Below are 72,089 nucleotides of genomic sequence, written 5' to 3'. Positions count from 1 at the left end.
GGTTACATCTGTAGCACCATGTTGGTTGTGATACCCTGGTTCCCTCCTATGGTGTACTTGCATGTGCCTACAGGTAGCAGTGTTTGCAGTCCCCCACATGTAACTGTGGATTACTCACAGGCACATCTGGCAATATCAGCATGCTACATGTACCCTCAACCTGACTGTTGGAAACACCAACATGACACAGATGTCCGCACATATACTGCACCTGATGCATGTGGCCAGTGCCACAGGCAACACTGGACAGAGACGTGACATACATAGCAGGACACATTACAGGTATGGTGACATGGTGCAGGGGTTGTACACAGTGGTCTGGCCATTGAAGATGTGAGGTGTCACTTCATAGCTGGAGGCCACACTTTGCAGCAGTAGGACCCTGTAACAGTATGGGAACATGGCCACATTCACAGGGTGTACACCACTATAATGCACACCCCATAGTGTTCAGGTGGGGACCCTTGCCTATGTGGTCATCACCCTCACAGTACTATGCACCCACACGATGTGTCATAGAGAAGGAACATGCACAGGTAGCCAGTATGGCTGGGACCTATGGCATCAACAGGGTAGTGCACTGCATCACCATTACGGGTTAGTCACCAGGTGGGGTTAGTGATCATTTCTCACTGTATATTAGCATACACCCTCACACCAAGCACCAGACATACATACAGACACACACACACACTGTGGTGACCACACATGTGTATAGGGACAGCCGACGTGTGTGATGCACCACACCGGCCGACATCATGCTTCCCACACTGACGTATGTACAGATCTCTACAACAGTGTACAGGGATGTGTAACAACTGGGACATGTTCCCCACGATATGTGGCATCTCTGGTCACACATTCGGACAAACATGGCAGTGCTGGGAATAATACACCTGCCATATGATGACACGTTTGATAGACATGCAGCGGTATTGACTGCATTATGTGTACCAATGCTATATCTGGCAATTGTGCTGCTATATGCACACGGGAGGTTGAGGTGTTACAAGTGCCAGGTGACATATAGTTGGTAACACCTGACCGCTGTGTATGCATTATGTCAGCACCATCATGTAACAGCAGCATAGCGTACTGTTTGCACATGGCATGATAGGATGGTGTGTGACACAACTGTGAGCCACCCCCTGCACACATACATCTACACGGGTGGTTCACCACTTTATGTACACACATCCCTCCATACATGCTGTTTGTATGTCACCATATACACGTGTCAGTGATGGGTCTGCATTGCGACTGCATGTCGTAGTTAGGTGCAACTATGTTACGGACATCGGCCACTGCACATGCATGGTTGCTGCATGCACAGTACAGATGTCACATGTGTCTCCTGTTGCCATGTTTGTATGCATTGCTATTGTTGGACATGTGTGTTGACATACATAACACATGGACTGTGGTATGATATCACGGGTGTCACAGGTGACCAGTACAATGGTATGTGTCCCGGTCAACATTGTTACCCCCTGTAGTGTGAGCATTCAACAGACATGGACCCACCTTCCATTTGCGTGTGTAGCATTGATTAGGCCACTGTTATGCACGAGGTACATCAAAGGCTATGCTATGTATGTATGTGTTGTGTGTGCAGTCCATGCACACATCCACACAATCACATGTATGACATATCCAGACGCGTGTTCATTGGTGTACAGCAACAGTCATGTGTCACAGCTGTGTAAGGGCCATGGTATGTCTTGAGCTGACCTGTTCATGTATACTGGTATCATTGCAATGCATAACACCTGTTGGATCTCTGTTGGTACATGTGTACTCTGCACAGCTGGTGTACACCTCTGTACAGCCCAGTGGTCATGTGTCACATGGTGTTGTGGTACTGTAAGGCTGTGTATTGCTGCACCGATGACATGGTGATGACTTGACAGCTACAGTGTACACTGCAGTGTGTACGTGTGTGACCTGCACCTGTGACAGCTGTGATGGCAGCTGTGTGTGTACAGGTCACTGCATGTGTGACCGCCCTGTGCGTGGGGACAGTTATACCTTACTGTGCCCTTCTGTACTGTGCCCTTCTGTGTGTACACTCCATCTGCATGCACGACAGGCCTTTGCAACAGCTAAGTGTGTGAGCATGCCCAGTATGCTGTTGTGTAGATGGACATACAGTACAGTCCATGTATGCAGTTGTGTAGATGGACACATGGTACAGTCCAATCTGAGACCTTCTGTGTTTGCACTCCATCTGCATGCAAGATGGCCCTTTGCAACAGCTAAGTGTGTGAGCATGCCCAGTACACCATTGTGTAGATCGACACACAGTACAGTCTGAACTGACGTATATTACCAGGTGTGCGGCCATGGCCAGTGACACCTTGTGTCAGTGATGTCCCTCTGTGCATGGGCATGGCCGTTGACATCCTGTATTGCCATGGTGGTCATCCAGGCAATGGATTTCTGTCTTCAACGTCAGGGTGGACACCTACCGAGTACACACTGGGTGACTATCTGGAAGGGTGTACTGTCTGTGGTGCGTACTGTGTCTATGTATTGTTGTTGTAGTGTTCCATACATGTATAGTTGCCCTGAGTACACCACTGCCATGAGTTTGTATACGTCTACCGTGGGACAGTACTATGTCTGATCGTACACTCTCTATACAACCCCTGCCAGCGTCCTGGCATTTGCGGATGTTGACACATGCCTAGAAGAATGCCTGTGGGGCTGCTGTGTTTAGTAATCTTGGTAGCGCATTCTGTAAATGCGTCATGCTGTAGTGTGATAGGGTAGTTAGGTGTAAGTTCGATTCCCAGTCCTGCCAAGTGTGTGTGTGCACATGCTCCCGTCTGCCTGGGGACTCAGGTTATGCTTTCAGGCGCTTCACACCACAGATATATCCTGCTGACGTCTTTTCCTTTGCGGATGTCGACAGGCACCTAGAAGAACGCCTGTGGGTCTGCTGTGTTTAATAATCTCGGTAGCGCGTTCTGTAAATGCGTAATGCTGTAGTGTGATAGGGTAGTTAGGAGTAAGTTTGATTCCCAGCCCTGCCAAGTGTGTGTGTGTGTGTGCACATGCTCCTGTCCACCTGGGGACTCAGGTTATGCTTTTAGACGCTTCACACCACAGATATATCCTGCTGATGTCTTTGCCTTTGCGGATGTTGACGCGCACCTAGAAGAATGCCTGTGGGTCTGCTGTGTTTAGTAATCTCGGTAGCACATTCTGTAAATGCGTCGCTGTAGTGTGATAGGGTAGTTAGGTGTAAGTTTGATTCCCAGCCCTGCCAAGTGTGTGTGTGTGTGTGTGTGTGTGTGTGTGTGTGTGTGTGTGTGTGTGTGCATGCTCCCATCCGCCTGGGGAGTCAGGTTATGCTTTTAGATGCTTCACACCACAGATATATCCTGCTGACGTCTTTGCCTTTGCGGATGCCGACATGCACCTAGAAGGATGCCTGTGTGACTGCTGTGTTTACTAATCTCGGTAGCACGTTCTGTAAATGCGTCATGCTGTAGTGTGATTGGGTAGTTAGGTGTAAGTTCGATTCCCAGCCCTGCCAAGTGTGTGTGTGTGTGTGTGTGTGCGCATACTCCCGTCCGCCTGGGGACTCAGGTTATGCTTTTAGACACTACACACCACAGATATATCCTGCTGATGTCTTTGCCTTTGCGGATGTCGACACACACCTAGAAGAATGCCTGTGGGTCTGCTGTGTTTAGTAATCTCGGTAGCACGTTCTGTAAATGCGTCATGCTGTAGTGTGATAGGATAGTTAGGTGTAAGTTCGATTCCCAGCCCTGCCAAGTGTGTGTGTGTGTGTGTGTTTCCAGCTGCATGACAACAGTACATTGCTTTTACAGTATTCACTCACCATAACATCTGTGCGGTGTCTTTGCCTTTGATGCCGCTGTCTACAGGCTAGACATATGCCTGTGTGATTTCCGTGATCTACTACTCACGGTTACACGTTCTGTCACTGCGTAATGTTGTTGTGTGGTACAGTGGTTACATTCGTGTTCTGCTCACAACCATGCCACGAATGTGTGTGTGTGTGTGTGTGTGTGTGTGTGTCTGTGTATGTCTGTATCTCTCTCTATATATATATATATATATATATATATATATATATATATATATATATATATATATATATATACATATATATATATATATATATATATATATATATATATATATATATATATATATATATATATATATATATATATATATACATATATATATATGTATATATATATATATATATATATATATATATATATATATATATATATTTTCTGCCCATAACTCTGCTCTTGCATGGACAGCTGACTGTTTCATGTATCGCATATTTGCATAGCTTTCATATACCAATGGGGTATGTTGCAAATCCCAACATTGTCCGTGCAATGTTCATGTTACGGGCGGTATTACATGCCCTTACAGGCGTTTGCTGTATAGCTTGGCAGACATCTATCCTTGATGTACTCTCACTCTACTCGTACACGCCGGAGGCTTCATGTATCATGGCCTAGTTTTGCTGTGTGTATGTCTATTTGTGCTGTGTGCATGGCTGTGGGTATGTCCCACTATAATCATTTGTAAAGGTGACAGCCCTATAGGTACTTCATGTAGACTGCTGTGTCATTTGACATGTCAGCACATACCTGCGGACAGTACTGAACATCCTACTGCAGCGCTTTTCATACCTTCTCCGTTATCTTGCAGTCGATAATGCTGTTTCCTCACACATGTATCTGTTTCTGATCATACCACTCCACCTCCTAGAGCAAACATCTGGACAAAGCCTTAACTGATAGTGGGACACATAGGGGCAGTATTTACATATTGCTCTTACAAGCATAGATAGTTGACACAATAATAGGTTTTGCATTAGTATAATTTTTCTGACGGATTTGGTGTCTTCAACTCACATGTTTGTCATTATTTCATGACTTCAGTTCTCAGGAATTTGCCAGAATGGTACTGATTTTATGTGAGAACATACCAAACATATGAGGCAGAACTCTGCACATTCTGCGTAAATCTGTACAGTTGCGGAGTATGTGTCTGATACAAGATATCAACTTTCTGACACCAATACACACACTGTATGGCGGCATCACAGGCCACATGCCATTACATTTATATTGCAGGACACACCCACCCAGAGGGTTGTATTCCTCACACAGGCCAACAGCTGCTTATCCACACTAATTAGTATATCATGTACCTTATGTGTATGCCGGTATTTGCGCTTTCCGTCAGTGGCAGAGCTCACGCATTTGGTATGGGGACTGGACATTGTAACGGTGACACTGCATGACACCCTGAGGGACACATTTCTTTTGAGTCTATTAACCTTCCACATTGACTTTCACAGGGCATACGTTGTCATTCACATTTGTCGGAGTACATGCGTATGACTTGTACATGTTTTGTCATTTGTCCTGACGTCTTTCTTCTCACCTGTCCACCTAGTATCATTAGTTCTGTACATGTATTTTGGACAGATTACCTTCATACCCCTAACCTGTACACATTATGGGTAAACGCCCTGATGTTTGACCTTTGCTCTTGTTACATTTGTCATAGTAATGTGCCTTTCTGGTAAATTACTGGCAAGGCATTACGAACTGTGCGGTTAGATAATAGTGACTGACATTTCTATGTCATGATTAGTAACACTCATAACATTCGTATTCCTGGCTACACCAGTATTCTATCAACATTCTGACTTTGTCTGGGGTATATCTAATATAGTCCCTATTTGTATTTCATGTACTATGCCTTAGTGCAGCTGTCTTATTCTGACAGTTTGCCAGGTATGGTTACCATCTTGGTCGACGCATGTCCATCCATGATAATCGCCTACATGACACTGATATAGGGCCCTACATATTCCCACAATGGTTTACGCAATATCCAGTGGATGGTTTGCCCCATTATTGAGAATATAGGCATGTGCTATAGCAACATCACTCCCAGGGGGCGGACCTAATAAATCTCTACCAAACAACACCTAGGCCCATTTCTGCATTCCCATGATTCCCATACCTGACACCCCTCCACAGTACCCATTACACATGTTTAATGTGAGTGGTACTAAAGTGTGGAGACACTTATATGCACTCCCCACTCTCAGGATATCAGTTTTGTACATCATACATTCTATCGACACATGTGTCATTACCCTTGCACCTGCTACTGTTGCATGTACAGCTATATCGTATTTGCTGAGGTCACTTATTTTGCATCAATGACGGTTGACACTACGTATGGATCAATTTTTGGGGTCCTGCAATGGACACCTATATTCATGTTTAAAGTGTAGAACTTGCTGGACTGTCACTTTCTGGCCAATGGTTTGGAAAGCAGCGGTTTATTCACCTTTCGTGCATGTCTGTTTGTCTACCCATATTAGCTATGCCGTGGCCTATTTTTGTACATATGTCATATCTACGGGACATATGTTTGTTGTGTATACATATATACATGTACAGTCCTCATTTCATAATTTGCTATGGTTTACATCTGTGGATTATGTGTATACACATATATCTATATCCATACCAATCCTTTCCACTGTACAGATTGTCGCAGAATGTACAGCTGGTTTCCTCTTTATCTTCGGTGTGTTTTTCATAACCTTGTGTCTATCTGGCAATGTAGTGGCATTTCATTAAAGACTTACATTGGGAAATACTGGCAAGCAGTTCAGGTTATGACTGCATACCCTTCAGAGAATCCATGCTACTGACACACCTGTTATTCTATCCATTTTCTATGTTTGTTCTGGCACATATCTGGGGTTTGTCCCTGTTTGTACCGGTAGTTTGCATGCCTTTGTCCGGTTTCATACTTTACGGGGTTAACAGGTTTGAGCCATTTATATCTAGGTTCATAGGTTCATAGGTTTATACTAGGCTATCTGCCCTAAGGCATTTATAAGCCTAGCCCAAATTTTTGTGGCTTACGCCACCCCTTATATGAAAAAATACTGTGCCCATTAGTTTGTTGTGCCTTTGTCCAGCAGTGACAGAGATGATTCCTGGGGTAAACCTACGATCTCCCATCCACAGGTCAAGATTTCTCTTGAACAGAGCCAGCGAGGTGCTCTGCCTCACATGGACCGGGATTTTATTCCACAGCATAGGGAGTCTCTGAGTGATAAATTTATCCCTCCAGCACGTCCTATTTATATCCGTGCTAAGGTTTAAGTCACTTGCTCTAGTGGGTTTGGTGGATTTGGATTTTTTGAGGTGGAGCATGTCCATTAATTCCGGGTTGGACATGGCCTTGTATGTCAGGCACATGTCACCTCTGAGCAGACAGTATGTGACTGAATAGAGTTGGAGTTTCTTTAATCTGGCAGCATATGACAGATTTTGGAGTCCCTTTATCCTTTTGGTGAGGAACTTTTGGGGTCTCTCCAATTGCTGCAGATGTCGGGTGAGATACATCCTGAATGGGGCATTGTACTCGATCATTGGTCTGATAAGTGAAGAGTACAGGGGAACAATGACCTCACTAGATCTGGATGTGAATCCCTTCATGATCAGGTGGGCAATGTAGAAGGTCTTTCTAACCACTTTAGCAACATGAGTGTCAAAAGAAAGGCCACTGTCAACCTGGGTCCCCAGGTCCCTGATAACCTCTTCTGTGCTTAGTGGATTGCCACCTATATGGTAGCTTGGGGTTACCTTGTTTTTCCCGAAGGGTATGACTATACATTTTTTGGCGCTTAACTTCAGGCCATGGCTCTGGCACCAGCTATCTGTTTCCGTGAGTCCTTCTGAAGGATATCCGTGTCTGATGCACTTTCCACTATGGCACCCAGTTTGCAGTCGTCTGCAAACTTTGTCAGCCAAAGTCCTCCCATGTTGGCCTGTACTTCTGAGAAGTAGATGCCGAACAATAGGGGTCAAGGACCGAGCCCTGTGGGACACCACTTGTGACCGGCTTGGAGTCTGACATAGCGCCAGCAACTCTAACCCTGTGGGTTCTGTCCTTAAGCCAGTTTGCAACCCATCTTGTGACATATGGGTTTACATTTAAGCTGATAAGTTTTCTACAATACCCAAGTGGGGTATTTTGTCAAAAGCCTTTGCAAGGTCAAGGTAGGCTGTATGGACTGCCTTTCCCTCATCAATGGCCTTGGTGACTGTTTCGAGGAAGTCGACCAAGTTCAAAAGGCATGATCTTCCCTTGAAGAAGCCAAACTGGGTCGGGTCCAATGTCTGCAAGTCCCCTATATCTTTGTTTATGAGCTCCATTATGATCCTCTCCATAGCTTTGCAGACTAGACTTGTTAAGCTTATGGGGCAGTAATTACCAGGGTCCATAGAGGCACCGCCTTTGTGGAGTGGGACCACAGTTGCCGTGACGCCACTCCTTGGGCATGTATCCTGTGGTAAGGCTGAGATTAAACAGCTGCCTTATGTGCGGGTTTAATTCCTCATTTAGCTCATGTAGCACACAGCTGGGGACACCATCCGTCCCATTGATGCTGTGTTTTTAGCTTTAGAGAGAGCAGCTTTCACCTGCGCATTTGAGATGTCTGGGAGGCTACACTCTGCTGGGATAGTTATCTCTCCTTTAGGGGAGAGGGGTGAAGTTTGCACTGAACCTGTCTGCCAGTATGTTGGCAATGTCTGTGGGTTCAGTGATTTTTGTATCATTTTGGACTAATTCTGAGCATATCTGGGAGTTTCCACCCAGGTTCCTAACATAGCTGAAAAAGGCCTTATGATTGTCCTTTGAATCCATGGCAATTTTCTCTCAAAATTGGCCTTAGTTGATTTTATGAGTGCTCGTATTTTTTACTAATAATGATCAGGGGTGACTTCCCTTTTATGGATTTTGTTCTATCATGTAATAGCTTTCTCCTCTTATTGTAAAGTTTGTTAATGGCTGGGGTCCACCAGACTGGACGTTTGCCCTTTGTGGAAAGAGTCTTGGTTTTATTTGGGATTGCCTGATCCATGCAGTCCTGGAGGTGTTCATAGAAGGCATTTGTAAGGGCTTCCGCAGCTTGGGTTGTGGTTTCCACTGGCTCAGGGGCCTTGAAGGATACCACACCAGTCTTGAGTAATGTGAAGTTTGCTTTAGAGAAGTTCTTCACTGTGGTCTTTTTTGTTTGTGGGGGAAACAGCATTCATTTACTATGCTGTGAGCGGATCACACACGCACAGGCACACTTGCATTTACATGTTGTGGGTTACATCTGTTTAATAAATGTGTGTTTGCGTGGCCTTTCATACTTCTGACTGTAACACTTACTTATCTGTAGTCTGGTTTACGGACTGGTGTGAAACACATGGTTCACCTTTACTTATTTAACTGTGTGTACAGCACGAACGCTTTCATTACACTTTACAGGGATATCTGCAGTGGTCGTAGGTCAACCGGGACTGCATTCACGTTGGACGGATGCCAGAAACAGTATTCTGTTGCTGTTCTGCCTCATTGATATGCATACCCATAGTACTTAGCTACATCAACATACGCCTCACCACTTCACTTACAACACAGGCATCCATTCCCCTGCTGTGGGAAACGCGGTACTACATATTACACATTCCGTATTGCCTACTGCTGTGGACCCCAGCTGCATTGTTAATCACTCTGAGGATATGCAGAACACCAGGGCATATAGTCGTATCACATACACGTGTTTCTGATTGTCAGGGTGTTCATGTAGTGATCTGGGTATGGGCTTGTCCGCCTGGTGAACGGAACTTCCCTGGCCGAGTTCAAATGTCAGATGAAGCATGTGGACAGGGAGCATCTCCCTATTATGAACATTTTACCTGTATTTATAGACACATTTGTTTGGGCACCTATCAGGAGCTTATTCTGTTGGCTGTACATATTATGGTTGGGGTTTTTACGGTCCATACTCCACGGTGAGGGGGGGGGTTCCCATTCACATTTGACTGCATTCATTCATACGGGGATTATTTTCTTCGATATGTTGTGACTACAGGTATGCAGTTGTACATTACACAAATGTCATGGCTTGTTACTGTACATATGTACGGACCATACCTCTCGACCTCTTTGAGCAACAAATCTGTGAAAATCCTACATGATGGGGAGAGTAAGAGGGACACATTTTAACTAGTTTCCTTACAAGCTTATAACGTTGATAGAATACTAGGTTTTGCATTGTCATGACTCTTCTGTGGGATGTGGAGTGCTATACTTAATGCTCATTATTTTGTGACATCAATCCACACCTATTTACTGGACAGACGCAGGTTGTCGGAGGCACACAACACTATGAGCCAACACTCTGGTCATTCTGCGAATATCTGGACAGTTGAGTGATATGGTACAAACCTCTGTAATACGCTGTTGTGTTCTGGCACAGCAGTAGCTTGGCATTAGGGACAGATGTTGGGACGTGCTGGCAGACAGTTGAGTTTCAGAGTTCATACTCCGGACATTAATGCCATTGTGCAAACTGTCATTCTATGATATATCTATGTTTATCCATCCACATGGATATATTCCTGCTTGCACCTGTTATACATTCTAGGGATCTCACTCCTCTGAGCTCTCCATACTCCTGCTCCTCTCTACCCTCCAGCTTAACCAGACTTAGCTGACACTCACTTGACTCCAAGTATGTCATCGTTGTACATTTCTGTATTGCCACTACAAACTCTGGATTTGCACTGTCTTATTATGCACATGTTATGCATGTGTATTTCCTGACTGTATGCATTTTACTCTTGTATTTTACCTTTAACATTATGTAGCCTTTATTTCCTTGTATTGCTTGTGGAGCTTTTCTACTGGGCACTTCTTCACCCAGTGGACTTCTGGGTACTCAGACTGCACATACATGAATAACTTCTAACAGCTATCTTTGCATATTGTACCTGCTGTTGTACATTTGTCTCACTTGTAGTCACGGCTCTATCTAGCTCACACAGGTTGTCAGGTATGGTCGGTCATGCCGGCACACACTAGGTATCCCTCACACTTCATCAGGGTTCTCCTGTTAATGTCGACTGTCTTCCTCTCCCTTCTGCCGTTTGCCACTATGCGAGTGTGTGATATATTCTCCCTCATATTTGTGTGGGGACACATGCGTCACGGGAAGGTGTTTTATCCTAGGTACTGGGTTATGCATGACCACTCAGGTCTGGACAGTGTCTTGGACCTGTACTTCACATTCTGACTTGTGTCCAGATATGTACAGGATTGGACATCTTGTCATCATACCCATTCTACTATTTACACAGGTTACTTATCCCATAAGGGATTTTCCAGAAATTGGACCATTCCACACAGAAACGATATCGAAATGTATTTTGACTTTATGAAAATGTGCAGGGGGTTTAACATGCAGAGAATACATGGTTTGCTATCCTGACACTGCCTAGGGTGACAATACCTACTACATATGCATAGGGGTCGGTATGTGTAGCTGTGTCTGCAACAGACCAGTGGGCCACGTACGAGTGGATTTGGTGGACGTTCTGTTACGGGGCTGGGTTGTGTGATGTGGAGGGTATGCTGGGTAGCCCATTATGCAGCCAGGTGTGTTGCATTTGTTATGGCCAGTTCCATCAGGACCGACCTATGGGTATGTGACGGTGACATATCTATACATTTTGATCGCACATTTACATGATACATATGTTTGTGGGATTGTGTTCTACACTATGGCCTGTCTGCTTGTCTTGCAGCTGTTTCTCCATGTGTTTGTGTTTATGTCCACTTCACCCGCTGCCCCCTCCTATACCTCTGGTTCACCTTTTCTGCATACGACACAGTATCGCCTTTGCGGGTTTTGCCATTACCCATCCACCACCCACATGCAAATACTCACATCCGATAGCTCACTACTTTTGTTGTTGGGCCATGACATGGCCAGAGTAGCACATTGACTGCCCTACAGGTGTCGGGTACCTTTATGGTTGTGTGGACTACCCTGCCATGTTTGCTTCCCACGTGCTATACCTCACACACATAGGTAACCGCCCATACTTCACTTTCGTTACTTAGTTGGTATACCCGGGTACTACCCATTCGGCTGTATCACATACTAGTTTGGCTTCTACCGATGACTCCCGGGATTTGCAGACCTGTTGTACTCATTGGGGGGATGGCACCTTTTCTGATGTCCATGCTATTCCTTCCACATATCCGACTGTTGTGGACAGTGCCTCCCCACAGTCTACGGTACTGTTTCCACCTTTTCAATTGGCCACAATGTAACATTTGCAGTGGACACAACACATTTTCCACGCCGGCACATACCCATGGTCAGTTCGGCAGATAGAACTTACAACTCTTGCCTATATCTAAGCTTTAGTCTTGTAGCATTTTAGTGGCTTATTCTTTTTCTTATGACATTTATGTAATATACGTGTGGAGAACGACTGTTTAATGCCATTATTACATGACGTCTGAGGGATAATTATGTCCTATAATCTCTGCACATTTTCCATGTTTACATGCTTGTGTCAGGACACATCTGGCCGCAGCGGTACTGTTGCTCGCAAAGTGGGACAGGTGGTATTCTTAGTCGATGAATGCGGGTCATACTGTTCCTTTCGGCCTACATGTGTCCTTATTGTTGTAGCTGTTTCTATGCTCCTGATTCATTTACGTGTATTCTATTCCCTATCACATTTGTTATGTGGGATACAGACATACCTTTTGTATGTGACTATTATATCCCTTGTGGGATATGATTCAGACATACAGTCACTACATATAGCTACATTTCTCCTCGTGTATTTTGTTATGGACACATCTGCACAGCTATGTACCCTCGTTTTATCCTGGGTACTGGGTTATGCATGACCACTCAGGTCTGGACAGTGTCTTGGACCTGTACTTCACATTCTGACTTGTGTCCAGATATGTACAGGATTGGACATCTTGTCGTCATACCCGTTCTACTATTTACACAGGTTACTTATCCCGTAAGGGATTTTCCAGAAATTGGACCATTCCACACAGAAACAATATCGAAATGTATTTTGACTTTATGAAAATGTGCAGGAGGTTTAACATGCAGAGAGTACATGGTTTGCTATCCTGACACTGCCTAGGGTGACAATACCTACTACATATGCATAGGGGTCGGTATGTGTAGCTGTGTCTGCAACGGACCAGTGGGCCACGTACGAGTGGATTTGGTGGACGTTCTGTTACAAGGGCTGCTGCTGTGATGTGGAGGGTATGCTGGGTAGCCCATTATGCAGCCAGGTGTGTTGCATTTGTTATGGCCAGTTCCATCAGGACCGACCTATGGGTATGTGACGGTGACATATCTATACATTTTGATCGCACATTTACATGATACATATGTTTGTGGGATTGTGTTCTACACTATGGCCTGTCTGCTTGTCCATCAGCTGTTTCTCCATGTGTTTGTGTTTACGTCCACTTCACCCGCTGCCCCTCCTATACCTCTGGTTCACCTTTTCTGCATACGACACAGTATCGCCTTTGGTTTTGCCATTACCCATCCACCACCCACATGCAAATACTCACATCCGATAGCTCACTACTTTTGTTGTTGGGCCATGACAGCCAGAGTAGCACATTGACTGCCCTACAGGTGTCGGGTACCTTTATGGTTGTGTGGACTACCCTGCCATGTTTGCTTCCCACGCTATACCTCACACACATAGGTAACCGCCCATACTTCACTTTCTTAGTTGGTATACCGGTACTACCCATTCGGCTGTATCACATACTAGTTTGGCTTCTACCGATGACTCGGATTTGCAGACCTGTTGTACTCATTGGGGATGGCACCTTTCTGATGTCCATGCTATTCCTTCCACATATCCGACTGTTGTGGACAGTGCCTCCCCACAGTCTACGGTACTGTTTCCACCTTTTCAATTGGCCACAATGTTACATTTGCAGTGGACACAACACATTTTCCATGCCGACACATACCCATGGTCAGTTCGGCAGATAGAACTTACAACTCTTGCCTATATCTAAGCTTTAGTCTTGTAGCATTTTAGTGGCTTATTCTTTTTCTTATGACATTTATGTAATATACGGTGGTGGAACGACTGTTTAATGCCATTATTACATGACGTCTGAGGGATAATTATGTCCTATAATCTCTGCACATTTTCCATGTTTACATGCTTGTGTCAGGACACATCTGGCCGCAGCGGTACTGTTGCTCGCAAAGTGGGACAGGTGGTATTCTTAGTCGATGGTACGGGTCATACTGTTCCTTTCGGCCTACATGTGTCCTTATTGTTGTAGCTGTTTCTATGCTCCTGATTCATTTACGTGTATTCTATTCCCTATCACATTTGTTATGTGGGATACAGACATACCTTTTGTATGTGACTATTATATCCCTTGTGGGATATGATTCAGACATACAGTCACTACATATAGCTACATTTCTCCTCGTGTATTTTGTTATGGACACATCTGCACAGCTATGTACCCTCCCTCACATTATGGGTCAGCTGGTGACCCTCTCCATTGGGCTGGACATACCTCCTGGTGGCGCCCTAGCATATGATATGTTTCACTTCCACATGGTATAGCTATAAACACTACGTTGGACCACGGGCACATGTTTTTTCTGTCATTTGTTCAAGGGTAGGTACCTGTTATTCCCTATCGTGCATTTGTGTTTGCTTCTTCATTTTCTGTTCGCAGGGACTATCTTGCATGCTTTGTATACGTTTCAGTCTCCACGGACACTGATAGGTGCGAGTATTACTGCAGGCAGACTATACTATTCAGCAGTTTAGGTTGCTCATCGACAGCCGACATTGACACGCCTCCCTCCGCAACTTTGGTACGCCCCATGCACTCGCGCACATTTCCTATGCACGTGGCTGTGGCGGCTGCATGCCTTCATTAATATGCATATGGCGCTACTACTCCATATATACGCCGCACGGCCGGCACAAGCCTTACACCGGCCTTGCACCGAGCTTCATGAATCCAGGGGATTATGTTTTTACTTGTAGTTTTTATTATTCTTGATGTGATATAGAATAGACATGTATGGAATAACCATCTCTTTAACTTCATATTTCTATAAATAAAGTTTTAAAATACTTTAGTGTATTGTGCATCTTGAATTGAAAGGAAGCTAGATTGCTCTCAAAACTAATTTATGAACAGACATCTAAGTTTATTATTAAATATTTGTATGGTTTTTTGTATAATTATTTTTGCCGTTAGATTGGCTCATATCCAATTTTTCCAACGCACCTTGTATACATCATTAAATCAATGTACCATGACATTACAGTTTGCTTCTAACACATATGTATCTCAGTCAGAATGGTATATTCTCCCTTTTATTGAGAACTAATATTATTCTTGTAGGCTATTTTTGTCCTGTTGAATACCATAAAAATGTGACAAGCATTTTATTTGTTTATTTTACTTATCTGGGTTTTTATGGATTAAGGCTGTTCTCTGTATTAGTAAATCTTTGACAATAAAATCATGTATATTACAATAATCTGTCTTCATATGTAAAATTAATTTCCCTACAATTTGTATAATTTTTATAAACTCTTCTATGATATTATTGTAATGTTATCATATTAAAGCATTTACAATAGATTTAATATGATATATACATTTTTTAAATTGATAGTATTGCAGTTAATATTCTGAATGACTAGGGAAGTATAATCTTGTTTTTTGATTCCAGATAATATTTTAGTTTTATCATTATTTTTACTAAGTGGAAGACCAGATAAGTCATCAAATTCTTTTACTGTACTTTTTTTAAATTCTGTATTGGCAAGAGTTTAATTTTTAATGTTATTTTGATGTCATCTGCAAATAGAATGATCTTTGATGCATGGCCATAACTTTAAATGTATTCATATTGGGTTTTCTTTTACTACGATGGTGTTTCCATAATTAATAAGAATACTAATTTGTATAATGGACCTCTTTCATTCTTACCTTTTTAATTTCAAATGTTTGTGATAAAAAGGTTCTAACTTTGTCATGCAGTTTATTGTTCATATATAAAATTTTAATATATTTATAAATATATCTTGTAATCCCTATCTCTCATATATTTAGAATAGCTATTTACAATTCATCTTTTTTCTGTATCTAGACATATGACAGCCATTTTTCTTTCTTTATGTTTGTCTGAATTATTCATTAGTTTTACTATTCTCCTGATACAGTCTTGAGCCTGCTTTCTGTTATAAAGCCTGTTATATCCTGACACGTTATTGTTTTTAAATAGGTATTCATTCTACCAACATGAATTGAAATAAAAATCTTATCTATATTTAACAGTACAATTTGTCTATATGAAGCATAGGAACAAACTGAAAAAGCACAAACGACAAACTAGTAAATCCAAAGAGCAGAATGAAGAGGCACACTCGAAATATTTTGTGAAGCGCTTTTCGTTTATGGCACAAACATAAACTTCATCAGACATTTTTAAAAACACAACAGGTGCATTAAATACACAAGTCTATCCAATCAGAATAGATTTAGTTACAACATTATATGAAGCATACTCTTAAGGAATCTTCTCTTGTTCTAATATGGGTGATTAATGAATATTCCATGTTATGGAAATGTGATTATTACTTTGCATATTAGTAAAGACTTTATTATATACAATTCAACTGATCAGTCTTTCAATAATAGGTCCCTACCTCTGGGAATCATTTAAAATATTAACCACAAATCATCTTATCCCAAATGTCATGTGCTGTTAAAACATTATTTAAAAATTGTGGTAAATGTTATTGTAATTTTACCATCTATGTAGACTGTGCTAGCTCTTGCTTTTCTTGCCATGCTATCTCTTACATACAGATATTAACTCTTTCATGCATCTTAACCAATCTACCAATGATCTATCATCTGTAAATATTACATCAATGTGCATATTCTATGTTATATTTATTTTTGTTTATGTTCATAGTAATAGGACTGCTGTGTAATTATGTTATAATCATTTGTAACTCGGCTGTTTCTAATACTACAATGTCAATGTATAATTATTATCATGTGCAATGTAACTCTTTTATATATATCCTCCCCAGGCTGAGACTAGAGTTGGTCAAACATAATCAGTACTCTACCACAGTAAACAAACTAAATAAATAAGTAAATAAATAAATTATTTTGGGGGGGTAATTTTACACAATTCAGGTATTACTTTGTCTATTACTTGGGTTTTCTTCTTTATTTATTTGTCTGTTGAATTATTTTTGAAATAATGCAAGTTTGTACTTAGAAGACTAAAATACAGTATTACAAGTTTGCACTCAACTTCAGCTTCTAATGCAGGTGATTGTAGCCATCCAAGTCTCTCAGAAGTTGAGCATAAAATTAATTCTCAAACTTTGTGGCTAGCACTTAAAGTACATAGGAAGCCCTCTAGACTAACAGTTAAATATCAGATAACAAAGAACTGAGAAGACCACCACCCCCTCTTATAGCAGAGAGACACACAGCATACTATTCAGTGAAACAATTAGGTAACAGAAAAAATGCAATACAGTACTTTTAAAACTGCATGTTTGTACTTAACAGAAGACTAAAATACAGTATTGCAAGTTTGCACTTAACTTCAGCTTCGAATGCAGGTGATTGTAGCCAACCAAGTCTCTCAGAAGTTGAGCATTAAATGAATTCTCAAAATTTGTGGCTAGCACTTAAAGTACAGAGAAAGCCATCTAGGCTAACAGTTAAATATCAAATAACAAAGAAGGGAGAAGAACTCCACCCCCTCTTACAGCAGAGAGACACAAAGTGAACTATTCGATGAAACAACTAGGTAACAGAAAAAATTAAATACAGTACTTTTAAAACTGCAAGTTTGTACTTAACAGAACATTAAAATACAATACTGCAAGTTAGCACTTAACTTCAGTTTCTAATGCAGGTGATTGCAGCCAACCAAGTCTCTCCAAAGTTGAGCATAAAATTAATTCTCAAACTTTGTGGCTAGCACTTAAAGTACAGAGGAAGCTCTGTAGGCTAACAGTTAAATATCAGATAGCAAAAATTAAGAAGACCACCACCCCCTCTTATAGCAGAGAGACACAAAGCACACTATTCAGTGAAACAATTAGGTAACAGAAAAAATGAAATACAGTACATTTAAAACAGCAAGTTTGTACTTAGAAGACTAAAATACAGTACTGCAAGCTTGCACTTAACTTCAACTTCTAACACTGTTGATTGTAGCCAACCAAGTCTCTCAGAGGGTGAGCATAGAATGAATTCTCAAGCTTTGTGGCTAGTACTTAAAGTACAGAGAAATCCCTCTAGGCTAACAGTTAAATATCAGATAACAAAGAAGTGAGAAGACCACCACCCCCTCTTATAGCAGAGAAACCCACAGCACACTATTCAGTGAAACAATTAGGTAACAGAAAAAAAATGAAATACAGTACTTTTAAAACTGCAAGTTGTACTTAACAGAAGACTAAAATACGGTACTGCAAGTTTGCATATAACTTCAGCTTCTAATGCAGGTGATTGTAGCCAACCAAGTGGCTCAGACATTGAGCATAAAATGAATTCTCAAACTTTGTGGCTAAGCACTTAAAGTACAGAGGAAGCCCTCTAGGCTAACTGTTACATATCAAATAAAGAAGTGAGAAGACAACCAGCCCGTCTTATAGCAGAGAGACACACAGTGCACTATTCAGTGAAGCAATTAGGTAGCAGAAAAAATTAAATACAGTACTTTTAAAACTGCACGTTTGTACTTAACAAAAGACTAAAATACAGTAATGCAAGTTTGCACTTAACTTCAGCTTATAATGCAGGTGATAGTAGCCAACCAAGTCTCTCAGATGTTGAGCATAAAATGAATTGTCGAACTTTGTGGCTAGCACTTAAAGTACACAGGAAGCCCTCTAGGCTAACAGTTAAATATCAGATAACAAAAAAGTAAGAATACCACCACCCCTCTTATAGCAGAGAGACACACAGCACACTATTCAGTGAAACAATTAGGTAACAGAAAAAATGAAATACAGTACTTTTAAAACTGCAAGTTTGTACTTAGAAGACTAAAATACAGTACTTCAAGTATACACTTAACTTCAACTTCTAACGCTGGTGATTGTAGCCAACCAAGTCTCTCAGAATTTGAGCGAAGAATTAATTCTCAAACTTTGTGGCTAGCACTTAAAGTACAGAGAAAGTCCTCTAGGCTAACAGATAAATATCAGATAACAAAGACGTGAGAAGACCACCGCCTCCTCTTATAGCAGAGAGACACACAGCACACTATTCGGAGAAACAATTAGGTAACAGAAACAATGAAATACAGTACTTATAAAACTGCAAGTTTGTACTTAACAGAAGACTAAAATACAGTACTGCAAGTTTGCACTTAACTTCAGCTTCTAATGCAGGTGATTGTAGCCAACCAAGTCTCTCTCAGAAGTTGAGCATATATGGGCTACCTGTTCAAAACCATCCTCATATGTGCCACTCACACATTATCCATACATATACTAGGTCACGACACAGTTTTGTCTGATGGCTGACTGTGGTATGGGACGTGTGTGTATGGCCCTACAAACATGTAAGCCAATACTGTAACATACAGTGGAGGAGCATGTAACATGAGATAGGACCGGACCTAGGACGATGACAACTACCACAGTCTGTACACAGGCCGAGGTATATATTAACAACACACACACTGTTGACATTCACCATAAGTACACAGACCTCAGTACTGTACAAACAACCACAGTATGTCCAGGTTATGTCATCAACTATAACCCCCAGTGTATATAACATGTGTAGCAGTCTGATATCTCACTGGCTTGTTATCAGATATGATGACACTAATTATGGTGTACAGCACTTATGCATCTCTGCATGCACGACATATGTGCAAAGGTTGACAGAGTTGGGGCTGAAAGCACATACACAGGGCCAATATTGATATCTTGCTGTGCATTTACTGTTGTAACAGGGTTTGTTGCAACATATGTCCTATGAGGGATATGAAGTCAGTAACTGTCATAGCTTTCCCCATCTACAGACTGCAATCCTCACACTACTTTCCACAGTCCACAGATAGATAAACAACATACTGCCCAGTCTGCAGATGACCCTGCAGATGGGGATTCCTCATAAAGATAGAACTGACATGGCAGGTATTGAGACATGTAGGACAGCCATATCCACACACAAACACACACACACACACACACACACACACACACACACACACACACACACACAGACACACTGTTAAACCAGCATTACTCCAAATGCAGTATAGCAGCACTTACAGTCTGTAGTCAGGTCAGGCACATCCCCCTTCTGTATGTTGGCATGTTTCCACCGTGTATGTTGTTAGAGGTAAATCCCCAATACATCTGAGATGCTGCTTGCCAAACAACAGATCTAGTTCCTGCTCACAGTGAATGAAAAGGGCCAACACCAACATGATGTTCCTAGATATTGGAGTGTGTTTCCATGCAATTGGCTATGGGAATGTTACCATAGCTGTTTCACATGCAATCGGTTAGGAGTGGGCTGAAATTCTTGCAGAGGCCATCAGCTGATCATGAGCATCACTTAAAATACACATGCTGCTGCCTAAGCAAAGCAGGTGTATGTCTCCACATCCACCAGAGAGGGAGTGAGTGAGGCAGACAGAGGCTAAGACAAGTCATACAGGAGTGGGAGAGTAAAATCTAAGCATGTTTGTGTCACACACCTACTAGCACAGGGTACCAAACCCCTAATGACTATGTAGTGCTATCACAGTTCTGTGCAGTTACTGGATGCGCCACATGGGTTACCTGTCGTGGAGCCCTCAGAACATATACGTGATGGTGAGTGACATCTGCAACAGGAATATGGTAGCTATACGGTAGGTGACGTATGCCTGTCTGCATGAACAGGTGCCACCGTCAGCACAGTCACACTCTCACAGGGATGCACACACATTGACACACTTTGCAGGGCCAGAATTACAACCCACAGTAGTGGGATTCCCACAACACATCACTGTGCAGGTATCATATGCACCACATGGGTCATATGAAGGTTGTATAGGCAAAGGGTATGGGAAGGTGTCTGACATCAGACAGCAAGCGTCAGTATGCCACTGGGGGTTGTAGTGAGTGTGGATGTGATCTTATGCATAATACAGCACACACACAAACACACAGGGTGTCAGTACTGACATGTATGGGTGCATTTCTGCATGGCTATGTGGTGGTTGACTGTGGCAGATGGCTATAAAGGTTAGGTGATGGGTAAACCTCGGCATCAGGCCACATGACAATGGTCTGCATTGTGGCTTAGGCCTGTGGTTTCTACATTTGCCCACACAGGTGGGTATTGTATCTACCTTCCAGTCACCTGGGTGGCTATTGAATGTGGCCAGTGCTGTGCATCACCTGCCATGTTTGTGTTCCCTAGTCCATAACATAGATGGTGCCTGGGATGTGCACACCTCCTACATGTATGTACAGTGACATGTGGAATTGTACCTGGGGTGTTGGTCATCATCAGATGTGCCACTCATGGCCACCTGCGGCAGAAACTGGTAATGGACAGCAGGTTAACCCTGCACCTACATTTATAGCATTCTACTGGCATTCCCTGGCATCAGTGGCATCTGTCCATACAGGGCATATTGTTAGGCATGGTATGTCCTTTGTGGGTCACGTGATGGCACCACAGGTGTTGCAGGTGTCCAGTGGGGAACATGGGGAAGGTGCACTGTCTGCATGTATGTGCCTATTGAACAGATGGACAGGGTGCCATGCCCTCTGTAGGCCACTGCAATCACTCCATAGGTACTATCAGTCACCAATATGCAGTGTACTACACACATATTGGCTGTTGCCTTGGCATGTGCGTGTGTGTGTGTGTGTGTGTGTGTGTGTGTGTGTGTGTGTGTGTGTGTGTGTGTGTGTGTGTATGTGTGTGTATGTGACAAGGGGTGAAGTGTGCTCTTGGTAATACTGGGATTGCTACCTGTGATTGCCTGGTCATGATGTCATGTGTATGAGTATGGGATTGCACCCCAGCCTCTCGGCTATTTCACATCTGGTGTCCCTGTATGTACAGTGGGCATTATAGGGCCACCATAAAAGACATTTGCAAAACCCACCCCACATTGGGCCCAGGTGTTACAAGCTCACACACACGCACACACACACACACACACACACACACACACACACACACACACACACACACACACACACACACACACCATGTCTGGGAGTTGAACTCCTACCTACCTAGTTTAATACACTACCGCACTCTGCAGTTATAGTACATGCCATGGAGATTACTGGAGTACTTCTTCCCTGAAGGTGTATTCCACATTGGATGACATCAGCAGGACTGCCAACGTAGGCCACTGGATATGTACTGAGTGTGACTAACTTAAAATGCATTGCTCCCCACAAAGACAGTGGAATACACACAACCAACACACATGGGTATAGAACTCCTAACAGATATCTATAGCACACTACAGCATTGCTCCCCACACAGACAGTGTAACACACGCAAAACATACACAACCGACATGTGTGGGTATAGAATCAGTAGCAGAGATCTATATCACACTACAGCAGTATGCAGTTACAGGATGTGCTACGGACATTACTGAGCTACAGCTTTGAAGAAGTGTATTTCTAGGTGGATTACATCAGTAGCCTTGCCAAAGATTAGCATTTGAATTGCAGGGAGTGTGACTACCCTAAAAAGCATTACTCAATAAATTATTTCAAGCTCCCTGGTTAGGAGTGAACACTTCATTCTTCTCCCTGAGCCGGTTACACGGTAGTGCTGCTTGACTCGCCTCCTGTACTCCACTCCTGAAGGTCCCTCCCAGCCTCTAGAATATAAGGACTTCCTCCTGCAAAGCCTCTGACATTTTTCTCCTGGATATTTATGCCTGCTAGCCTGAGCCATATAAGAAAAGAACTTATGTGAGGACTCTCATAAACAATTTTCTGGGAATGTATGTAGCCTTACCCTAGATTTAATTACCTGTGACTACTTTTATTTGTCAGCCTGCCTTTCCATGTGTGTGAATCAGCAGCCTACCACAGACCATTACGCACCCTCCCCCCTGTATTATCTGATTTCTAGTCTCAGAACGCTATCTAGTATAATCTATAAGAGGCTTGCCCTTTTTTATCTCTGCCTGCTAATCTTCCTATTTCCACTAGGTGGCAGAACCTGTCAGCCTAAAGCCCGTATAATATTAAAGCCCTTTATGCCCAACTTTACCTCCACACGTTTGTAAACTAACAAACTTTCTCAAATCCCACTCCAAACTCTCTGAAACCTGATAATTACCACCCCCTCCCCACATTAAACAAACTAAGGAACAAAGCTCCCCATACATTTTTTACAAATTGTGACTCTATTTTTCCTTACAGTCTTCATTAAATAACCTATTTACCTCAGCTTGAACAACAGCGGCTGATACTTTCTCAGCTGGTCTCTCTCGCCCTGCTGCTCTCCTCTTCCTGGATTCTTCTCTCCCTCTCACTTCTCTCCTCTCATATCCCATCTCGCCCCTCTGGCTTTATCCCTCACCCTCAGCATATCCCCTCCCTGAGTCTATTTCTTGATGCCATGACCCATTGGCACCATTTTCAAACTCCCTGGTTAGGAGTGACCACTTCGTTCTTCTCCCTGAGGTGGTTACACGGTAGTGCTGCTTGACTTGCATCCTGGTAGGTTTCTGGACAGAGAAATAGTGCACAAATTTTGCTGATGGAACAGACCTATGTATTAACTGCTATTACTGATAAACTCATGATGTTGTATGTGTTTTAGAATGTGTGTTAGAATGGTTTTATGTCTTTCTTGGTTCGCATAACCATGCTACAGATCTGGGTTTATTATACTCCTTTGGCGCCTTAACTGCAACTGTATTCTTTACCATCCAGCTGCTATTAAGTGCCTCATGGGGTCTGTCTGTTTGGTGAGTGCTGAAGGATTCCTACATCCCTGTGCTTAATGCAGTCTCAACACCCAACTTACTAGGAACGCCATCCAACAGGCATTGATAGAATCTCAACTGATGCCTGCTTTTTCTTTTTCTTTTCAGTGGGGTCAGTCTATTTGGTGAGTGCTGAGTGACTTTCACATCCCTGCGCTTAACTTAGTTTCAACACTCGCCTTACTAAGAACGCCATCCAATAGGCACTGATAGAAATTAAACCAAAGCCTGCTTTTATTTTTTCCATGGGGTCAGTCTTTTTGATGAGTGCTGAGTGATGTCTACTTCTCTGCACTTAATGTAGTTTCAGCACTCGACTTACTAAAGAACGCCAACCAATAGGCGTTGATAGAAATAGAACCAGAGCCTGCTTTTCTTTTTACTGTGGGGTCAGTCTTTTTGGTGAGTGCTGTGTGATTTCTACATCTTTGTGCTTAACACAGTTTCAACACTCAACCTACTAAGAATGCCAATCAATAGGCATTGATAGAAATAAAATAAAAGCCTGCTTTTTCTTGTACCATATACTGAGACACAATTGGATTCAGTTGTTTGCACTAGATTCACTAATGGACTTTAATGGTGGCTAGTGTGAGAATGCCAACCAAAGGGCGTCAGATAACTGTCTGGTATTTCTGTTTTTTTCAATCTCTACATGGTTCTAGCTCCATATGAGCTCTATCTTTAGCAGTAAAACTTTCCAGTTATTGTGTAGATTCTAACTGTGATACCCGAAAGCTGTGCTTAAGGCTCATCTTGATTACATCCACATATCCTGATATTTGAAAGCTGTGCTTCTGGCTCTACTTGGTTAAATCTATATAGTTGTTTAGATATTTAGTTGTGCCTAGACATTTTATACAGTTTATAGTTATGTTCTATGTATTTTATATGTATTGTCTGCCTGAAATAGTGCTGTTCAATTGTTATCTACTAATGTCTAATCCCCCTACTCAACAAATGAGCGGGGTTACTGCATTTGACTTGGGCTTGTGTGATTTGATAATAGAGTGATTTGAGACTTGGAAAACTGTATCATACTCTGCCTAATCCTGCATTCTCCTATAGCTGTACCTTGCTGTTTTCTCTATTCTTCCTCTTACTCCAACTCTCTCTCAATATATACTCTTCTTCTAGATCTATCCCTATATCTCTCTACTTCTTATTTTGTACTTACATAAACTCCTCTACTGACTATTGCTCAATTACTTCTCTATCTCATTCCTCTCTACCTGTATCTTTTACCTTTTAAATACCTAAACTAGTATGTTTTTCCTCTCTTACAGTACTCCACCCCTGAAGGTCCCTCCCAGCCTCTAAAATATAAGGACTTCCTCCTACAAAACCTCTGATGTTTTTCTCCTGGATATTTCTGCTTGCTAGCCTGGGCCATATAAGAAAAGAATTTCTGTGAGGACTACCATAAATAATTTTCTGGGAATGTATGTAGCCTTACACTAGATTTAATTACCTATGACTACGTTTATTTGTCAGCCTGCCCTTCCATGTGTGTGAATCAGCAGCTTATCGCAGGCCATTATGCACCCTCCCCCCTGTAGTATCTGATTTCTAGTCTCAGAACGCTATCTAGTATAATCTATAAGAGGCTTGCCCTTTTTTATCTCTGCCTGCTAATCTTCCTATTTCCACTAGGTGGCAGAACCTGTCAGCCTAAAGCCCATATAATATTAAAGCCCTTTATGCCCAACTTTACCTCCACGCGTTTGTAAACTAACAAACTTTCCCAAATCCCACTCCACACTCTCTGAAACCTGATAATAACCACCCCTCCCTACATTAAACAAACTAAGGAACAAAGTTCCCCATACATTTTTTACAAATTGTGACTCTATTTTTCCTTACAGTCTTCATTAAATAACATACTTACCTCAGCTTGAACAACAGTGGCTGATACTTTCTCAGCTGGTCTCTCTCGCCCTGCTGCTCTCCTCTTCCTGGATTCTTCCCTCCCTCTCACTTCTCTCCTCTCATATCCCATCTCGCCCCTCTGGCTTTATCCCCTCCCCCTCAGCATATCCCTTCCCTGAGTCTACTTCTAGATGCCATGACCCATTGGCGCCATTTTCAAACTCCCTGGTTAGGAGTGACCACTTCGTTCTTCTCCCTGAGTCGGTTACATGGTAGTGCTGCTTGACTCGCCTCCTGGTAGGTTTCTGCACAGAGAAATAGTACACGATATTTGCTGTTGGAACAGACCTGTGTGTTAACTGCTATTACTGCTAAACTCATGATGTTGTATGTGTTTTATTCTTTTCTTCCTATTTCCACTAGGTGCCAGCACATGCCAGTCTAAAGCCCATATAATTTTAAAGCCCTTTATGCCCAACTGTATCTCCACACACGTGTAAACTAACAAACATTCCCAAATCCCACTCCACACTCTCTGAAACCTGATAATAACCACCCCCTCTCTACATTAAACAAACTAAGGAACAAAGCTCCCCCTACATTTTTTACAAACTGTGACTCTATTTTTCCTTACAGTCTTCATTAAATAACCTACTTACCTCAGCTTGAACAACAGTGGCTGAAACTCTCTCAGCTGGTCTCTCTCACCCTGCTGCTCTATCCCGCTCCGTTCGCCCTGCAGGCGAACTCCGCTCCCCTACCCTACCCCCAAATCTCACCCACCCCCAGTGCTCCTACATTTATTTTCCTCCTAAATTCCCTCCCTCTCACCACCAGCCAATCCTTGCACACCTTTACTCTGCCCCTTCCTACAACCTACCTGACTCTGACTACCACCCCCACCTAAGTCCCATTACCCTCCTCTCTATTACATCTGACAGACTCCATCTTCCATGCTCTCTCCACCTCCTAAAATCCTTATTTCCACATCTATCCTCATCCTTCTTCTACTACCTCTTTAGCATGCCACCTCCTATACCAACTTCAATCTACACCCTTCACCTCTTCCTCCCCACCTCCCCCACACAACACACATCCACAAAATCTCTGCCTCTTTAGTTCCCTCCCACCCTATTCTCCTATTAAAAGTAAGACTCTTCCCAATCACTACTAAATACTACAAACCTAAACCTATTCTCTACCAGACACATCTATCTAAGTACAAACCAGAAATATTAATTCCTTTTCTCTCTTACCTTTGCTTAGCCGGCTTCATTCACCCTAATCCAGGAGCAGACTTCTCTCCAACAAGCCACCCTAGCACCTACAGCAAGTCTACCAGTAAATACCTCAAATTCCTCACCATCAACGCCCAAAACTTAAAAAACAAACTAACCCTCTTTCATGCCTGGCTCAATCACAACTCTCCTGATATTGTAGCCATTTCTGAAACCTGGCTAAAACCTCATATAAGTGACTCCGAATTCCTTCCTCCTGGATATCAATCACTTCGACCTGACCACCTAAGTAGGAAAGGTGGTGGTGTAGCATTAATCTACTCCAACCAGTTGTCATTTACTCCATATCCTACTCCCATCCCTTCTTTCAATAATGTTGAACTTGTAACTGGCCTACTAAAAATAAACAACCATAAAAGCATCTGCTTCATTTCCCTCTATATTCCTCTAGGTAACAGCACCAATACCATGGAAGACATCCTCTCCTGGGCCTCCTCTAATATTAAGCTAGAAACCTACATATTGGGAGATGTTAATATAGACTGGAACATAATCAATAACCCTAATCCCACCATGTTAATCAGCCTATTTAACTACACTCAACTTTCTAACTCCATTACTAGGCCTAACAAGACCAACCCCCCCAGGCGCCATACTAGACTGGATCCTAGCATCTCATCCTAATAAAGTCATAAAATCAGGTGTCATTCCTGACCCATTAGGAGACCACCTCCCTGACTTCACCCATCGAGCTACCCACACTTCCCCACTCTCCAACCTTTTCATTCATACTCGTAACCTCTCTAACTTTAATCCTATTACTTTTTCTGATTCTCTTAAGCAAACTAACTGGAACCATCTAATGCTGCCATTGACTTTTTCAACACAACATTCTTAAATGCCAATTCCCTAGCTCCAATAAGAACAAAAAGAGTAAAAATGAAGACCCCCCCCCATGGCTTACCAAAGACACCAAAAAGATTATGCAACAAAGAGACAAAACCTGGAAAACATACCTCCAATATAAACAGCCAGAAATCTTACTTAAATATAAACAGCTGAGAAACCTAGCCAAAAAACAAGTTATTAAAGACAAAAAGTCTTACTACATCAAACTACAAGTAAATCATGCAAAAAAACCCAAACAATTTTGGAACTCAATTAATTCCCTCTTTAGGTCAGGTACAAAAAACAACCCCTGTCCCGACACTAGCAAATCGGATCTTAAAATTGCCTCACAATTCAATACCTTCTTCACCACTTCTATTGCTGAGCTAACCAAGACCTTTCCCAACAATAACCCTCTACCCCACCCCACTCAATCTTCCTCTCCCTCCTCTCACTCCCTTCTTTCAAACTCAAACCTGTCTCCACTTACCTAATAAACTACTCTCTAAACTTAAGCCTTGCTCCATTGCCCCCGACAACATTCCTTCTTAAAAATAGCTGCCGATGGTATTGCTTTCCCTATCAGCATCCTGAGCAATAGATCTCTACTTGAATCCCATGTACCCAAACTATGGTGCACTGCATGTATTTTTCCACTTCACAAGAGTGGCACAAACTGTAACGTCTCTAATTTCCGCCCTATAGCCATCCTCTCCCCAATCTCCAAACTACTTTAAAAATGCATCCACCTTCAACTCTTGCCATTCCTTACCAAACACCAGCTACTCTCTCCTACCCAACACAGCTTCTGCCCTGGACACAGTAGCAACATTGCCCTTTTCTCCTTCTTATATACTGTCAATTTAGCTCATGACTCTGGCAAAATAGTATCCTCAGTTCTGCTGGACTTATCTAAATCCTTCAATACCATCTCCCATACCCACCTACTGAATCATCTGTCTAATCTCAATCTCTCCCACAAAACACTTTTGTTGTTCTCCAGCTATCTTTCAGACAGGTCCCAAGCTGTAAAGTAGGGCCAGGGCACCTCCATTTTCCTTCCTACCCCCACCACTGGAGTACCCCAAGGCTCCATACTTTGCCCAGTGCTTTTCAATATCTTTATTAACGACTTTCACAAAGCCATACCTAATACCAAAATTGTGCAATATGCCGATGATTCTACTTTGATCTGTTGCACCTCTAACCTAACAGATCTCCAATTACTGACACAAACAGACTTCTCAACCAACAAAAACTGGATGCTCCAAAATCACCTCTCTCTAAATGCCAACAAAACTAAAATCCTTCTATTCTCTCCATCAAAATCCTCCCCTATTGATAAAAATTCACTACAAATTACCAGCCATAACAACTCCATTATAGAGGTCGTTCCCTCCACCAAACTTCTTGGTGTCACCATTGATGAACACCTAAAATTTAACACTCACGTCCAGCTAAACATTAAGAAAACCCACATAAAACATGGCCTACTTTATAGAAACAATTACTTCCTCTCTCCTGCTACCAGACTAACTCTCACCTCAACCTTTCTCCTTCCCTCTCTACTGTATGGCGCTCCTCTGCTTACTAATTTATTCTCCTCACTCTCCTCCAAACTGGAAGTATGTTACAATAAAATCTCCAGATTTGCTACCAAAGCCAAATCGTCCTCTCATCACTGTACCTCCCTTCACTCATTAAATTGGCTTGAACTCCCCAACCAACTTGACTTTCTCCAGCTCACTACAGCCCACAGACTACTGTTACAACCTACTAAGTGCCGATATTCTTCAACCTTATACCCCCCATAGAACCTTTAGATTTACCCACCAAAACCTAATCACCATCCAAAAACCCACGCTCCCAGTTGGTCAGCTTCTGCTATCCTTCTGCCTAGCTAAAAAATGGAATGCTCTCCCCTCCACACTGAGGACTTGTGACAACCTTGAAAACTGTAAAACTCTACTTCATTCCTACCTTTATTTAAACAGGAAATGTAACTGTACTCTTCACTCCATACATCTCAAGCTCTCCTCTGCTTATACTCCTGGCTAACCTTCTCACCTAGCTAACTCTCTCACAAACGTAGATTGTATATATAGCTAAACTGTAAAATCTAGCCACTATGCTATATGCCTGTATTTCTCACCTAAATAAAATTGTAATTGTTTGTTTTCTTTTCTGAATGCTACCTGTTGTTTGTAATGCAAAGTTTCTTTATAATTATTCATGTAACTAAACTATGTATTGGAGCTTTTCTCCCCGGGTTTCCACTGAAAACGGGCTCCCCGAGCCCAGTGGACACCCCCGGTCATCAAACTGGAATGAATAAAAAATAAATACTCTCAACACAGACGGACATACACACAATTGCCATGCCTGGGAATTGAACTCCTACCTAACTATTTTTGTCACACTAGGCCAGTATGCAGTTATGGTATGTGTCACGGAGATTACCAGGATATATCTTTTCCAGGGATGTATTTCTAGGTGGATGACAGCAGCCTTACCAAAGTAGAGCATTTCAATTGTAGTGAGTGTGACCACCCTAAAAAGCATTGCACTCTACACAGACAGGGTCAGACAGACACACACACACACTTGCCATGTCTGGGAGTAGAACAGCTACCTACCTAATTTATCACACTACAGCAGTACGCAAGTGAGTGTGACCACCCTAAAAAGCATTGCATTCTACACAGACAGGGTCAGACAGACACACACACACACACACACACACACACACACACACACACACACACACACACACACACACACACACACTTGCCATGTCTGGGAGCAGAACAGCCACCTACCTAATTTATCACATTACAGTAGTAGGTAGTTACAGGATGCACGATGCAGATTACTGGGGGACATCCTTCCCAGAGGTGTATGTCTAGGTGGATGACATCAGAAGCTTTGTCAAATTAGAGCATACAAACTGTATGGAGTGTGACTACCCTAAAAGCATTACTCTCTACACAGACAGGGTCAGACAGACACACGCACACTTGTCTTGTCTGGGAGTAGAACAGCTACCTACCTAATTTATCACACTACAGCAGTACACTGTTACAGGAAGCACTATGGAGATTAGTAGGCTGTATCTTTCCCAAAGGTGTATTTCTTTGTGCATGTCATCAGCAGCTTTGCCAAAGTAGTGCATTTAAATTGTAGGGGGTGTGACTACCCTAAAAGGCATTGCTGTCTACAAAGATAGACACACACAGACTTGCTATGTCCTGGAATTGAACTCCTACCTCACTACTTTATCACACAACAGTGGTACATAGTTATGGGGCACGCCATAGAGATCACTAGGATGCATCCTTCCCAGAGGTGTATTTCTTGGTGGATGACATCAGCGGCTTTGCCAAAGTAGTGCATTTAAATTGTAGGGGGTGTGACTACCCTAAAAAGCATTGCTCTCTACACAGACAAGCAAACACACACACAGTTGCCATGTCTGGGAATTGAATTCCTACCTAACTACTTTATTACACTATAGCAGTACACAGTTTTGGGATGCACCACAGAGATTACCGGAATACATCCTTTACAGGGATGTATTTCTTGGTGGATGACATCAGCAGCCTTATCAAAGTAGAGCATTGCAATTGTAGGGAGTGTGACCACCCTAAAAAGCATTGCTCTCTACTCAGATAGACACACATGCACAGTTACCAAGGCTGGAGTTAGAACTCTTACCTAACAAGTTTCTCACACTACACCAGTGAGCAGTTATGGGACACGCCACATAGATTACTGGGATACAGCTCACCTAAGGTCCATTTCACAGTAGATGACCTCAGCAGGCTTGTCATAGTGAGGCTATGGGGAGGGCAGTGTGTGTGCATGGGCCATAACCCATTCATCTCGGGGTTGACACGCCACATGTGGGCACAAAAACCTGGGTCATATTCCGCAGGTCTGTGTATACAGCTGCTAAATGACTACTTCCTTGAACAGTCATGTTGCACAGCTGGCACGTGCATCACATACTCTGTAATGCTGACAGATACCAGTGGCTAGTATCTGCAGTGTGTGACATCACACCCTCATGTGGTTGTGGGCCTTTGGCTGTGTGCTGGTTGGGAGAGCCCTGGATGGCTCCTTGTCATAGTCACCCTCTTCCACACATCTATGTATGTCTACCTTTGGCTTATTATAGTGTGTTGTCCTTACATATATGCCTGTATTCCTATCCACATTTCTACGTTTCTACACAGGATTGGGGGGCACACCTGACTGTTACTATATTTCTACATTGGATGTGGGGGCACACCTGACTATTTCTATATTTCTACACACTGACTGTTACTATTTCTCGTGGGGATGGGGCACACCTGACTATTTCTACTTTTCTACACACTATTGGGGGGGGGCACACCTGACTGTTACTATATTTCTGTGAAGGATGGGGAGGCACACTTGACTATTTCTACGTTTCTATACAGGATTGGGGGGCACCTAACTGTTACTATATTTCTATGTAGGATGGAGGGAGCACACCTGACACTTGTACACATTTGCTAGGACTGTACTGGCATGTCGGGTACTCCATTTCAGTCTGTAGTCTTACCCATCATGCTGGCTAGAGGCATACCAGTGTACTACAGATCTTACCTTTTACTTACCTACATATTAGTTACTGACTTCCTAGCCTTCAGAACTGACATCCCAGTGCCTGACCTGCTGTAGTCTGTCTGTGTAGGCCTGGAGGAGGTTACCCATAGGCCTCACTCAGAGGCCATGGCACAGCCTTTGTTTGTGTTTGTCTACACCTGTCCTGCTGGCTGTGACTGGTGTTGGGTGTGTGACCACCCCCCCTCCCGACTGGCATGTATGAGTCGCTTACCTTGTGTGTGTCCCAGTATTGAGGGTGGTGCTGCAGGGCTGCCTATGTCAGATGCACATAGTACACTCATTACAGGTAGTGTAATGTTTGGCATCCCTTTTACAGTCTGTGAGAGTCAGAGAGATGTGTTATTCCCTGGGTCCCTCCCGTGTGAGTGTATGTGCTATGTGTTGCCTCTTTGCCAAGGCCAGGGCATATTGGGCATGCCTCCTTCTGCCTACTGGGGCAGGCTCAGGTTGTTCCTCCTCTGAGTCACTCTGTGCCTGTGCAGGCCTTGGCATTGGTGGGGTGGGGGGGTTCTGTGGCCCTGCCCCGTGCTGTTCCTGCTGCAGCTGTTTCTGCAGGATCATATTGTGTAGCATGGCACATACAAGGACAATTTGGGTACATGTAGCTGGTGAGTACAGCAAGGCTCCACCAAATTTGCCCAGGCACCGGAACCATGATGTGAACATCCCAAACACATGCTCTGTTATGATTCTTGTTTGGGCGTGTGCCTCTTTATGGAGTTCTTGTTCGGGTGTCTGTGCATTTCTGATGGGTGTCATCAGCCATGGCTCCAGTGCTTATCCAGCATCCCCCACTAGGTGACCTTGTGGGATGTCCCCATTTGCAAATCTCTGGTACAGCTATGTCAGATGCCAGATGTGGGAATTGGGATAGCTTCCAGGGCAGCCAGCACACACATTCATGATTATGCCCTGGGCATCACACACAACCTGGTAGTTGATGGAGGGGAAGCCCTTGCGGTTGATGTAGACTCTACCCCGCTGACCGTGTGGTGCTTTGATGCATATGTGCGTGCAGTCTATTGCATCAACTACCTCAGGGTAATCTGCTATTTGGTAAAAGGAATTCATATTGCTGGCTAATGCCTCATGGGTGTTGGGGAAATATATATGCTCACCGACATGTGCTGACATGGCATCGAGGAACTGGTGGAGTATCCTGGATGCTGATGCCTGTAAAATCCCCATCATATCCCCAGTTGGCCTTTTGAAGGTTCCTGTAGCTAGTATTCTTAGGCCTACACATACCTTGGTATCCACTGGGATGGGTTCCCCTCTGTTAGTTCTGTGTGTCAGGCATGGCTGGCATAGCTCAACAATTTGCTGTAGGAGATCCCTATCCACCCTATAGCACTCCACTATCTTCAGCTCATGTAGCCCCTGGTAGGTTACCCTGGGTCTGTACACTCTTCTCCATCTCCTCACTATGGGTTGGTCAGCAGCATTTACATCCTCACCACCCTCAGCCTCTTCCACAAGTTGTATGACAGCTATTGCAACCCCTATCATTTTGCTGTTGTGAGTGTTAAAAGTTCCCCGCTTGTTTACACCGGTGGTGTAGAGTGTGGGAAAAACCACAGGGGAAGGTGTTTACTTAGTTTATAGTAGTGTTCTGGGCTGGACTGGTCTGCTGCCTGTGTAATTGGCTGATTCTGATTCATTTCACCTGCCAGCTAAGCTAGTTCTCCTTGATTACCTTCCTACTGCTGTTTTCCCTTCCCATTGCCTTCCTTTTTAAGCCTGTGTGAACACCGCACAAGCAGAGTGCTCAAATGTGCACACTGATGCTATTTCCAGGTTTCACCTATTTTTTTTCTTTCTGTAAATCCCGGTGAGCTTCACACACACCTGCTTAGGCTGTGTAAAGAGTGCTATGCAGGTTTAGACACACCCCCTAGCTAAACTCTGCTAAGCTAGGAGCAGACCTGAGCTACAGGGCTCAAATCCGCTTAGAGTATGCCTGACACACACCCCCATGATGTCACCTAACTCCTAGGCTTGCACCAGGCTATTCCTACTCTTAGACTGTTGGGACCTGACTCACATGCTAGGGAAAACTGGGATTCACTATCTTTCCCCTCATTTGCATAGGATTGCCTGCTAATCCATAGTTACATGTCTCACACTGAGTCTCCCCCCTTAGCAACCACTACTCAGTGGCCGGATTGTCTTCTGCCTGCCATTGACTTGCATGGCAGAATACTGATTATAGTTAGAATGCTTATTTTAGGTCTATTTTATTATTTTCCCCCGATCCTGTTTGCACGCCGCTGCCCTATGCTTAAACAGCCGAGATTGGTAATGAAAACAATAAAGGTTGATTTTTTTATTTTTTGATTTGTTTTCAATGCCAATGGCCTTATACTTGGTCATTGGGATCCTTCCTCAATTATATGCAGCCTTTATTTGGAGCTGTCACAGCTCCGTTTTGGATTTTGCAGACATGCACTCGGTTACTAACCGAGTACATTTCTACGATTGCACTAGTCCTGCACAGATGGTCACAAGCTTCCTGGATCGTAAAATCACCTCATTTGCATGGATTTCTCCTGCAAATGGGGTGATTTGCATACAAGGGCTTCGTCCATGCAGGATTAGTGCTGGAGCTCTCATGCACACCCCTGCAGGCTGTTCCTGCATTGCACGGCAGACATATTGCCTGCTAGAGCTCCTGCACTGATCCTGCATGCCATGCGGGACATAGTGAATCCTGGGGAGAAGAAAATTATTATCTAGCAAAATCCACACCACAGGGTCAATCAGTAAAAATGTTCAACTTTTTAATGTTTTTAAAAATAGCATCAGATAGTATATTATATTGTACTACAGAAAATACCTAATATTTTAATTAATTTCTCTTACTGATTCACCTGATAGAAACCAGTCATTTTTAAAATGAGTGCTAAAACTCTTCCTTCATACCTATCAGTTCTTCATTAGCTGTACAAGCAGCAGTCTAATAAGCATCCAGTACATTATTTCTGCTGTACCTCTTTTAAAATTAATTTATCAAAGAACTTCTTTCTACAGCTACATACACAATTCTTCAGGAATCCTCCATAAAGTAACATCCATGCAAGACATACTATCAACAGCTCCCTAGCTGTTCCACAGCTTTCCTTTAGTATCAGACATTCCAGTTATAACTTATGAATCTGCTCAACACAAAAGCAACCAACAGATTACATTCCTATCTCTTCATACACTTCACACATGAGACAATTCATCCCATTTGTATAAAAAAGAAGGGTAGTGAAAGATGGGATGGTTATAATGTTTCATTTTTCACATCTTGCATACATTCGTGACTGACTAGCCACTGCACACACCACCACTTCTTAGGAGAACAAATCCTCACATCACCTCCAGATGTCTGCCTCCCCTGTTTCAACATCACAGTTCCCCACAACGCAGTTACATTATTTTTAATTTTAAATTACTGTTTCACTATTTCAATGCGACTTTGCCTTCCACTGTGCCAATCTATTGCTATGCTAATTTCCCATTTCTCTAAGTTCCTGTTCCCTCAGTGCACTTTCTTTTCTTACTTCATGTTAACATCTCAGCGACAGAAGTAGGAGCTCATGACTAAGCTGTTGTAGCACTCCTCTTAATTTAAACCCCTGCTTTCCAAATGGTGGACATTTGTTTGGTTTGAATAGAAACTTAATAAACCAGACCAGTTCTCTTGCTTTGTTTAGGTTAAAAAATAATTTATTGTGCAGATTTGAATACTAATCAATAGCCATAGATTGTTTTAAATATTTCATGAAAAGACATCTCAGAAGTGTTTAGAATCCAAATTCCTTTAAATACTATATTAATATTATCTATCTGTATATATAGAAAGGCCCCATGGGTCATTAGCCTAGTAACAATCTATGAATGTATGACTCTCTCTCTCTCTCCCTCTAAATATATATATATATATATATATATATATATATATATATATATATATATATATATATATATATATATATTTATATATATATATATATACACACACACACACACACACACACACACACACACACACACACACATCTATCTATATCTATCTATCTCTCTCTCTATCTATCTATCTATCTATCTATCTATCTATCTATCTATCAATATACACAGTGGATATAAAAAGTGTACACATCCCTGTTAAAATGCCAGGTTTTTGTGATATAAAAAATGAGACCGCAATAAATAATTTCAAAACTTTTCTCACCTTTAGTGTGACCTATAATCTGTATGATTCAATTGAAAAACAAAACAATCTGTTAGGAGAAAATTATAAAAAATAAAAAATGTACAATAAGCTGTTTGCATAAGTGTGCACACCCTTAAAGTACTAATTTGTTGAAGCACCTTTTGATTTAATTACAGCGTTCAGTCTTCTTGGGTACATACCTGCCATGAATTAAAGAAACTCTGATTAACCCCAAATAAAGTTCTAGTAGGATTTTCCTGACATTTACTCAGTTGCCTGCTAGAGCAAAAGCCATGGTTCACAGAGAGCTTACAAAGCATCAAAGGGATCTCATTGTTGAAATTTATCAGTCAGGAGAATAGTACAAACATTTTCCACAGCATTGGATATACCATGGAACACAGCAACACTGAAGGAGCTGTAGGAATTTCTGGCAAGTACTGGTTATATACTACATGTAGGGTTGCCACCTTTTAACAAGGGCAAAGTGGGACATGGGGGTGTGGTCAACAGGGTAGAGGTGTGGCCAACATGACACTGGCCATACCCCCACCACGACATTACCAGAGTTGTTAAAAGAGATGCAGTATTAGCTATGGATGCAACATTATGACATTACAGCATACTGAAAACTCAAACCATTTAAATGAAGTGAACTATTACTGCACACACACTAATCAGTTGTAACAATAAATAAACTTTAAAGGATTAAAAAACACACTAATCATTAAACAGACACTTTATTTAAAAAGTAAAATTCATAAACCAACCATTGCTATTCAGAAAGAAAACTTAAAAAATCTACATACCACATACAAGCCAAGTATAAAATTAAGACTTATTGTCAATTAAAGGTAAAGCAAAGAAAAAACACAAAACTACATACCCTAGTACTACATATGCACCCTAGCAAATTAATGCTAAACAAAGAAAAACACAAAATTACAAACTGCACCCTAGTACTTTATACTGCACACTAGTACAATAAATCACTTTTTTTTAAAAGTGTACTTTGAATTTGATTTTATGGCTTGAAGAAGGGCCCGATTTGAAACAATATTTGAGTAAAAGTCACAACATTTCATCCGGTAATTTACACTCATCATTAGTTCAGCTTTTAACAAGTCCACACTACATCGGTTTCGCACATCTGTCCATTTACATTTCACCAATGAAAAAACTCTTTCTGCAAATGCGTTTGAGGGTGGTATAGATAAAACCCTAGCAATTACCGGATAGAGTGTAGTCAGTTCAGGCCCTTCTTTGAAAAGCTTTAGCCACTTTTCTCCTGGGGTCAAGCTTGTCTTACATAACTGTTCGAGAAAGGGCCTAATTGCCAAGTAGTCCCTAAAAAGATAATCTTCATCTACATCCTGCAGACTCAGGGCAGTGGTCACATTCAGCAAGTCACTGAAGGCAAAGGGCTCATTTAAAGATAATTTAGATAGTGTAAACAAGTAGTTGCTTTCAGTATAATCAAACCACTGCTCCAGGTATTTCACTGCTGTCTCCAAGAACACAATGAAGTCTCTTTTCAGTTTGTTAGCAGAAGTGCTGTCTAATGTGCTCATAAGTGCCCTAAGTTTCCCTCCAAAGAAAGCACCTTCAGCTCTTGCCTGCAGTTTTTGCTTCAGAGAGACCATTACACAAAAGTTTCCATGGCAGTAAGTGCTGATTTTTCTAATGTACTTATATGTTCATTAAAATCAACAAGAACAGCACAGAGAAAGTGCAAATAGTACTGGTGCAGCGTAGGCAGTTCATTCTCACCATGCTCATTAGCTGAAAAGTACTGCCATATCTGCCGGGGGGTCTCCTCTTCTCCCTGAGAGAGGAAATAGGACTGGAGCACTGGGAGATTTTTCACTACTCAATGGCTGGGAGTAGTGACAGTCACCTTGTTGGCACATGTCTTAACAGACTCTCAAATTCCATGCCACAAAACTCAAAGAAGTCTTTCAAGTCTCTGGTCCTTGTGGCAAACCTGAGAAGTGGCTGAAAAGTCTCATTACAAATGCTTCCACATCGTATGGTAGTTGTGCTGCAGCTTTTTTGTCTGCATTGTGAATGATATGGGCAACACAGTTAGCCTTCTGGAGTGATGGGCACTTTTCTTTTAATCTGGTATACACACCAGATTTCTTCCCATAGTTCGCATTGGCATTATCAGCCCCATAAGCTGAAATATGGTTCCAGGGCAAGGAGTGCCTTTCCATAATGTTAGAAATTTGCTGTGAAATAGCCTGTGCCGATTCATCAGGGTCTTCATAGAAGTTCAAAAGGCCATTCACCACCCCTTCTTCTTTAGAAAAATACCTCACAACAAGGGGAAATAATTTTATGTTCCCCTTGTTGGAAGCATCTGATGAAATTGCAAATGAAGTACCTGGTTTTTGAAGGTCATGCAGGAGGCATTCCAATGAGTGTGGTCCCAAAACATTTTTGACTGTGGCTTCAGCCTTGGTTCTGCCACAAGATAGTTTCTTTGCAGTGTCTGAGTCACTGTACAACTGGCTGGCCAACTTTACTGCACAGTCCAAACTGTTATACGAAATATTGTGCTTAACAGCATGGAAAACCTCAGAGGCTTCTGCTGCAATGATCGTAAGTTCTGGTCCCTCAAGGTTTGCGTTCCTTGCCCACTTTGTCATCAGGTGAGTGGATTTAGCTTGAAGAATGGCAGTCTTATGTTGTTCAGTTGCCTCATGTCGTGCAACATCATTTCTTCCACCGTGGGTCACTAGAAATTCTCTCTTGCAGTACCTGCAGAATGCTTTGACATCAGTGCATCTCTCGATCCAGTCAAATTCTGTTTTCCAAACGTCCTGCCACTTGCACATTCTCTTGCTGCTGGTTGACTGTGATGAAACTGCTGCTCTCTTCATGCTTGAATCTGCACTTACCTGATATGCAACATATTGACCAACACTGTGTTAGTAGGGTTCAGTAACATACTGCTGCACAGCACAAATGAACTGGCTTAATTGGCACACAAAAAACTGGCTCGAAAAACATTGGCACATGAAAGAACTGGCTCGGAAAACATTGGTATGCGAAAGAAATGGCTCAAAAAACATTGGCATGCGAAAGAACTGGTTTGAAAAACATTGGCACATGAAAGAACTGTCTTGAAAAACATTGGCAAATGAAAGAACTGTCTTGAAAAACATTGGCAAACAAAAGAACTGGCTTGAAAAACATTGGCACATGAAAGAACTGGCTCGAAAAACATTGGCATGTGAAAAAACTGGCTTGAAAAACATTGGCATGCGAAAGAACTGGCTTGAAAAACATTGGCACATGAAAGTACTGGCTCGAAAAACATTGGCATGCGAAAGAACTGGCTTGAAAAACATTGGCACACGAAAAAACTGGCTCGAAAAACATAGGCACAAGAAAGAACTGGCTCAAAAAACAATGGTATGCGAAAAAACTGGCTTGTAAAACATTGGCATGCTCAAGAACTGGCTTGAAAAACATTGGCACATGAAAGAGCTGGCTCGAAAAACATTGGCATGTGAAAGAAATGGCTTGAAAAAACATTGGCACACAAAAGAACTGGCTTGAAAAACATTGGCATGTGAAAGAACTGGCTTGAAAAAATTGGCACACAAAAGAACTGACTTGAAAAACATTGGCATGCAAAATAACCGAGGAATGGAGCAAAAAAGAGTTTACAAACAGTTTGAAAAAGGTCAAATAGTAAATGAGGTAATGTAGGGGGCATTTTGGCCATTGAAAACTAACATTAATACAGCTTGTAGAAAATGAAATGCATTATTTTTACCACTGAACATGCCCACCTCACCCCACCCCTCAAGACAAAAAAAGTTAACCACATTCACTGAACCAAAAAACACTAAAATGAATGAGAATGCACAGTGGATACCATAGACCTGCTTTAGCTTTTGACCACAGCAGTTCAAAGAAATGTACGGCACTAATTTACACAGCGCAATGATCTATTAATGAATATGCCCAACAGCAGCACTGGTCGTAATCGGACTATAATGAAAACAGTACACAAGTATGTTGAAGACATCACTAAAACACAAAATACAAACTTTGCTACTTATAAACGCAAACTACCCTGTAACAACGACATGGTTTAGCACAATCTCAAATACATTGCATTTACTTCTGAGCATCCATCCACAGAAAAAAAATAAATGGGAAAAAAGTCCATAAACATTTTAACTTTTAAAAATACTTCTTGCAAGAGAAGTAACAAACTACAATGTACAGCAGACTCCATGGGCTCCTTTTACCTCAAAACAGCAATTAATCCAGCACAGCAATGCAACAGGCACAAGTAAAAGCAACACACCCATATTCACATTACAAGCAAAGCAGTACATTTTAACCTTATTAAAAATGCATAATAAATTAAATGCACACATTTACAAGTATAAATGAAAACAATCTTGAAACAGCTTCGGCAGATTGGCAACATGTACCTACTAGAATAATAAATGAATTACATTAACTGTTAACATTCCCCCTCAAAAGGTAGACTTGTTCCACATACACATGGACTTGCAGGAACTAACAGGAAAAATTACCTTAACAGTATATCGTAACTTCCTGAAAACAGCATTAAATTGCACACATTTCCATACAAAAAAGTGCAAACTATGCTTGAACATTTCCTATCTGCAAACAGACAATACCCAGAAAAAGCTATGACAATAGAAATGAGTCACACTAAATTTATATTTCACTGCCCCCCCCCAACAGAAACAAACAACTTCTATACAGTTCAGCCTTTTAAAAGTAATGCTTCCAAATCATAAGCCCAAGAATAATAACAATTACATATACATTCAGGTTTTATATCTTTAAAAACTACTACTCAAAAATATCAAAATAACCACTGCACGGACTTAAATACTGCGTACTGCACCCACCATCTGCCTCTAAACATTAAAAAAATTAAACCACAATATATTCCCATTTTAAACTAGTACTCAAAAGTCTCAAAATAACCACTGCACAGATTTAAATACTGCATACTACATCCCCATCTACCTCTAAACATTAAAAACTTAAATAAAGCACACTATTCCCATTTTAAATAACTAAAGCCACAAAATGCAATTTACTTACCACTATCACAGTTATTGCTGGGCTAACTTGCTTCCTTCCTGATAGAATGGCTAGTTGGTTGTTCAAGCAGTGGCTGGGCTGGCTGGCTCCCTTGCTGGCTTCTTTCCTGGCTGGCTGGGCTGGCTGGCAGGTAGGCTCCCTTGCTGGCTTCTTTCCTGGCTGGCACGCAGGCTCCCTTGCTGGCTTCTTTCCTGGCTGGGCTGGCTGGCTTCTTTCCTGGCTGGCTGGGCTGGCAGGCAGGCTCCCTTGCTGTATTTTTTCCAGGCTGGCTGGGCTGGCTGGCAGGCAGACTCACTTGCTGGCTTCTTTCCTGGCTGGCTTCTTTCCTGGCTGGCTTCAATCCTGGCTGGCTTCAATCCTGGCTGGAGATGAATCAGATCTCAATCGCAGCTGCAATAGAGCTTAGTGCTCTACAGCTGCGACCTTTATGGGGCTCTTCTGAGCAAGTTTCCGCCCCCTCCAACCCCTGCAGCCAATTACTGTGCTGCATTACCACCCGGACCTAGCAGGGAATCCCTCTAACTGCAGGTCCGGGTGGTGACGTAGCCGCATTGCTGTGGAAAAAACTGAAGTATTTTCGGCTTTTCCATGGCAATTGAATTATTCGCGTTCCGCGATCGCGAAAGGGGGAAAACTGGGACTTTTAAAGTCCCACGCTTGGTGACTGTGGGAAGCGGGATGAGAGGCCTCAACCCATGAGTGTCCCGCTGACAACGGGACGGGTGGCAACCGTAACTACATGTGACAACAATCTCACGTATTCTCCATATGTCTGGACTATGGAGAAAGGTTTCAAGTTGGAAGCCTTTTCTTACACAGATAAATATCCAGGCCCAGCTAAAATTTGTAAAACAATACAGCATGTCTCCCAAAAGCATGTGGGAAAATGTATTATGGTCTGATGAGACCAAAGTTAGACTTTTTGGCTACAATTCCAAAAGGTATGTTTGGCACAAAACATTTCACATCACAAAAAGAACACCATCCCCACGGTGAAGCATGGTGGTGGCAGTATCATGCTTTGGGATTGCTTTTCTTCAGCTGGAACTGGGGCTTTAGTCAAGGTGGAGGGCCCAAAACCTTCAGGTATCTGCTAGAAAGCTGAAGATGAAGAGGAATTTTACCTTTCAACATGACAATGACCACAAGCATACATCTAAATCAACAAATGAATGGCTTCACCAGAAGAAAATTAAGGTTTTTGAATGGCCCAGCCAGAGCCCAGACCTAAATACAATAGAAAATATGTGGGGTGACCTGAAGAGGGCTGTACAGAAGAGATGCCCTCGCAATCTGACAGATTTGGAGCACTTTTGCAAGGAAGAGTGGGCAAATATTGCCAAGTCAAGATGTGCCATGCTGGTAGACTGCTACTCAAGAAGACTGAATGCTGTAATTAAATCAAAAGGTGCTTCAACAAAGTATTAGTTTAAGGGTATTCACAATTATGCAACCAGCTTATTGTACATTTTTTATTTTTTATATTTTTCCCCAACAGATTTGTTTGCTTTTCAATTGGATTGTACAGGTTATAGGTCACATTAAAGGTGGGAAACGTTTTTAAATGATTTATTGTGGTCTCGTTTTTTTATGTCACAAAAACCTGGCATTTTAACAGGGGTGTGTACACTTTTTATATCCACTGTATATATATATATATATATATATATATATATATATATATATATACACACACACACACACACACACACACACACACACACACACACACACACACACACACACACACACATACACACAAGCCTCAGTTTTCTCCATATTGATAAGTGCTACTATACCGGAATGGAGGAATGGTTTGATCCTTGTTGGACATATGATTTGATCTTTAATTCTATTCTAAATTATAACTTTCACTAAGGGATAGAAGGTTTAGTAGCATAATCATTTTCATATCTGATAATATTTGTACAAACTTTATTTAGAGACTTCAACCAAGCTATTTTCTGTACCAGCTCTTTACCTATGTAGGAAAAGATCTTGACTACATTGGATATTGGTGGTGAGTTATGTCTCACAGACAACAGTCATTTTAACATGAGTGTTAATCTGCTTCTAGATATCTGTCTTGTAGCTTTTTGGGATTCACTTTAGTAACAGATTCCTATGATAGGTGTTTAGTAGGCTAACAACCACTAGGGCCTTTTTAAGCCTAGCCATGCATCCCAAATCTCTGACAAGTTCTGATACCCTTGATAAGTGTAAGCATGGGCTTGGGAAATGAACCATTTACAGGTTACCTGTGTCCATTAGAGACATAAATGCCAAACCAGGGTTGAATTTCCAGTTTCCCATCCAATTGTCCAAGTTGCACTTAAATTGGATTAGGGAGGAACTCTGCTTCACATGGATGGGGAGTCTGTTCCATAGATGGAGTAGTCTCTGGGATACATACCTATCTCTCTAGCAGGTCCTATTTATATCACAAGCAAGGTTTACGTTTTTAGAATGGGTAATTCTGGTGCTGCTTGTTTTGTGGATATGCAAGAGGTCCATCAGAGTGTGGTCTGATAATGCCCTGTATGCCAGGCATAGCATTCCCTCAAAAACCTGTAGGAGACAGAATACAGTGATAGGGCCCTGAAGCAGTCTGCATAGGACATATTATTTATGCCTCCTTTTAGTGAGGAACCTCTTTGGACATTACAGTTGTTGGATATGCCTGGTTAGGTACATATCAAAGGGGGCATTGTACTCGATGATAGGTCTGATGAATGCTGAATACAGTGGATCAATGACTTCCTTGGACTTAGATGGTATACCTTTGTTTATAAGTTGTGCAGCATAGAATGATTTCCTCACCACTGCAGACACATGATAATCAAAGGCTAGATTATTATCTATGTGTGTCCCTAAGTCCCAGACTACTGGGTAACTCTAAGGGGTGTGTTGTCAGTAATACCAGGGATGGATGACTTTCCAAAAGATACTGTTATGTATTTCTTGGTATTTAGTTTTAGTCCATGGCTCTGACACCAGTTGTTTGTCTGTGTCAGCACCACCCGAAGAAAATTTGTGTCAGTGAAAGATTCAATGACAGCTCCTAATTTGCAATCATCTGCAAATTTAGTCAGTCAGAGAACACTGACACTGACTTTGACTTCTGAGAAGTAAATGCCAAAAAGGAGCGGTCCAAGGATTGATCCCTAAGGGACTCCACTTGTGACTGGCCTCTTTGTAGAGGTGGACTCCCTAATTCTAATTTCCTGGGTCCAGTCTGTGAGCCAGCTGGCTATCCACTGGGTGACATACGGGTTTGTACCTAACCTCCTGAGTTTGTCAACAATGCCCGAGTGGGGTATTTTGTCAAATGCCTTGGCCAGGTCAAGGTAGGTAGTGTGAACAAATTTGCCCTCATCCATTGCTTTGATGACCCTATCTAAGAAGTGCACCAGGTTCAGTAGGCATGATCTGCCCTTACTGAAACCAAACTGGGTTGGTTCCAATGTCTGGAGGTTTACTATATCTCTAATGATCATTTCCATGATAATTCTTTCCATGGCTTTACATATAAGACTATCGGATGGTGCAGTGGTGCAGTGATTAGCATTGTCACCTCACAGCAAGAGGTTCTCTGGTTCAATTCTCGGATGGAGTGCCTTCCGTGCGGAGTCGGCATGTCCTACCTGCATTCGTGTGGGTTTTCTCTGGGTTCTCTGGTTTTCTTCCATGTTACAAAGACATGTATCTGGAGCATTTCTCCCCGGGCCTCCACTGAAAACTGGCTTCATTCCAAGTCGGACTTCCCAGTAAATAAATGTTAAATAAATAAATAAATAAAAGACTAGTAAGACTTATGAGTCTGCAGTTTCCAGGGTCTGTAGATGGCCCATCTTTGTGCAGAGGGATGACTGTTGCCTTTCTCCATTCATGAGGCACAAAGCTTGTTTGGAGGCTACAGTTAAATAGTAATTTCAGAGACCCCGAAAGGTCATGTTTCATGCTATTTAGAAGGTATCCTGGGATACTGTCTGGCCCCATTGATGCAGTATTCTTGGTCTTAGAGAGAGCATTATGGACTTGTTCCCTAGTGATGGAAGGGGGAGTTATATTTGATGATATTTCCTGAGGGAAGTTGAGGGGGAAAAAAGAATAAAGATGGAACTGAATTTATCAGCCAGGAGGTTTTCTATATCTTCTGGCTCAGTATAGATGGCTCCATTTACAATGAGCTCTGCACACAATTGTGTATTGCCTCAGAGGTTGCGGACATAGCTAAATAATGCAATTTTAAAATACTGATCTCAAAGGAAGAAATTAAACTTTTCTAAAATTTTATAAGCTATCATTCTAGGCACACTACCTGCAGAAAATTAAATTCAACTGTGCATTTCCACATGATTCTAGCTGGGTAGCAGCTAGCACATGCATTTCAGTAACATACAGAATACTTACATATAAACATGAAAAGTGTCTGGCAAAAGGAGATTCATGGTCCTTGAAGTCTGTCTAAATAGTTCTGCTCCTGCATGACTACTCCTTCCTCATCTTGCTGTATCCTTTTCATGAACTGTACCAAGCAGTTTCAAACTTCCACCATGATTTGTACTACATTCCTGCCTCCAGAAATCCAGGGCCACAGGATCCTTTCTGTGATAATAGTATTTGGTCATGTTTCTTTTGAAGTATTCCTTGCCAATATTCTGCATACTCCCTTCTCCCACACACGTCTTTAGCTTCATTCACCCTACTGATGTACAAATGATCCATTATGTTAAATTATCCCTCTCACTGTCTTTTAATGTTTACATAACCATCTTTCTAATCCCCTTTTAATACCCCAAATTCATAGTTGACATTTTTTATAGGTTCATAGGTTCATAGGTAGGTACTAGGCTATTGGCCCTAGGGCCTATACAAGCCTAGCCAAACAGGTACCCTGGCTTTCACCACCCAAGAAAATTATTTTCCTGTGACCCTGTCAAGCCGAACCACAGAAGTGATCCCCGGGGTGAATTTCCTATTACCCATCCAATCATCAAGATTTTTCTTGAAGAGTGCTAATGAGGAGCTCTGTTTGACATAGATAGGTAGTCTGTTCCAGAGTATGGGACTGATAAAGTATTCTTTCTGATAACTCTGATCTCAATATTTTCTAATAGTCAAAATTCCCTTCCTTTTTATGTCCCCAGAACTGTGCAGACAATACTCACTGTGGCTTTACCACTACCCCGTATAATAAAAGGATGGCCTCAGCATTTCTGGAATCCACTCCTCAGATTATATGCTCCAGCATCTTTCTGGCCTTTGAAGCTGTCCTTTCACTCTGTGTGCTATGGTACACAATTGGGTAAATAATATCCACAAACCCTTTACCTAACACAGTAGGCTTAGCCATCAGATAATATTTTTTTTCTGTGGGTTGTTGCCCTCCAGTTCTATAACCCCTTTTTTTTTAATTGCATTCCAGCTGACATCTATTTACACACAGTCCAGTCTACCACAGGTATTTCTGGAGATCAGTTCTCCCCTCAACCAGTCTCCATGATATTTGCATGAAATATACTTTTGCTTTCTAAATTTATTAAGAAATCTAATACAGATATATTAAATAGAAACCATGCCAACACTTAATTCTATAGCATTTTACTGCTACTTGACTCTTCCCTTCTCAGCACCTCTCTAGAATGCCCCCCCCCCCCCCGAACAGACAGGCATGTGTTTTCAGTCTGGGTTTTCATTTTCAGCCTCACTTTATAGACTTTAATTTCCTTACCTTTACTGTGTGTAGCACAGTGTTTTGTAGCATAATGCAGAGCACTGTCACAGACCTTGGTGTTGTGAACTTTTACTACATCAACAGTTTCCTTGTCAGTTTTCATAGTTATCTAGTCAACAAATGATGTTTAGAACACACAGATTTTTCATGGGACATCTTTACTGGGGAGGGGAGGGTTAGATATGCAGGTATGGGAAAGTTGAGGTTAGAAAGGTTAGGTAGAAAAGGCAGGTTACATAGTGGATAGGACAAGGAAGGGTTAATTAGTGGAAGGATGAAGGGAGGAAGTTAGGTATGGAAAGGGGAAGGGTCTTAAGGCTTTTGAAGTGGGAATTGTCTTTGGGAGGCACATTTTGGCGTGATGTTGTTGGAAGCAGGATCACATCCTAGACGACCTGAGGTGGTGGTAGTAAGGTAGGCCCTGAATGATTATAGTGAATGGAAGGGTGAGTACAATTTCCATGGGTAGAGTACGAATAATATATTTTTTTTGTGGATCTTGTTTTATTAGCAAGGGGTTTCATGTTACACTTGGCAGAAGGGCAGTTTATGTAAACTGTTAAAGGGTGCTTTGGTATTGCAGTGGTGGGGGAGGAAGCAGTCATTTTGTGTAAGATGTAGGTTTTGTACTTTTACAGAGGTGCACAACAGCTGGTCAGAAATTATTGCATGCTTTACAGAGTCAGGGCATGGGGTGGTTCAGGGAAGGTGGGTTGCAGTGCTTGGTTTACTTGATTTGTCTAGTTTATTTTCTCTGTCATAATTTGTTGCACTTACTGGTGTGGTTGCTGTTCAGGATTCTGGCCAGTGTTTGCTTCGGTTGATCCAGCCTCTCGCCAGGTTTTGGCTGTTTGTTGTTTTGCATCATTGGTGGTCTTCAGTGGGGTGGACACGGTGCAGTTTCGGCAGACCTGGTTGTTGGCCTATGCTCCTCTTGGTGGTGGTGTCGGTGGTGTCCATGTGTGCGCGATACTATCAAATTGAAGATGGATGTGTTTTTTTTCTAGCTCGTTTTTTATTTCTATATAGACCTTTTGACAAAACAGAGGAATTGCTGCTTGCTGCCTCAAAACCTTGCTGCACGAGGTTAAGGAGTGCTCTTCTCATTGGTGGGCAGTGGGACTGGGGAATGACAACACACTGGTTTTTCATGGGTTTGTGCACCTGTCCATAATGGTAATTTTGTTCATGCGCAGTAATGCCTGTTTCGTCTCAGCTATGGAACTAGCCAAAAAAAAAAAACAAAAAAAACAAATGAGCAAGTAAAATTTATAGTTTGCTGCTTTGTAGTTCAAGCTGTTTCCCTTGAAACTTGTTGCTTCACTCTGCTTTCTCTGGATGAACTCCTCCTGTGTAGCAGAAAAAATAAATAAATAAATAAATAACCCGCAGTGTAACCTTGTCTCGAGATGATTGTCATTGCAGAGGTGATACCCCAAACACATGTGCAGACTGGGAAGAGGGACTGACGATGGCTGGATGGATGGTTATAGATATATATTATATATGTATATATATATATATATATATATATATATATATGTGTGTGTGTATATATATATATATATATATATATATATATGTGTGTGTGTATATATATATATATATATATATATATATATATATATATTATACATATATATATATATATATATATATAAAAAACATCCCTATTGGGGTTTACTGTTGGCAGGAGCATACTGCTCTTCTGTTTTCATATACTGACTTATTTACACTGGGCAGGATTCACGAAGCCTCCGTGTAAGAGTTATAACTCATACACGGAGGCTGCAGTTAAACGGAGTGATGTCAGCATGCTCTGCATATTCATGAGAGCATGCTGAATCACACTTAAGGCCAACACGGTCCATGTAAGACAGTAAGGGGCGTGTCCGTAGGCCGAGCCCTGTAAGCGGACACGCCCCCAGAAGAGGAAAAGTTCCCAAAGTAAACACCCATGACAGAGTCCACGGAAATGTGAATAAACAGAACACAACACATGCCCCACAGACTATGAACAGAAAACATATAAATAAACATGTTATATATTTTTTTAAATTGTAAAAATGTTTAACCGTGAGTGCGCTCGTTTGCGCGGGTGTGCCCGTAATGCAGCTACAGTTAGCAGTCAGTGGGAAAGCATATAAGAACTAAATATGTAAAGTAAGCCAAGAAGCAGTAGCGTAGCGGTAGAGATGTTGGCTAAAGAACAGGCATTCATGGTTCGAGCCCCCACAACACCAATTTTTTTTTTTAGCAAAATAAGCAGGAAACAAGTCCCTGACAAATATGTACACATAAAACCACAATTTATGTAAAATGTAATGAAATAGTCCATTTATATTGAAGAAATGTGAGGTAACAAAAGAATAAAAAATGCCAGATGTGCCCATAGCTGAGCTACAGTTTAACAGAGTGAGTGCATCTGCCCGTAGATGAGCAGTGGTTTAACTGGTGCAAAATGAGTGCCCGTAGCTGAGCAGTGGTCTAACATGCTAAATCTATGTGCCCCTAACTGAGCTGAGCATAATATGCGTGCCGATAGCCAAATGAGGCTTAAACCAGCGTACCCCATTTGCGCGGAGCTGCGCACCGTGCAAACAAGCTAACTGACGGGCAACGTTGAGCAAGCCATATCTAAACTGCCTTTACACAGACACACCCCCTCAGCATGTCTAGACAGTCATGAAAAATTGACGAGGTTCGAACCCAGGATACTATACACCATAGTCAAGGTACAGAACCACTAAACCATGACAGCAGTCCCTTTGAATGCAATAATAGCTAATATATAGGAATGAATACAAACTGGAGCATGACAATGCAGGTTTACTGAAGTTGATGCAATTCCAAAATGGCCAATCACAGATATGTGCGGGAAAAACGGACTATATAAGCCCCATAGGCGGGAATACACAGCATAAATGATTGTAGAACTGACCTGCAGGCAGAATTACAGGAGTAGGAGAGGGTAGTTGCTTTCGAGCACAGAGGTGGGGTGTTGAGGAGTCCAGGTACATGGTCTGGCTCCTAGTCCATAATCATGAGGCCCAACTCATGCAGGACCAGGTCCTCTGGGGAGCATACAGGGCCGAGGCATGGGACCGATTGGCTCATGATCTCACCAGTGCCACAGGGATTCCAAGGACTTGTGAGCAGGTCCGTCACCACCATGCGGACCTGAAGAGACGCAAGCAGGACCAACTGAACCTTTGGATCCAGGAGGCCCGGCAAACACCCAACGCCCCACTACTAAGTTACATTTAATTATGTATGTAAGAAATTAAACTAGCTGATATTATGGAGATGTGTATTCCAATATTACTTCATTTATATTACAGCTGCAGGTGCCCGTTCTGCGAACCGCAGAGCCTATGGCGATAGGCTGGTGCGGTTGCGCCACCAGGCAGGTCAGTAATCCACTACCAGTAACTGTAAAGAAATATAAAAGTATTACAGTCAGCAAAAGAGTGCAGTGTAGTCAGTAAGGAATAAAATGTGCAAGTAACAGTGTGAAAATGTCTGCAAGTATTGCTTGATTACAAAAGTGTGTTTCAGCCTGTAAGTTAAACCGAAAAATGAAACTGTCTGACATATATTCTGAAATAAAAATGCTCTACCTGTAAGAAAATAGTACACAACCTGCAGCAGGCTGAAAAGTATAGCTGCAGAAGATGATGAAATCACGTGTGAAATATATCCCTGTTGAAATACTGAAACATGACAGAAGTGAGACTGCTGGAAAGGATTGTAATAACTACAGGTAAAACATGTCAATAAAGCCTAGAAGTACCATCCTGAATAGTAAAATGAAAGCAAGTGAGAGAGTGTGAGAAAGTGTCATGAATCCAGCAATACAGTAGTAATAACCCCTGAATAAAGTATACTGCAGTCAAGACAGAATGAAATACATGTGAGATTCAAAACCAAACAGCGAAATCTGTTCAAAGTGTTGCTGCATCTGGAATGTGTATCCCAAAATCTGGATATGTTGCTCTCAGTCTGCAATATGCAGATAGGATGATTGTCTGATATACCAAACATCCACACTTGTCTACAGCTATACAAAGCAAATGTAGCAGGATGATGTAGCTGAACAAAGCTAGATATGAATGTGTATGAAGAACAATAAAATGTATATTGATGTTGCAGTAACAGTCCTATCACCAAGTTGAAATAGTTATCATATAGGAAACTGTAGTTAGAACAGTAGTGTGTATATAACTGTAGCTATTAGAAATGTACAGCATATGTATTGTTATTCGAAGGTGTTAATATTATTTTCTTTACCCCACCCTATAAACACATATAATGCATTCCACGTGAAAATGGTATGTGCAATCACAATGAACACCCCTGGATGTTTGTCCTGTTGGGTCATATATATTTGCATGTCCGTTGATGCATCTGCCCTGTTCATACATCCACACCTGATGGCCTGTTGTCATCAATTAACCCTGCATGTTGTTGGACCGTGTATTTCTGTTCAAATTATGCATGTGTTATGCACGCTGTAAAATGGTGTGAATATCTGGGTGTTTGGTTAATGGGAATACTAATGCATGCTGTTACAACTAATTGTGAATGGTATTATATGTCACTAACCCAAACTATCATGACATAATGCAAAACATAGGACGACAGGGAAGGCGGGTTCCAGCGGACCCATCTCTCCCACCTCAGCTGGCGAGTGCACCTGGCACTAGTGCCGAGTCTGGACCCTCCTCCGGTGGCCCTGTGCCATCTGCGGGTGGAAGCACTGCAGGGGATGGGGCTCGCCCCCCGTCTTCAAGTGTGGCTGGAGGAGAACCACCACTCACCCTCCATAGCGTCCGGACTGTGGTGCGTAGGGAGATTCGGGACTCTGTTCTCGAGCCCCTATGCCAGCTCGAGGCACGGGTGGTGCAACTAACGGGCATGCCTGTTTCCCGGCCTACACAACCCCCAGCACAGCCCCATCCTGGGCAGTGAAGGAACAGTGGCAACTGCCCATGGGTGGTGATATCAGTTCCACTGTTGCCATCTGTGGGCTCATGGGCTCTGGATATCCAAACCTCCGTCTCCGTCAATTGTGTAACCCCCCCCCCCCACAAGTGTCATACACCGCCCCTGTATGCGTCTTGTTTGTCTTGTCTGTTTACCTACCCAACCTACCTCCCCAGCTGTACCGACTTCCTTCACCTGACATACCACTCTCACCTGAAAAAAAAAAAAAGGGCACAATGTACCCACAAAAAAATTATGCCCCATACATAGCTGCCTATTCCGCACACGTCTGCTGGACATGGAACCTATCAATTACAATTGGCTGTACAACCAGTATTATTGTTGTCCTGACACCTCTCTCAGGGGTGGAAGGTTTCAAATGTCACACCAAATTACATACATATGCACAGCTGTTGCTGATGAAGAAATGGGCAGCTATGGGCCTTACCTACATAGGTTCATAGGTTCATAGGTTCATACTAGGCTATCTGCCCAAGGGAATTTACAAGCCTAGCCCATAGTTTTGTGGCTTACACCACCCCTTTAGTATGGGGAACTATACCCATTATTTTGCTGTGCCTCTGTCGAGCAGTGACACTGAGGTAATCCCTGGGGTATATCTGCGATCTCCCATCCATTGGTCAAGATTTCTCTTGAACAAGGCCAGCGAGGTGCTGTGCCTCACATATACCGGGATTTTATTCCACAGCATAGGGAGTCTTTGGGTGATGAATCTATCCCTCCAGCACGTCCTATTAATAGCCATGTCGAGGTTTAAGTCTCCCGCCCTTGTGGCTCTGACGGATCTAGATTTTTTGAGGTGAAGCATATTCATCAAATCTGGGTTTGACATGGCCTTGTATGTTAGGCAAAGGTCACCTCTGAGCAAGCGGTAAGCGACTGAATAGAGCTGGAGTTCTTTCAGTCGGGCAGCATAGGACAGATGTTTGAGACCCTTTATCCTTTTGGTGAGGAACTTTTGTGGCCTCTCCCTCCTGCACATCCCAAGCTTGTTTCCCTACTGTCTTACCCTCTTTGTGACCCCTTTTTCACCACTTTCCTGTCTCCCCATTTTCTTTTCTTTCAAATAAAATAGCGTGGGTGTGAGCCAGAGTAAGCACCGTTAAGCAGTTGTAAGCAGGTGTGCACGTGTGTGCGCGGAGCTAAATGCCAGTGCGCATGCGTGAGCTCCCCGCAAACCAGCGCTAACCTGGTTACAACTGCTTAAAAGTGCCTTAGTCACTTTGATTGACAGGACCTGTACTCAGTTCAAAAGCAAAATAAAATTCCACTGCCAGTCCCAAACCCAGAACCTTGGAAACACTAGTCTGTACGACCTACCACTAAGCCATGACTCTTATACCAAAACATTGTGCTAAAATAAATATAACATGTAATCGTAGGAATGAATGTAAAGGGAATATAGGATGTGTAGTACCCAAAGCATGTCATTTAAAATTATTGTCAAAACTACTGGATTTCCATAATAGTAGTGTGTGAACAGAAACAGCCATGCCAGTTGGTAGCTTGTAGATAATAAGGTCAGTTAAAGTACATATATAAATGTATGTATATATATATATATATATATATATATATATATATATATATATATATAGTTGTAGGAGTCATTGTGCATACACACTTGCTACAGGGAACATGAGAGAGGAATGGAGAAATGTGAATATACAACACAGCCTGAATCATGAGAGAGATACTAACCTTTACACTCACAGAATACTGTCCACAGCATACCAGCATGGTCCCCGCCCTCACAATCTGAAAGGGCAACGCCTATCCCACATACCCTTTTATAGCACTGACCTGAAATCACAGTGAGAACTGCAATCAGTACACAACTGGCTGTATGCAGTTAGCAAAGGCTGGCTTACAACTGGTGCAGAGGCCATCACATGGACCTATGCAGATACCTACAAAAGCATCCAGTGCTAACACTCCCCACATGCAATACATTCATTGCATTGCCTGTAAGCAGACAGAGGGAGAGCGAGAAGTGAGAGAGAGAGAGAGCAAAAAAAAAAAAAAAAATACACTGTGACTCTGTCACCCGAAGCTGTCAGCTCTGACAGTAGCAGCAGCAAGCAGAAGCAGTGGTAACGCAACCAGCTGCGACAAACACAGGTAATGCAAAGTAGCAGGTTAATAGTGTGCATACTGTGAACCCTCCAAATGTGCCATAGGTCTGTATCCATAGGTATGTCCATGTGATATGTTGTGTGTACGTAGTTCCACCAAAAGGGGATGACCATACATTACATGTCAATCAGTCTTTGGCCATGATCCTGGCAGCAGTTGTCTGTGCGTTGGCCCAGCAATGGCTGTAGTGACTGCTTTGAAAGGTCAGCCAGGTTCAAAAGGCAGGATCAGCCCACCCCAAAGGCACACTGGCTGGGAACAAGTGTCTGCAGGTACCCGATATCACTGCATATGCATCCCATACTGCATAATTCCATAGCTTAGCAGACCAGGCCCGTTATGCATATGATGTGGTAATTCCCAGGGTCAGTCGAGGTGCCTCCTTAGTGGTGTGGGACCACCACTGTTGCTGTATGCCACTGTCCAGGTACATATCCTGTAGTACGGCCAAGATAAATTATCATTGTTATATGCGGTTGTATGTCCTCTCGGAGTGCCAGTAGCACACATCCAGGGATACCACGAGGTCACAGTGATGCTGTGTGTTCTTCTCTGCTGAGGGTGGCCCTCACCTGGACATGTGAGATGATAGGGAGGTTACATCCAGCTGTGATAAATATTTCAACTGGTGGGGGAGAAGGAGGGGGGATACGTGCACTGAACATGTCTGCAAGATTGTTGCCAATATCCGTGTGTTTGGTGAATGTTAAGTAGGTGTGTATTAACACAGAGCATATCTGAGGCATGTGGTCCATATGTGTAACATAACTGAAGAAGGCCTTGTGGTCATCCATAGTGTATGTGTCCATTTCCCTCCCAGAGTAGGCTGTGGCCGTTGTTATGACGGACCATAGCGTAGTACCAGTGCTGACCACAGATGCCTTCCCTTAATGCGAATGTGCTCTGTCCTGCAGTAGCCTCCTGCTATTGTTATACAATCTGCCTCTGTCTGGGGTCCACCGGACAGAATGCCTAACCTTTGTGCATAGGGTCTGGGTTAGAAATGTGTGTGCAAGTTCCATGCAATCTGTGGCATGTCTTGCAAAGGGGTCAGCAGTGTGGCTTGTGGCTTCCACTGGCCCAGTGTGCTGCATGGATACCATCTTAGTCCCAGAAAGTGAATAACTTTCTAATCACATACATATCAAAGTAGTCTACTGTGCTGGTGGTGGTGGTGGGATATGTATATCCAGGCCGCGTAACTTCTGTCCACATCACAGTAGTGGACGGTGTCCCACATACAGTACCTTGGGATGAACCCCCAGAGTGAGGTTGTGCATTGCACTTGTCAGTGTGTGCTGACCGATGGTGCATGCTACTATGTTGTGTGGAATGTGGCAGGTATTGTTGCACAGGTGTTGGCTGAGCACTGATATCTGGCCATGTACCTGTGTATCCACAACGACACACACACACATGCAACATATGGGAGTAGTAGTATATCATTACACATGAGTATCATGTATAGTATGTGTGCCATATATTGCTGACATAGTCTGCTGATATCCTGTTCATGTTCTCTTCCAGGGAGATGGCGCGACAGCGTAACCCCACCTACTCTGTGGTGGAAGATGAGGAGATCCACCAGAGCCTAGTGCGGGAGTATGACATCCTGTTTTCCCGCACCAATCAGAATCAGCAGGAGAGGGCTGCACTGTGGCAAGACCTTGTCCGTAGGGTAAATGATATTGGCATGCATAACAAGGCATATGAGCATGTACGACATCACTGCAGTGATTTAATCCGAAGTGTCTGGCAGCGTGCATCAGATATCCACAGGCAACAGGTCCCCACAGGAGGTGGGGTGGCCACACATCCCCCCTCACCAGACTGGAGGGGCTACGCCTAAGTGTTGTGTCTCCAGCCCCGGAACACCAACAGCAGTACACCTGCATTTTGATGGAGGCTGGTTCCACACAGCAGCACGACATGGAGCGTACAGGTAATATGCCATATGTACACTTGACTGTTCTGTACACTGCATCATATGTAATATCAATGGCACAGTTGTGCCCACTGACATTAATCTCATAATTTCTGCAGGTCCCTCCAGGGTTACAGCAAGGCAGGCCATCCATGCTGGTGAGTGTGTTTAACATAACCTATAATAGTCCTGATAATGCTAGTAACAGTAGTGTAACTCAGTAGTGCTCTGTGTGTATACTGCGGGGTATGCATGTGTGCATGTGTGCAGGTGTGCCTGTGTCCACGTGTGCATCTGTGCATGTGTGCCTGTGTCCACATGTGCATGTGTGCATGTGTGCATGTGTGCATGTGTGCATGTGTACACGTGACCACGTGTGCATGTGTGCATGTGCCCATGTGTACATGTGACCATGTGTGCATGTGTGCATGTGTCCATGTGTGCATGTGTCCATGTGTGCATGTGTGCATGTGTGCATGTGTCCACATGTGCCTGTGTCCACGTGTGCATGTTTGCATGTGTGCATGTGTGCCTGTGTGCATGTGTGCATGTGTGCATGTGTGCCTGTGTGCATGTGTCCATGTGTGCATGTCTGCATGTGTGCCTGTGTCCATGAGTGCATGTGTGCCTGTGTCCATGTGTGCATGTGTGCATGTGCCCATGTGTGCATGTGTGCATGTGTGTATAAGTGCATCACTGGTAACAATGTCTGGAGACTGTAAACTGTCTTCTGCAGGTCCCTCCAGGGTTACAGCAAGGCAGGCCATCCATGCTGGTGAGTGTGTTTAACATAACCTATAATAGTCCTGATAATGCTAGTAACAGTAGTGTAACTCAGTAGTGCTCTGTGTGTATACTGCAGGGTGTGCATGTGTGCATGTGTGCAGGTGTGCCTGTGTCCACATGTGCATCTGTGCATGTGTGCCTGTGTCCACATGTGCATGTGTGCATGTGTGCATGTGTGCATGTGTGCCTGTGTCCACATGTGCATGTGTACATGTGTGCATGTGTGCATGTGTACACATGACCATGTGTGCATGTGCCCATGTGTACATGTGACCACGTGTGCATGCGTGCATGTGTGCATGTGTCCATGTGTGCATGTGTCCATGTGTGCATGTGAGCATGTGTGCATGTGTCCACGTGTGCCTGTGTCCACGTGTGCATGTCTGCATGTGTGACTGTGTGCATGTGTGCATGTGTGCATGTGTGCCTGTGTGCATGTGTCCACGTGTGCATGTCTGCATGTGTGCCTCTGTCCATGTGTGCATGTGTGCCTGTGTCCATGTGTGCATGTGTGCATGTGTCCATGTGTGCATGTGTGCATGTGTGTATAAGTGCATCACTGGTAACAATGTCTGGAGACTGTAAACTGTGTTTCCTGTCTTCCTCCCACAGGTTCTGGGGCTGCTCTGGTGACCTGCAGCAGGGAACCTGAAACCTGTGCCACGGCTACTGGTAATGATGATATTTGAGTAAGGGTACAGGAAGGTGTGTCAGGGTCTGCCATTGGTCAGCCAATTGACAGTACACAGCTGTCAACCCCATCATTGCGCACAGTCATCCTGCATGTACATCCTTTGTCACCATTCTCCCAAGGTGATGGACAGGATACAGTGGGCAGAGACCAGGGTAATGTGGTACCTGTGACACATGCATCCCCACACAGCAGCCATGGGCAGGGTCCTCCGATGGTACCACACAGACAGTTGCCCATGGGTTCTCATGGGAGCATCCGTGGGCGTACTGCCTCTGGCGGCGTGCCTAGAGGTCTGTCAACCTCAGCTATGTTTCGGACTGTCATGCAGGCACAGTCACATATGGAAAGGTACACCAGACAGGGTCTGAGGGAGCTGAGAGCATGTCACACAGCCATGACAGACAGTATGCGTGACATTGCGGATGCTATCCGTAACTTCACCGATGTCATAGACAGACGTTGTGGGGACATATTACAGCAGGTCCACAACCAGATGTCCATGAGCCAGGGCAATGGTGGGCGTTTGCGGCGTCGACGTGGCCGTATGCCGGCAGCAGCAGCAGCTGGCAGTCGGCGCAGATGACAACAGGCTCGCGCATGCCCCCATAGTGCCAGCAGCAGCCCCAGCAATGCTGGGTCTGTGCTGTCATTGGAATGCCCCAGGAGACCATGTGCACGTGGCTCTGGACAGTCCAACCAGGGACTTGTGTCCAGTCAACACACTCCCGCTTCTGATGACAGTACCCAGTCAGGCTTAGTACTGGATACAGTCCGTAGCACCCCTGCCAGGCACAGGTACCGTGTCCGTGCACACAGACACTTATCTGTATGGCCTGCCAGGTGCAGTCTGTGGCTGTCCACAAACCCCTGTATATGGCAGCCATGAGGTGGAACTGTGTGCATGCATACACACATGCGAAATGTTAACACCTAGGGCGACCACATACACGCACACACTGCACCAACACTGCCCCACCCTGTACTGCTGTCCCTCACCAACACACATACACACACATGTCAATTGGTGGTATTAGTGGCTGACTCAGGCATACCTAATCCGCACCCTGTGCATATGATGACACCGTGCCACCTCCTGCAATCTCCAACATCATTGTGGGAACAGGTAAACACGTTGCTGATGCACAGGGTGACTACATAGAAGTGTATTAGTAGTATCATGTTGGTAACAGTACAGTGTGCTGCTATGACTGTGTGTTTATCCCAGCATGCCTGCTGCAGTAACTGTATGAATATCCTGAATTGTTATCTGCACCCATAGTACATACCAAAGTATAACAGCTGCACATAATTGCATGCCGGTTGTAAGGTTGTCAACAGATAGCCGCATACATGGGTAGCACAGGGGGAAAGCTAACGCAAGTAGTGATATGCAATGGTGGACATGTACAGTAATGGTGTCAAGTTGCCCACAACGACTATGCCATGTGGATGTTCGCGCATGTAGCAGTGGAACTCCCTGCCAAACAACCTTAGACTTACTACTTCGCTCAATCATTTCAAAGCTAACCTTAAAGAATATCTCTCCACACAATGGACATGCCCATGTCGTGAACCTGACTAACTACATATCTCATAACTTCTAGTTCCACTTCCCTAGCCCATTTCCCTAATTGCAGATCTCTAAAATTTCTCTTTCCTTTTAGTAATAAGGAAAATCTCTGATTTCAGTCTATTTTCCAGTATCTGTAACGAAATCAATGTTTTGTGTATAATTTCCTGTCTGTCCTTTTGTCTTATATAACATCTATGTAAATTTTCATTCCTGCATATGTAAGCTATATTCTCTTGTTGTAACAATACTTTGAATCTTGCAATTTAATTATGTACTTCTATTGTGTATTGGAGCTTTTCTCCTCGGGACTCTACTGAAAACGGATATGTATCCAGCTAGACCAGCCCGGTTAACAAATGTAAAATAAAATAAATAATAAAATAAAAAAATGTGTGTAGTACCAATGTAATCCAAATCACAAATAAGTATGACATAATATCAGTTCTACCATGGGCATCTGCACTGCATATTCCTGGGTACATGTTGATAGTGCCTACATATTTGCATTGTTACTTACTGTTATTGTTACCCCTTCTTTGTTGTATAATGCACTACTTCCAGCCCTGTTTACTGTAGCTTTGTTTGCATGCATGTTCGCTTGGGGTTCCCTGGAACACTGCTTACACCTGCAATGCAGAGTTATAGTGCTTCTGTAGACTTCTAGTGACATCTGCATAGCGTCATCACGTATGTCAACTTTACACATGACAGAACGTCACTGTCTGTCCTGTACACATGTCGTTGCCTGTGACACATTGCGCACGTCTTACCTGGCATTTACCCACGTGTGCAGTCATATATGTCAGTGCTATGAAACAGTAGCAGTACACCCACACATACACACCTTCAGTATGTTGTTCCCCATTGGCCCTATGTGTTGGTACTCACCATGGCAATCACACTACTAGGGTAGCATCTGCAAAGGTGACCTGTGAATCGCCTCTATGGTCCAGTTGTGGTTTATGTGAGTCATGTGTCAATGTCACAGCTGCCACATGTATGCAGTCAGCCATCACCCTTGGCCAGGAACGTACAACACATGTGTGGGATGCCACCACACAGCCAATCTGGGGACTGGTCTCTCTGAACCCAGTAGTGCCATACCCTGTCAGGTGGCATGTCATATATACTACATCCTGGACAGACGTCAACCCCAATCCCTGCTGCTACTATTGATAATTCATAAGCACCCCACCAATCCACCTGGAAGACCTATTGTTACTGGCCGTGGATATTTAACTGAACCACTATCTTTGTATTTGACCAAACATCTGAAACCTTTGTTGACACATGTATGTTCACACTTACAGGATACAACTGAATTTTTACAAATTATTTCTGATGTCCAATTGGAACCTGATTGGCTGATGTGCTCACTGGATGTATGTGCCCTTTATACGAATATACCACATCAAGTGGGGCTGGAGGCTTTAGCTTATTGGCTTAATATTGCTTGCATTTATGATGAGGATTTTAATAATTTTCTGGTCCGTATGGCCGAATTGGTTTTAACACAGAATGTGTTTTTTTATAAAGATGTATGTTTTTGGCAAGTGAAAGGTACGGCTATGGGAGCATCTTTTGCTCCCATTTATGCCGACCTCTTTATGGCTTATATTGAAGAATATATCATATATGATGTCAGCCATAATATTTACCTCCCTGAAATTGATATTTGGAGGAGGTACTTGGATGATTGCTGGATGGTGTGGAGGGCAGATGCTGAGTACTTAATGGAATTTGTTTCGTACCTCAATAATAACATATGGGGTTTGCAATTTACCATCAACTACCATGTGAAAACAATTACCTTTCTTGATGTACTAATAACTAGACAGGAAGATGGTACTTTGGCCACTCAAGTATTTAGGAAATAACCCAAATACAATACTGTCCTTCACGCCTCCAGCTTTCATCCTCCACACATTGCCAAAAACATACCCAAATCACAATTTATTCGTTCTAGAAGAATTTGTTCTCAGCCAGAGAATTTTGAAAAAGATAGACTTGATCTCATCAATAGATTCCATGATAGAGGTTATCCTATGGGACATGTCATTAAAGCAAGCAATTGGGTCAATACACGTTCCAGGGAAGAGTTTTTGAAATACAAGAATAAGGACAACAGTGTCACACAGCCAATCAGGTTTGTGACTACTTATGCTAGGAATACCAATGTGTTAATGCATAGTATTAACACCAATTGGAATATTTTGTCTAATATTCCCGAGTTATCGGGGTATTATCTGACAAATGTTTGTTCTCATTTCGAAAAGGGAGAAATCTCGCTTCCCATTTTAATCATTATAAGCATACACATCATACTGACAACACATCTTTTGTTCAAACCACATTAACCGGGGAGCAGGTGGTAGGCGTTTCCCTGTGGACATTGCAGTAACTGTGACAAGATAGCAAAGACAAAAGAGTTCACTAGCAGGAATTGTCCAAGGGTTTATGATATATCATTTTTTGCAAATTGCAGTAGTGAGTGGCTTGTTTATCTTGTAACATGTAGCTGTGGCGCCTTTTATGTTGGCCAGACTTCCAGGCCTTTAAGATTTTGCATTTCAGAACATATGAGCAATATCAGAACTAAAAAATCTAATAATGCTCTGTTCAAACATTGTTTGAAACATTCCAATGCCAAATTTTCTTTTACAGTAATTGATATCATAAGGGATAACAGATTTAATAAGACAGGATGGCACTCCTTGTTTGATACTAAAGAAAAGAAATGGATTACTATATTAGGAGCACTATTTACACCTGGACTTAATGAGCAATTATAATTGCACCAATAGGATGCAGCCTAGCTACTATATAAATGCATCATTTTTGATTATTTTTTTATCACTGAAGAAGGCTGTGCTATTTTTTGCCAGCCGAAACCGGTCTGATATGACGTTATTTTGTTTGCAATAAATTATTTATCGGATCCTATCTGTCTGCTGGCATTCAGTTGTTTTGCTGAATTACTTTTTGTTGCCGTGCAGTTTCCTAAGTGCAGGAGAGTTTTTTCTGACAGTTCTTTATTGAGACATTTCAGGCCCTAGCTAGCCATCTACCTCCTAGCTCCCCTGGTCCTGAAAGTAGCACCCCTAGAAAACTACTTGCGTTCAGCTGCCAACCAGTCGCCACTTCACTTCTCTGTACATTGATTGAAACAGTGAAACCCACTACACTTTCTGCTGATCAACTCCGTGCTGAGTACCTATCAAAACCAGATGATGCTATTGCTTACCCCGTCTCAAAGGTAATCAAAGGAACCATGGTAGAATCTAACTTTCCCACCATCTGGAAAATGTCATATGCAATCCCACTTCACAAAGGAGGCAGCTCTACTGAATTCTCCAATTATAGGCCAATAGCTATACTCTCTCCACTTGCAAAGATTATGGAAACTTTTGTCATAGACAATTCATGCACCACCTAATCCAAAATCGCATTATGGCAGGCACTCAGCATGGCTTACGTCCTCATCACAGCACTACTTCAGGCCTCCTAGCCTTTACTAACACCATAAACCATACTTGCAGCACTAATTATATATCCTCAGCCCTCTTTTTGGATCTTTCCAAGGGGTACGATATGGTTGATCACCAACTTGTACTCCACACCCTGCAAACACTGTCTAGATACTGGAGCCTTCCAATGGTTTCAATCCTACCTGCATGGTCGACAGCAGGTTGGCCTCTGGCAGAACAAACTCTCTAACCTTCTACCTAACACCCTCAGAGTACCACAAGGCTCTATACTAGGGCCCTTGCTGTTCTCCATCTTCATTAATGACCTTTATACTGTCATCCCAAAAGTCAGCTGTATCCAATATGCTGAAGACTCTACTCTGATATGCTCAGCCACATCTCCACTAGAGTTATGGTCAGCTACCCAGACCACCTTTAATACAATAGAAAACTGGCTTTCTGAACATCGTCTGATCCTAAATCCCAAATAAACTAAACTGCTGTTATTTCACCTACACGTAGGTCTACCACTTTCACTGTTACCATAACATCAACTGATGGCACAATAATCTCCCCTGACCCATCTCCGAAACTATTAGGTGTCATCATAGACAATAATCTCAAATGTGACCTACATGTTAACCACATTATCAAAGCCATCAATAGAAAACTAGGGTCACTTTACAGAATTAAAGCCTTCCTAGCCCCTCCAGCTAAAGGTGCCATAGCTCGCTCACACCTTGTTTCAACCCTTCTGTATGCATCCCCTCTACTCTCGAATATGAACAAGACTGTCCTTAACAAACACTCAATTTGCTACAACCACATTGCCAGGTTTGCCACTGGGCTGCCTTTTAGGACACATCATTGCATCAATCTAAATCAGCTTGGTTGGCCAGCCTAATACAGTATAACCAACTGATTATGGCCTATAAAATCCTCTATAATCCAGACAATACTCCTGCACTTCAAATATTATCACCCCCTATAACAATCCTAGATCGCTTCGATCCTCTAACAAATTACTACTTCAGACTAGCAAGTTTAATAACACAGCCGGTGATTTTCTCTTTGCAAACCCTGTAAGTAGATCCTGTAACTCACTTCCAGCTGATATTACCTACTTTCCACCTTAAGGTCAATTTAACAGTAGACTCAAACAACATTTGTCACTTAACTGGCTATGTCAATGTATCAAGCCTGGCTAACTTTCAGATGTGTAAAGTCTGTGAACCACTTTAGTGTGTAATGTTAATTTAATCCTGACTTGTGCTCAGGACTAACATTAACCTGTGGAACATGTTTGACTTGCTTACTTATGTAATCTCTGTAAATAATCTGTTTGTAACATGTAATGCTAGTATTATGTGGATGATTGCTGGATGGTGTGGAGGGCAGATGCTGAGTACTTAATGGAATTTGTTTCGTACCTCAATAATAACATATGGGGTTTGCAATTTACCATCAACTACCATGTGAAAACAATTACCTTTCTTGATGTACTAATAACTAGACAGGAAGATGGTACTTTGGCCACTCAAGTATTTAGGAAATAACCCAAATACAATACTGTCCTTCACGCCTCCAGCTTTCATCCTCCACACATTGCCAAAAACATACCCAAATCACAATTTATTCGTTCTAGAAGAATTTGTTCTCAGCCAGAGGATTTTGAAAAAGATAGACTTGATCTCATCAATAGATTCCTTGATAGAGGTTATCCTATGGGACATGTCATTAAAGCAAGCAATTGGGTCAATACACGCCCCAGGGAAGAGTTTTTGAAATACAAGAATAAGGACAACAGTGTCACACAGCCAATCAGGTTTGTGACTACTTATGCTAGGAATACCAATGTGTTAATGCATAGCATTAACACCAATTGGAATATTTTGTTTAATATTCCTGAGTTATCGGGGGTATTACCTGACAAATGTTTGTTCTCATTTTGAAAAGGGAGAAATCTTGCTTCCCATTTTAATCATTACAAGCATACACATCATACTGACAACACATCTTTTGTTCAAACCACATTAACCGGGGAACGAGTGGTAGGACGTTTTCCCTGTGGACATTGCAGTAACTGTGACAAGATAGCAAAGACAAAAGAGTTCACTAGCAGGAATTGTCCAAGGGTTTATGATATATCATTTTTTGCAAATTGCAGTAGTGAGTGGCTTGTTTATCTTGTAACATGTAGCTGTGGCGCCTTTTATGTTGGCCAGACTTCCAGGCCTTTAAGATTTTGCATTTCAGAACATATGAGCAATATCAGAACTAAAAAATCTAATAATGCTCTGTTCAAACATTGTTTGAAACATTCCAATGCCAAATTTTCTTTTACAGTAATTGATATCATAAGGGATAACAGATTTAATAAGACAGGATGGCACTCCTTGTTTGATACTAAAGAAAATGGATTACTATATTAGGAGCACTATTTACACCTGGACTTAATGAGCAATTATAATTGCACCAATAGGATGCAGCCTAGCTACTATATAAATGCATCATTTTTGATTATTTTTTTATCACTGAAGAAGGCTGTGCTATTTTTGCCAGCGAAACCGGTCTGATATGACGTTATTTTGTTTGCAATAAATTATTTATCGGATCCTATCTGTCTGCTGGCATTCAGTTGTTTTGCTGAATTACTTTTTGTTGCCGTGCAGTTTCCTAAGTGCAGGAGAGTTTTTTCTGACAGTTCTTTATTGAGACATTTCAGGCCCTAGCTAGCCATCTACCTCCTAGCTCCCCTGGTCCTGAAAGTAGCACCCCTAGAAAACTACTTGCGTTCAGCTGCCAACCAGTCGCCACTTCACTTCTCTGTACATTGATTGAAACAGTGAAACCCACTACACTTTCTGCTGATCAACTCCGTGCTGAGTACCTATCAAAACCAGATGATGCTATTGCTTACCCCGTCTCAAAGGTAATCAAAGGAACCATGGTAGAATCTAACTTTCCCACCATCTGGAAAATGTCATATGCAATCCCACTTCACAAAGGAGGCAGCTCTACTGAATTCTCCAATTATAGGCCAATAGCTATACTCTCCACTTGCAAAGATTATGGAAACGTTAGTCATAGACAATTCATGCACCACCTAATCCAAAATCGCATTATGGCAGGCACTCAGCATGGCTTACGTCCTCATCACAGCACTACTTCAGGCCTCCTAGCCTTTACTAACACCATAAACCATACTTGCAACACTAATTATATATCCTCAGCCCTCTTTTTGGATCTTTCCAAGGCATACGATATGGTTGATCACCAACTTGTACTCCACACCCTGCAAACACTGTCTAGATACTGGAGCCTTCCAATGGTTTCAATCCTACCTGCATGGTCGACAGCAGGTTGGCCTCTGGCAGAACAAACTCTCTAACCTTCTACCTAACACCCTCAGAGTACCACAAGGCTCTATACTAGGGCCCTTGCTGTTCTCCATCTTCATTAATGACCTTTATACTGTCATCCCAAAAGTCAGCTGTATCCAATATGCTGAAGACTCTACTCTGATATGCTCAGCCACATCTCCACTAGAGTTATGGTCAGCTACCCAGACCACCTTTAATACAATAGAAAACTGGCTTTCTGAACATCGTCTGATCCTAAATCCCAAATAAACTAAACTGCTGTTATTTCACCTACACGTAGGTCTACCACTTTCACTGTTACCATAACATCAACTGATGGCACAATAATCTCCCTGACCCATCTCCGAAACTATTAGGTGTCATCATAGACAATAATCTCAAATGTGACCTACATGTTAACCACATTATCAAAGCCATCAATAGAAAACTAGGGTCACTTTACAGAATTAAAGCCTTCCTAGCCCCTCCAGCTAAAGGTGCCATAGCTCGCTCACACCTTGTTTCAACCCTTCTGTATGCATCCCTCTACTCTCGAATATGAACAAGACTGTCCTTAACAAACACTCAATTTGCTACAACCACATTGCCAGGTTTGCCACTGGGCTGCCTTTTAGGACACATCATTGCATCAATCTAAATCAGCTTGGTTGGCTTGCAATACCCAGCCTAATACAGTATAACCAACTGATTATGGCCTATAAAATCCTCTATAATCCAGACAATACTCCTGCACTTCAAATATTATCACCCCCTATAACAATCCTAGATCGCTTCGATCCTCTAACAAATTACTACTTCAGACTAGCAAGTTTAATAACACAGCCGGTGATTTTCTCTTTGCAAACCCTGTAAGTAGATCCTGTAACTCACTTCCAGCTGATTTTACCCTACTTTCCACCTTAGGTCAATTTAACAGTAGACTCAAACAACATTTGTCACTTAACTGGCTATGTCAATGTATCAAGCCTGGCTAACTCGAATGTGTAAACTCTGTGAACCACTTTACTGTGTAATGTTAATTTAATCCTGACTTGTGCTCAGGACTAACATTAACCTGTGGAACATGTTTGACTTGCTTACTTATGTAATCTCTGTAAATAATCTGTTTGTAACATGTAATGCTAGTATTATGTAATGCTGTATCTGCTACCCTCATAGCTTGTCTCCACGGGCCTCCCCTGGAAATGGACATGCATCCAGTCGGACTATCCCAGTCAACAAATGTAGGATAAATAAATAAATAAATAAAATATATTACAGTGACTACAATACAAGTCAGACATTGACACGCACTGACAGCATGCTGAACACACTGGGGCATACATGGGGACTCAGAATAGCAGCCTGCCTGGGCATCACACACCTCCGCAGCTGGCACACAGGCATATGTTCCATCGGAACAGAGCACATGCCACACATGGCACGCACATCCCCTGTGCCACACACTCACAGCCTGTAGGGCTACACAACACACCTGCTACAGACGTGTCAGGTACCTGTCTTGTGTGCTGCACTGGGGTCCCGCTCAACAGGCTGTATCTGGTGAAGGTCACAGTGATATGCCTCAGGGGCACTATGGTCCACCACAGGACACATGCATACAGGTCAGTCAGAGGCATGGACAGATATGACTCACTCATTGACCATGCCAGTATGGCTGCCTGAGACATACCTCCCTGGACTACATGATAGGGAACATAGAATGGATCTCTCAGCATGTGGCACAGGCCAGTATGAGCCTGATGTTGGTTGCCAACATACCCTCACCAGGTATTCTACCACTATATGTGGGAAGGGTGTTGTATGTCTACATTATGCTCAGTCTCCACTGTCATTCATAGGGTATCCACTGGCTGTCAATGTGTGCTTACATGCTAGGGAAGCCACAATGATGTGCAAGGGTCATCTTGCACATGACACCCATGGCCCGATGTATAATGGCAAAGCTCCTTGGTACATACATACTGGCTTATGCTGCAGGACATGGTTTACATAGCCACCTCCGTGGGTATCACACAGGTTAGGACACTAACAGTGCTGCTACACAACAACAGCAGTGTACACCGGAAGATGCATGCACCAGACACTGCCCTCAGCACGGTGAACTGCAATGTCTGTGCAGTACCAGATTCATGATTCATGGCTCACAGGTGTTACCCATCACTGACAGGTTATGCCCCATACCATGCCTGTCATCCCCTACACATGTAACACACATGGATAGGGGGGTGGTATCCCAAGGTAACACAGATACACACACCTCCAGGTTGTTGGCACAGCACAAACCATCAGGACCTACTCATGTGCAGCTAACAGTGTGTCAGACTGCCATCTGGTTCATAGCCTGGCACACACAACCCTCCCATACACAGGAAGACCACCTATCCTCCATAACAACACTGGCAATTTGACAGTCTCAAGAACTGTTTTTATATGGCCGGACTGCATCCAGCCAAACATTGTGTGTGAGCATTACTGTAGCTACAACACACTAGTTGAAGGGTTCACAGCATGTGGTCACTGAATTGCAGTGGAATGACATGTTACCACTACCACAACAGGTGGGAACATGCAGCACCTGTACATCGACTACATGTACACTATATGGCCCAGACCAGATGTGTATCCCCTGCTGTAGGTCTTTCACCATAGACACCCACACTGTATAGACACATACCACGTGCGGACCCTGCACAGTAAGACACAGTCATATTGGTATACATTGCAAATACCATTTATCCACTTGAGGCATGTGTCAGACATGGTAACTACTGCAGGTCACAGGTATTTATGTGTATGTGTCACACACATACATCATGTGTGCAATGTCATTGCTGGTTTAGGCAATGGCATGCATTGTTATGTACAAACACCCACACAAGGTCATACTGTGTGACACAACCACACGTGACAGTTGTGGGTTACCAAAACATGCCTATCCATACTCTGACAATGGTAATAGACACAGTAGCAGAGCACACTATTGGCATTACTAGCCAACTAGCCCTGTTTGGCTGTGCTGATAGTGTGGTGACATCCCCCGTGTTTACTGGGGGAGTATGCAGCATCTGGTGTATTGTAGTATTTGCCAAAAGGATCTGTTCTCTCACACTTGCATTTACACACACCCTACTACCCCCACGCACATGCACACTTGCCCTTTGCAGGATTTATTCCCCTACCTAACTAAGTCATGACACGTAAGAGAGACGCATTAGCAAAGTGCACTATTCGGTTTACTAGATAGTTCTTTTTCTCTGGCTGTACTTATAGGGTGCTGACAACATCAGTATTTTGAAAGGGTAATGTGCATCAGGTAGTATGATCTCCTGATTGCCAAAACTAACATGTTTTTCATACGGAAATGCACACACACAAACTCCCCACATCCAAACACACACACATGCCATTTACAGGTTTCAAACTCCTACCTAACTACATTATGATACTCGGGAGAGACGCATTAGTAGAGTGCGTTATTCACATTACTCGGAGGCTTCTCTTCTCCTGCTGTACTTATAGGGTGCTGACATCATCTGTGTTTAGACAGGGGAGTGTGCATCCTGTAGTGTGTTCTCCCAGTTGCCAAAAGGGACAATTTTCTCACACAAATTTGCACACACACAGTAACCCCCCTCATCCAAACACACACACTTGCAGGATTCAAACCACTACTTAACTATGTTATGACACTCGAGACAGATGCATATGCAGAGCATGCTATTCGCATTACTAGGAGGCTTCATTTCTCCTGCTGTACTTATAGGGTGCTGACATCATCTGTGTTTAGAAGGACATTTCCTCACACAAATTTGCACACACACACTAACCCCTCGCTTCCAAATACACACACTTGCCATTTGCAGGATTCAAACCACTACCGAACTATGTTATGACACTTGAGATGGACGCATTAGCTGAGTGCGCTATTCACATTATTGGGAAGATTCCCTTCTCCTGCTGTACTTATAGGGTGCTGACATCATCTGTGTTTGAAAGGGGAGTGTGCATCCTGTAGTGTGTTCTCCCAGTTGCCAAAAGGGACATTTCCCTCACACAAATTTGCACACACACACTAACCCCATTTATCCAAACACAAACAGGATTCAAACCACTACCTAACTATGTTATGACACTCGAGACGGACGCATTAGCAGAGCATGCTATTCGCATTACTGGGAGGCTTTCCTTCTCCTGCTATACTTATAGGGTGCTGACATCATCTGTGTTTGAAAGGGGAGTGTGCATCCTGTAGTGTGTTCTCCCAGTTGCCAAAAGGGACATTTCCCTCACACAAATTTGCACACACACACTAACTCCCCTCATCCAAACACACACACTTGCCATTTGTAGGATTCAAACCACTACTTAACTATGTTATAACACTTGAGACGGACGCATTAGTGGAGCACACTATTCACATTACTAGGAGGCTTTTCTTCTCCTGCTGTACTTATAGGGTGCTGACATCATCTGTGTTTGAAAGGAGAGTGTGCATCCTGTAGTGTGTTCTCCCAGTTGCCAAAAGGGACGTTTCTTTCACACAAATTTGCACACACACACTAACCCCCCTCATCCAATCACACACTTGCAGGAGTCAAACCACTTTCTATGTTATGACACTCGAGACGGACGCATTAGCAGAGCGCGCTATTCGCATTACTGGGAGACTTCCCTTCTCCTGCTGTACTTATAGGGTGCTGATATCATCTGTGTTTGAAAGGGGAATGTGCATCCTGTAGTGTGTTTTCCCAGTTGCCAAAAGTGACATTGCCCTCTCACACACACAAACCCACTCACCCACTGAGCATTTGCAGGATTCGAACCCCTACCTAACTATATTATGGTACTTGAGAGAGACGCATTAGCAGAGCGCACTATCCGAATTACAGAGCATCTGTTTTGCACCTGTAGTATTTCTAGGGTGCTGACATCTTTATTTCTGCAGAGGTATGTAGATGTAGTACTACCTGTCAGGTGGGGGATAGCATATATATGCATTTGCAGCCACCTACGTCAGGGTCAGATATGCACATCGCACTGGCAGGTTATGTTCTATACCATGCTTTGGGACCACAGGACCTGTAACACACAACACAACCAGTCCAGAACACCACACCCACATCCAGGACACACACTTAGCTTCCCTGGGAACAGTGCCAGGATATGCAGGTATTCACATACACCATTCCAGTTGTTAACATCAGGTACAGGCATATTGTGTGTGAGAACTACTCAGGCCTCTACCACTTTACCCTACAGCCACTACAATTTGTGGGTCCATGTGCTATGGCAGAACCACACACCACAGCCACATGGGTGAATACATATTGCACCTGTCCATCTGCAATGTGGGTACTCACTGTTCCACACCAGAGGTAGACCACCATTGTTGATATCTGACCATACCCACCTTTCCCTGGACATCCATATCTCATCTCCACCCTAGGCAAGGTTGTCACTGCACACAA

The sequence above is a fragment of the Protopterus annectens genome, chromosome 9.part0 (genome assembly GCF_019279795.1).
Source record: "Protopterus annectens isolate FY-2018-M chromosome 9.part0, PAN1.0, whole genome shotgun sequence".
Lineage (NCBI taxonomy): Eukaryota > Metazoa > Chordata > Ceratodontiformes > Protopteridae > Protopterus > Protopterus annectens.
This window is presented reverse-complemented; position numbering follows the sequence as displayed.